This window comes from Bactrocera tryoni, chromosome 4 (assembly GCF_016617805.1).
Source record: "Bactrocera tryoni isolate S06 chromosome 4, CSIRO_BtryS06_freeze2, whole genome shotgun sequence".
Lineage (NCBI taxonomy): Eukaryota > Metazoa > Arthropoda > Insecta > Diptera > Tephritidae > Bactrocera > Bactrocera tryoni.
The window spans coordinates 39,383,409-39,447,051 of record NC_052502.1 but is presented as its reverse complement, the minus strand read 5'-3'; the positions used below and the strand labels follow the sequence as shown (position 1 = coordinate 39,447,051).

At 34.9% G+C, this 63,643-nt stretch overlaps 2 protein-coding genes across 8 annotated transcripts; one reads left to right on the top strand and one right to left on the bottom strand.

The window, feature by feature from the left end:
* Positions 1–10,082: 10,082 nt before the first annotated feature.
* LOC120775334 (NADH dehydrogenase [ubiquinone] flavoprotein 1, mitochondrial-like) lies at positions 10,083–16,170 on the bottom strand. The gene is made up of 3 exons (XM_040105475.1): positions 16,089–16,170; positions 11,668–11,706; positions 10,083–11,599 (listed from the first exon to the last, which is right to left on the bottom strand). Coding segments are annotated over exons 2-3 (1,509 nt in total). The 5' UTR covers positions 11,670–11,706; positions 16,089–16,170; the 3' UTR covers positions 10,083–10,092.
* Positions 16,171–16,429: 259 nt separating this feature from the next.
* Positions 16,430–42,535, top strand: LOC120775349. Of its 7 annotated transcripts, none has more exons than XM_040105505.1 (8): positions 16,430–16,602; positions 18,432–18,756; positions 26,308–26,664; positions 27,452–27,684; positions 36,039–36,252; positions 38,432–38,783; positions 39,465–39,589; positions 41,681–42,535. In XM_040105505.1, exons 2-8 carry the CDS (start codon positions 18,669–18,671, stop codon positions 41,827–41,829), a joined length of 1,518 nt encoding a protein of 505 aa, XP_039961439.1. In that variant the 5' UTR covers positions 16,430–16,602; positions 18,432–18,668; the 3' UTR covers positions 41,830–42,535. The 7 variants fall into 7 exon arrangements, with proteins under 7 accessions (XP_039961439.1, XP_039961438.1, XP_039961437.1 ...); XM_040105504.1 differs by having other exon boundaries at positions 16,430–16,689; XM_040105503.1 differs by having other exon boundaries at positions 16,430–16,697.
* Positions 42,536–63,643: the final 21,108 nt, after the last annotated feature.

The following is a 63,643-nucleotide window of genomic DNA, read 5'->3' as shown; positions in this document are numbered from 1 at the left end:
GAACTAGTCTCTCAGTTTTAAAGATATCGTTTTGAAATTTTGCAAACGTCATTTTCTCTTCAAGAAGCTGCTCATTTGTCGGAACGGCCGATATCGGACCACTATAATATATAGCTGCCATACAAACTGAACGATCGGAATCAAATGCTTGTATGGAAAACTTTCACATTTGACAAGATATATTCACGAAATTTAATATATGTTATTTTCAAAGGCAACAATGTAATCTCCGAAGAAATTGTTCAGATCAGTTAACTATAGCATATATATTCCATAGAAACTGAACACATAGTTACTAACAGAAATGCACCTGTGAAGGGTATTTAGCTTCGGTGCCACCGAAGTTAACGTTTTTTCTTGTTTCTTTTATAGATTTACCAATATTGTGAGATATAAACGAATATAATTAAAATCGTATTCTCCGCCATTAGATTCGGTGACAACTTTTGAAAAGCTCACATCGACGTGACAGCCAAAGTTTAAAAAAATGTAGTTTTCTATTGCAGTTGCTTTTCGGAGGCGTTTTGAAAACTAGTATCTGAAATTTTTTTACTACAAAAATTGTATTATAAGTATTAATTTTTTCATTGCCTAAAAGTCACATGTTTTGCATTATTTGATATTATTTCTTTTGGTGCGCGGTTATGTATACATACATCTATAGAAAGTATACATACTTTCTTTAAGGATATATGTATGTACATATCGTCACCTGAAATGCAAAATAACGTAACAACATTTTCAAAATTTTATAGTGGCATGAATGAAACATGTAATAAAATGGAACATGAGTGAAACAAAGTTTTAATATTGGTTAAAACTGGTTTATATCTGGCGGCAGAACCCGAAAATGTTGAACATATGTAATATTATGTATGTAATTTGAAGTAATGAAGCGTAATCAATAAGACACTCAATTTCGAATTTTTTGATGATACGTTATTTTGCATTTCAGGTGACGATATATTTCAGTATATACATATGCTATTCAAATGTCACCAAAAATAGTTTTATACAGATGTTGCATACTTTGAAGCGCATCTTTTGGTGAGCTGCTTAAACTTACTATCGCTTTCCTACAGTGTCGCTCAAATATTCTAGGTTTCAGTACCACTTAAAAAGTTACAAACAAACATATGTACATACATACAAGTGAAGCTAATAAAAGCGTATTAAAAATGGGTCCATTGTCCAGCTATTAAATTAAATTTACTGTTTCTGGCTTTTTTCATTAGAGAATTATCGATAATTTATTTATTGTTATTATTCCATTTCGCCTATTTACACATTGCATATTGAAATTGTTTTTCCTAAATCTTGTAGTTGTAAGTTAGGTGTTCAGTATACATATACATACTATGTATATTAAACCTTTTAGTATGAAAATATCAAAAAATCCTATGATATAAGTACATACACTCTTGTATTTAACCAGCTCATAACTTGTTCTATTATACGTATTATTTAGGTATACTCTGCATTGGGATTTCCTTACATTTCGCCAACTTATTCCTACGTTATTTTCTTTATATGATATTTTAAGTCCAAATAGCAATAAAACATATCCGAAACTTAATTTCATTATCATCTGTGTTTTTCAAATAAACCTCCTTCAATTATGACGATAATCATATAAAATATTTTGTATTTAATAAAATTAGCTGCTTTCTTTACAAAATATAAAGAGCTAGATCTGGTTAACCCTCATTAAAACTTTAATTTATCCTGGTAAGTGCCTTTGTAAAATAAATTAACTGAAGTTACTGCACTGTCAAGCTATTTATTTACAACTTTTTAATTTGCATAGAAACTCAAAAACTTTTCATCATCCAAAAATTACTTCAGACACTTTAATGGGCGGCTGTAATGGCAGAACGCAGTAAACATAACTTCACGTCAAATTCTCATTTAACGCTGTGTGAACAAAATACTTTCAAATGATCTATGTATGTATGTACATATTTAGCAAAATGAGAAGACTATTGATTTTTGTGATGTTTTTCCATGAATTGGATTATTTCAGAATTTATCAAAATATTGATGTGAAATTTGGCTTGTATAATCATTTTATTTTTTGCAATATTTAAGAAAACATCACATTTAGTTGAGATTGTGCATTTGACATTTATTTCAAATTGTAAATTTGTATATGTGACCTGGTCTACGAAAAGAGAGCTTACGTGCGAAAACTAGTTTTCTGGGAAAAGCTGTTAAAAATAATCGTCAGTTTCTCGTTATCTCATTAATTGTTCTCCTTTTTTTGACACCTAAGCCCCTCTTCCGTAGATTCCAGGTCACATATGTGATTTATCCAGATGAAATTCTTTGATGATACTTCAGCAATTATTTACCATAAATTTATTAATAACAAAAGTTGCAGTTTTAATATCTCAAAATATAATTATTTTCCACAAACGTGATATCTTACAAGTTTGCTCGGTTACCGAAGTTCTATGAAAGTGGAATTTCGAAGCAGTGAGAAATACAAATTTTTACTTAAAATGATGAAATAATTGCTAAATGTCGTTTCGGCATTTTTCAAATGCCATGATCTGTAGTTTTTTTCAATTTCAACATGGAAAGATATACGCAAGAACAACGTTTATGAATTATTCAATTTTATTATCAAAATAATCGTTTCTAATTGCAACTTTTCGGCATTTTATGGTCAAAATAATCCACCTGTGCTCGCTATTCGTCGAATTGTTGAAAATTTCGAATAATGAAAATAGTGCTACCTTTTAGAAAGATGTCGCTGAAGACCGCACTGTCGATTTCAAGACGTTCTCAAGCTACAATGATGGATTTTCAAAAAGGATTTGGAGTTGCACCCGTATCAAATTGTTCGCACTCAAGAACTGTAGCTATTGGATAACGTTGTGAATTTAATGATTTTGCCACATTCAACAACCAAATTATTTCGAGAAATTTTTGGAGATTTGATTTTTTCAAAAAATTGTGACATTGAATTACCTCTAAGAAGTTGTGATTTAACACCATTAGACTACTTATTGTGATGTTATTTGAAGACATTGGTCTTAAGCAATAAACTAGACTTTCTTCAAGCTTTAGAAGTCAGTATTGAACATGCTATTCATGGCATACAACTTGATTTAGTGGAAAAAGTACTCAAAAATCAAAGTTTCAAGCAATACTTTCAAGAATTGCAAAACTTCACATTAAATACGCTTCCGATTGAATTCAACATGCATTATTCGAAGAAAACGAATGGATTACAATAAAATTTGCTAACCTATTAACTTATGTACATAAATTTACTTAGTTTCATGACTACATTTTGCTTGGGGTCCGAAATATTCATATTGAGATCAATCTAATTAAATCAATCAAATGAGACATACGTGATATAAACTAATACAAAACAGATAAACTTACTATATTAGGTATACGAGAAAAAAACCAATAATCAGATATTAATATATTAGAGGCATGGGTTTAAACCAATTTCATACATACATATTCTGCGCTGAACCAAGTTATCGTTAAAGTAACCACTATATTTCAATAAAATATGACATTGATCAACATAAACGTTTTAAGGGGGTATTTCGGTTTAGAAGCCCGAATTATAGGTATTTTTTTTGACGCGATAAAAAAAAATCAAAAATTATTTTGACTATCCATTTTTTTACATGCTTTTTATTGATATTCTGTGGCTACAAAACATAAATAATATAAGAAAAACATTTAATTTAAAAAAACTGCAGGTCGGCGAAGTAGAACTGATGAAACAATGGCTTGTCCTGGTGTGCAGGATATAAATCCTTTCCCTGACCTAAAACGAAAATTTATGCGAAATCCGCGAAGAGTAAAAGTGTAATTATCGCACGACGAAATGCTTTTGAAAAAAAAAAAATTGTTTACAAAATGGTGGAGGTTTGAAAAAAAGTTTCGTATTTTCCGTTTTTTTGTGGTTCGGAATTTTTTAAAAATAAAAAAAAATTCTTTCGAAAGCTCTTCGTAGTGCGATACTATAATGTATAAAAAAGCTCTGTGTAAAATTGCATGTGTTTCAGTCGAGTAGAACTTGAGATATCATGCACACCGTTTCTAGAAAAGCAGTTATGAGAAAAACGAGTTTAAAGTTTGAGAACTTGTCGCGCGCAGTCGGAGTCGGAGTCCAAAATGAGCTGTAACTCGGAAAATAATTCGAATTTCGAAAAATCCTCTTAGGGATATTTTCTTGAAGGGTTATACTATAAAAATCTGCTAAAAAAAGCGATTTTTTCGAATTTCTAAACCTGGCCTGGCCTGATTGCATTGACGTTTGGTATTACTGAAATATTTGGTATAGAGTCTTCTAGACTCCAACAACGCATTTTATGCAGTAAACGGAACTGGAATTATTCGGAGGATGATTTGGTATGATTCCGCCATTAAACTAAAGTATGTTCAACATTGTACGTTCCCTTAATTTTGCTAATTTGTCTTAGATATTGACCGATGTACCATATGCGGTAAAAAGCCAACCGCAAGTTTGAAATTCCTAATATAAGGTTTTCTTCAGTTTTGATATTATAACATATCATTACAAAAATAGATTCTCCCTAAGCTTCGAGCATAAGATAACTCAAAAATTAATAAATATATATAGGAGGTATTGCTTGGATTTTATACATTTTATTCACATTAATACGCTGTTATTAGAATTTTCTGCGAATTCTCGTACTTTAATAGTTTTGAACTTACTCTTTGAATGAAAAGTGCGCATGATAATTAGCCGATTTTACCTATTTTCCCGACTATAAAAAAATAATAGATATCACTATTCCTGTTAAATTTTATTATTAAACTTTTCAGATGGTGGGACAAGCTCACTTAACCAGTATTATAAAAAAAGGTTCGCTCCCATCTGTGATCACTTGTAGCATGTTTTATAACATAGATATCACTATTTCTGCTAAATTTTATTATTAAACTTTTCAGACGATGGGACAAGCTCACTTATCCAACATTATAAAAAAAGTTTCGCTCCCATCTGTGATCACTTGTAGCATGTTTTATAGCACTTTTCAACTTTTCATTTAAAACAATTTATGAAATGGCGATAGTTCATATCGTTCATCTACAAAACCATACTCCTCAAATGTAACAAGTAATTCGTGTACCAAGGTTCATCAAGATACCTTGATCTTACTCAAGGCATGACTTACACGGTCAAACGGAACTATTAATAATAAATGGACTATTAGTAATAAATGTTAAAACCATTAAACTATTCTATGTACATGTTGCGGAAGTATAAGGATTATTTGAGATTCAGAGTACGAATTGGTATATTAGGTTGTCAAAAAAGTCTTGCGGTATTTTGGTAGTTGGCGCTGAAAGCGCGTAGCTCTAGTTTTATTCGTCGCATCGGGTCATGCTATAACTTTTTGGAAAGCTCATTTCTCCCGCTAACACGTGTTTGATTGATTGTCGTTTGTTTTAAGTCCTTCGTGAGTTATAGCGTCGCAAACATGGAGCAAAATAAAGAGAAAATACGGCATATTTTACAGTACTACTACGATAAAGGCAAAAATGCATCTCAAGCCGCCACTAAAATTTGTGCAGTTTATGGACCCGATACAGTTTCCATTTCCACCGCACAACGATGGTTTCAACGTTCGTTCTGGTGTAGAGGTGGTCGAAGATGCGCCACGCTCCGGAAGGCCTGTCGTCGAAAATTGCGATAAAATCGCTGGTCGAAAGAGACCGGCATAGTAGCAGCCGTAGCATCGGTCAAGAGCTGGGCATGAGTCATCAAAAATTCATTTCAATTTCAAAAAAAAAAAAAATATCAATAAAAATATCGCAAGACTTTTTTGACAACCCATTATGTTAAATTCATGCTAAAGAAATATGAGCAATTTTAAGAAATCATAACCATATTATTTAATATACATACGAGTACTCGGCATACGAGTACGACCCTAGTTATCTATTTCTCTCTAGAAATCACAGTAGTTAATAGAAGTCTGCAATTGGGTTCAATTCATTAAAATCGCCTTGGCAGGACCCCCTAAGTATAAACATACTCTACTCTGGAGTCTACACTGCCATACATAAAATTTAAGCGTCTGCTGTAGCAACACAATTGACTTGAAGGTCTCTTTCGCGGCAGCTGCTTTTCAACTACGTTTGAATTACTCATTGTTTTTTATTTCGCTGCAACGGTTTCGGTGCGTAAGATTGTGTACACTGCGCCTGCAAATGGAAATACAGCTACAATATCCCTGTTGTTTGCAGCAGAATAATATTTATGCAAATCTCCCAGCAGCAGAATTACCGAATAAACTAACTTTAGTTTGAAAAATTTGCAACAATTTAAGTTTGCCTTAACTTTGACAATTGGTTATTCGAAGCGCATTATTCATCGCCGAAGGATTAGACACAATTGTTAAAGGATCATAATTAATTTGAAAACTATTAAAGGAAATATAAGCATATATTATATCTAAGCGCTGTAGTACGACCATATAACGGGTTTTTCAATAAGAGCGATACAAACGTTTTTTTTTAAATAAAACAAAAACGGTTTGGATTATCAATGAAATTCTTTATTCCTGTAAAAGTAAACTCGATGACATTACGAATGGAACTCGATTTCTTTTGCATGGCCAGCACAGGCACCCTTCTAGAAGTCCAGACGCTGAACTCAATTTTCGACGGACTTGAAGTAATCCCACAGAAAATAGTCTAACGTAGTCAAATTTGCACGACCGAGGCGACCAATTGACCGAGCCACTTCGTGAGATAACACCCTCACCAAGCGTGCTTTTCAATAAATCGATTGTGATATTCGCTGTGTGGCCTGTGGCGCCGGCCTTTTGGAACCACATATTGTCCAAGTCCGTTTCATCGAATTCGGGCCAAAAATATTCGGTTATAATTGAGCGGTAGCAATTCCAATTCACAGTAACGTGCCGGTCTTGATCATCCCGGAAGAAGTGCGGCCCATAAACCGCACCAAACAGTAAATTTTTCGGGATGCAATGGTGATATGGAGTATTTACGAATGTATTTTCACAGGAATAAAGAATTTCATTGATATACCAAACCATTTTTATTTTATTTAAAAAAAAATTTTGTAGCGCTCTTATTGGAAAACCCGCCCTTAATGCGCTTGTAATCGCGGTACTATCGGTAGTAAATTTCAATAATTTCGACTCATTGTTGGATCGTATATCTTTCCATCATGAAATGGGAAACCTTACTGAAGAGAAAGGTACCGGTACTATCGGTAGTAAATTTCAATAATTTCGACTTATTGCTCGATCGTATATCTTTCCATCATAAAATGGCAAACCTTACTGAAGAGAAATGTCAAAAGAACGGGTTAAATTTTTGCGTCCTTTGCTGTCCCATCACTTTTATTTTGTAGCAGCTGTGTTAAAAAACTCGATACATATGTACATACATGTATGTACTTTTCAAAGTTCCAAATAGTTTATGATATGTTCATATGTAAATTGTAGTTTCATTACATAAAACACCATATCAACCAAAAAATACAGCTAAGTTGGAAGAATCCGATTCATTCCTTGTCATTCTCATTTTCGCTGGCGCATACATTTATCTTGGTGGTTAAATAAGTTACACATGCTTATGGAAGTACGAGTATATGGTATGTCGACTGGGTTTGCATTGTCCTTTGCAATGTGAGCCAGTAGCGCCTTTGAATTCACACATTGAGCTAAATAGTTGTGCACCACAGCTTTATGGCTTTGTTCGCGGTTTGAGCTGCTCTAATTGTTTGCGGCATTTCCCCATCCGCTTACTATTTTGAGATTATGAAGTAGAAGTGTAATGTTGAATCGCTTTGAATGGAATTGTTGGCTGCATAATTGCCCGTTAATTATAAAATTGTACAAAGTGTTAAACGTTTGTACTTTAACTAAAGGCATTGTGTTAGTTATATTATGCGTTTATAAAATTGCACTTTTTATTCGTATACATGTGTCAATTTACTGCATGTGCACTCCCAGTAGACACCAAACTATTGATATACAATTCCTACAAAACTACATGTACTCTTAAAAAAATACCGATTATATATTGTAGGTACAAAGTTTACGGTTTCCAAAATTTATGTGCAATAGCAAATTTCTAGTTTGTCCTATGCTCATAAATATCTATATTGAGACCCTTTTTTTATTTACAATCAAAAATTATTTGGGTATCTTGGGTAATCGTGAGAGTTTATGCCTCATTCAACCAAAAAAATTAATTCTGGCAAGTTGAAAAAAGTTACAGCTGTTCAAAAATGAGTGAAAATAATGAAGAAATTCGCTATATTTTGAAATTTTTGTATAAAAAGGGTAAGAATGCCACGCAAGCCACCAATGATATATGCGTAGTTTACGGAGACGTTGCTGTAACAGTTCGTGTAGCACAACAATGTTTCGCTCGCTTCCGTTCTGGAAATTTCGAAAAAATGACAAAAAGTGGTCGATAAAAATGGTACATACAAGGTCTGTCGCAAAAGAAACAGGACTGTTAAAAGAAAAAAAACAAAAAATTTATATTTTTCAAAAGTTATATTTTTTATTCAAAGTAGTTTCCTTGTGCTTCGATACAGCATTTAGCCCGGTCAATTAGCATTTCAAATGAGCGTTTAAGGTCATTTTTCGGAATGCTTTTGAGAATATCGGTCGTCGCCTTTTGGATAGCCGAAATGTCCTGAAACCAGTGCTCTTTCATAGGCAAATGAAGTTTTCCAAATAGGTAAAAATCACAGGGTGCCAGATCAGGTGAGTAGGGTGAGTGATTAATGCTTAATATGGAGTTTTTTGTCAAAAAATCAGTGACAAGCGTCGACCGATGACACGGCGCTTTATCGTGCAACAGGCGCCAGGACCCTGCCTCACAGTATTGTGGTCGAGCACGATGAATTCGTGGCAAAAGACTCTACATAACACCAAGGTAAAGCACACCATTGGCCAGGTAGGACGAACTCTCGTTGTAAAATACTCTCGGAATCGTAAAAACAAATCAGCATTGTCTTTATTTTTGACTTCTGAAGACGACCGACTTCTGATCGTCACAGAGGTCCTCACGGCCTTCTTGGAATCGCTAAACCACTCATGCACATTACTACGGGATAGGCACTGATCACCATAAACTTTTTTCATCATTTGAAATGTTTCAGTGAACGTTTTCCCAAGTTTAAAACAAAATTTAATATTTGCTCTTTGTTCAAAATGCATTTTACGACCGATGACCAAAAGCTGCTGTCACTTTTTGATCGATAACATCGATTGTGGTTATCCAATTGTCTAAAAAAATTTTTACGAAATGTCAACAAGAGATCAAACTTTTTATTTCATATACCCACCAATAGGTGGCGCCACCAGAAACAGTTATATTTAAAAAGTTCTGTTTCTTTTGCGACAGACCTTGTATTTGTTTAGTTATTTATTGGTATATAAAGAAATAAGTTGAAGTTTGATTAGAAATACGAAAAGACTTTTTCGACTACCCAATATATTAGTTAAAGTTGAAATTGATTGAAGGTTTCGAAATAGTTACTAAATATTAGACAGAGTCGTAATAAAAATGCATAAAATGGAGCAGCAGTTAAATATATAACAATGCTTGCTGCATACATTTACATATGTAGGAAAGGGTATGCATATTAGCATATATGTATGTATAATCTAAATTGTATCTGTTGACATTAAGATTACTACAAGTATTACTGATAAGTTTTCCTCTTTAACTCTATACAAATTTGGTACTAATGCTTGCAAATACAAGATAACTTCAAAACATATATTTTACTCAGCGGTTTTTCCATGTTGTGCCAAGGCATATTTACATAAAACTTCAAAATTTTACATGGACTGATTGCATTAACTGTTGTCATTACTCAAGTCTACTCAGAGACATGTTTCCAGGCAATTTTTTGAACTTAACTCAAGCATTGCATCAAACTACATGCTTAATATGATGCGTTCATTAATTCTGCTAAAATATCTTACATAGGAGTTCACCGATATAATATACTATACGAATTAAATTCAACTGGAAGTTTGAAATATACAATCGTTTGCAATGAATGTAAGCTGTAAAATATATTTCAAAAAATCATCATAGAGTACATCTTTCAGAGAAATGCTTCTTTTTTGTTATCTGTTCAAACTGTTTTATTCGAGCTTCAACATCTGACCTAAAATGACGCATTAGACCCTGTACAGGCCAAACGGCTCCATCGGCTAAAGCGCATATGGTGTGTCCTTCAATTTGCTTGGTTACCTCCAATATCATATTAATTTCCTCCATTTTAGCTTTGCCCATAACAAAGCGTTGCATGATTTTGTTTATCCAAGCCAAACCTTCCCGGCAAGGAGTGCACTGTCCGCAGCTCTCATGCTTGTAAAATGCAGAGAGTCGAGCAATTGCTTTTACGACATCAGTCGATTTATCCATTACAATAATAGCCGCTGTCCCTAAAGATGTTTGCGCAGCTAAAAGACCATCAAAATCCATTATAACGGTTTCTACTACTTTCTTTGGTATAATTGGGGTAGAAGAACCTCCCGGAATAATAGCTAACAAATTATCCCATCCGCCGCGCACACCACCAGCATGACGATCAATGATCTCCATAAGTGGCATTGATAACTCTTCTTCGATACTACAAGGCTTATTAACATGGCCAGAAATAGTAAAAAGTTTCGTACCAGAGTTGCGAGTTCGACCAAAGCTAGCAAACCAATTGGCACCTCTTCGTAAAATGGTAGGCGTAACGGATATAGTTTCTACGTTATTAACAGTTGTAGGACAGCCAAATACACCCACATCGGCAGGGAATGGAGGCTTTAAGCGTGGTTTACCGGCTTTCCCTTCCAAAGACTCAATCAAGGCTGTTTCCTCACCACATACATATGCACCGGCTCCGCGATGCATATAAACGTCAAAGTCGAATCCGGCTCCACAGACGTTTTTACCCAAAAAACCGGCATTATAAGCCTCAGCAATGGCTGTTTGCGTATTACATGATTCATTATAGAATTCGCCGCGTATATAAATGAAAGCTGCTCGGGCACCAATTGCCCGCCCTGCCAAAAGACAGCCCTCCACGAGTTTGTGAGGACTATGGCGTAGAATCTCACGATCTTTACAAGTGCCTGGCTCGCCCTCGTCTGCGTTAACTACAAGAAACTTTGGCCGACCATCAGGTGGTTTATTCATGAAAGACCATTTCAGACCAGTGGCAAAGCCTGCGCCACCCCGACCTCTCAAACCAGATGCTTTTATTTCATTTATTATCCATTCTGATCCCTTCAATAATATGTCATGAGTCTTATACCAATCTCCTTGTCTCAGTGCACTTTTCAATCGCCAATCATGTCGACCATAAAGATTTGTAAAAATTCTATCTTGATCTGAGAGAGGACCAAAAGTCTTTTTAGTTTGAGGCGGTGGCATACCAGGAGGAACTGGAGGCGTTGATTTAGTTCCCTGAGGTGGTCCGGACCCTTTCGATGCTAAAGAATCTCCTCCTTTGAAGCGGAAATGTGAAATGATTACTGTCGAACTTTTCGTCAATTTTGCCGTTGTATTTCGTAAACATAATATGCTCCTCATATCATACCTAAAAGTAAAATATAAGGTTATTTGAAATCTGGATGCACAAACTGATAATTATAGTCGATTTATTACATTTGTAAGTTTAATCCACCTCGGATTCAGTTGGGACTCCTGTTGTATATACTCGAAAATAAAAAATGACTTTTTAATATTTTATTTCATTTTGCTTGTATGTATATATGTCAATATTTTCAAATTATATTTGAAGTTAATTGTCAAAAAGAGGAATTTTTGTACCCTCGCAACATGTACATGTAGTGAAATAGTTTTGTACACCAACGGTGCTACAGAACGAGTATGTAAGAAATTTTATAACATTAGTCATAGTTTAGTTAAATGCTAAAAATGTGTGAAGTCCTTTACGAATTACCGTATACTACATAAGACCGAGTTTACCTTTTGGGGATAATATGATTTCCTTGTTTCGTTTCGGCAATTTTTAATGTGCATTTATTCAGTAAGCAGTCAGCAGGAACAACGTTTACAAATTATTCAATTTTATTAACACAATAATCGTTCTCCAATAGCAACTTTTTGTGCAATTTGGCTATTTTATGGTCGTGGCAACTCGCTTTTGCTCGCTATTCGTCGAATTTCGAGTGTACATTTTCTTTAGATAATGCTCAAGTGTCAATAAGACAAAGCACCGCTCGAAATAATGAAAATATTGCAGTAGTCGGTTCCAAGCCACTGTCAAGAATTGGGACCATCGCAAACCACACAGGCGGATTTTGAAAAAGGATTTGATAAAAAAATTTAAAATTGTTCTCACTCAAGAACTTTACTGATTTTGTCTTGAAACAACTTCAAAATCTTCTCTGATGAGGCTCACTTTCATCTGAGTGGTCGCCAATTTAAAAAAAGTGTCGATTCTGCTGCAAAGAAAATCCACAAATTATTCATGAACAACCATTACATTCACCTAAATTGACAATTAGGTGTAGTTTCTGGTTTGATTGAACCATCGTTCGTAGTTTTTTCAAAACATTACTGTCAATGGTGATCGATGATAACCAACTTTTTATGGCTGAAATTGGAAGAAGTTGATATTGACAATACGAGTATATGGTTCTAAAAACCATTTGAAGAACTTAATTGTATCAATTGTTCTCCACATTAAAAAAAAAATTTCAATTTCCTGGTGACATTTGGTGTGATGTTTGTTGAAAAGAAATCATATCACTGTTATTGGAAAACCCGATATGTGACCTGGTCTACGAAAAGGGGGCTTAGGTGTCAAAAAAAGGAGAACAATTAATGAGATAACGGGAAACTGACGATTATTTTTAACAGCTTTTCCCAGAAAACTAGTTTTCGCACGTTAACCCCCTTTTCGTAGACCAGGTCACATATATATATTACAGGGGGGAACCAGACTAGAATTTTTGGAGGGGAACTACATATATAATTTTTGCTTGTGATATTTTAAAGAAATTAAGGGTTAGTTTTCTGAAAAATTATGTAGTTTAACGCAGAATTTTAATGAAATTGGTCTAGACCACATTTCCCTAATATATGTACATATTTCCGATACTCTGGTTAATATTTTCTGCATATATGTAAATCTATAAAATAAATTGAAGTTAACAGAATAAAAATTTACACAATGCCGCGCCCAAAAAGCCCCCAGATACCGAATATGTGGAACTCGATGCCTTTGGCAGTAATATAAGTAATGTCGAATATATATCGAACTTGAAATACATATATGGTATGTATTATAGTTTAATGATGAAAATGTGCGAAAATTAAATGAAAATTTGGAAATTTCTGGTCAATATAACGCCAAGCTCCCATATACCATATACTATATAATGATTTTCGTGATTCTAGCAAAATTTATGCCGAATATGTTGGTCAGTGTGTGAGTTATATTTATAAAATAACGTGGAATCATGTTCTCGAGGAAACTTGAAAAATATCAGAAGACACTGCAATTAGCCCAAACCTTCCCCTAACCCCAATTTACACTATGTAGTGATCTCCGAATTTTCACCTTAAACACTTTATTTTGGCTATAATGTGTGATATTTTACTTAATGAAGAAGCTATGTTTTCTAAAAAAAATTTTGATTTTGCGCTAAACATGAATGAAACTGGTCTAGACATTTAGTCTTAACCCTATATACATAATATGGGTTAATGACTTACAATGCTCTAGTTGACCTTTTGCTAAAACACAAAATATCTTAAGGGGGTATTCTCATGTAATCACTTCGAAAAATATTTTTTTTTTATATTTTGACAGTAAAACCTATTGCAAACATGCTGTTAAAAATGCAGACCGAAACTCATAGTATTTGATAAGTTACAGCTCATAGTCGCCGATGTGTCGCAAGCGACTGTCTACCAGGCGCCCTGACAAGTCTGCAGTTGCTACGTTTCTAAACGCATTTTTCTCGAATCATCATTTTCTGAAACTGTCATGGTCCTAAAAAAAAGTATTCAACCGATTGCTTTAAAATTTACATATGTTCTTCTACTCATTTATAGTTATCGTCCCTACCAGCATTGTTTATTTTCGAAAATATTTTCATATTTTTTGAAACGATTTTTAACGAAAAAAAACAAGATTTTCGTGACTTTGTTTGAAGTTCGACATTTTTTTTTTAATGAAATTGATTATATTTGGTAGGGACGTTAGCCGCAGAACTACTGAATAATAATCCATTCGATTTTTTTATTTCAGACAACATGAACAGCCGCTATCACCATGACCAGTGAACTACTTTTTTTTGTTGGGGACTACTTTGATTTAAGGGGTCCCGATGGTCTAGAATTTTCAAAAAAAATTTGTTGATAGTTCGAAAGTATAGTCCTTTAAGAATATACTGTAAAATTTTTGGAAGGATATTCAAATTATTTTAGCTTCTACAGCCGTTTTAGCAGGTAGCGCGCGGTCGAGGGGCTCGATGAATGGATGCTTTGTACGTCATTTAAGTATCTCAAAAGTACTTTTTTCGGCGTGCCGTTGATGAAAAAAAAACTATCCATCCGAATCACTTGAAATTTTAATATGGTGTTTATAAGATCAATATCTATCGCTCGCTGGGACTACGATCAAATTTTTATTTTAAGAACTTCGATTTTTTTCGATCTAAAACTGCTCCAAAAATAGTTGTTTTCAGAATGTGAACTACAAAAGCGCGAAATTTTTTTAATTTTCAATTTTTTTAGCTACACTCCTATTGATTAATAATTTATTTGGTTTTTATGTTTCAGATGTTCAAAAGAATCAAAATCAACAACGGCACCGAAAGTCATCTTTTAAGATAGCTTTTTTTGGACGCCATTTTTAACATTGTTAAAAATTTTTTTTATTTAACTAAAAAATATTTTTGTACTTTTCATAAGTGTGTAAATAAACTGTAAAAATTTTAAATTGATTGCTCTTTTTTAAACCTTAAAAAAAAATCCAGAAAACACCCTTAATTTGAGGGTTCTAGACCACCGGTACACCTTAAAAAAATATATATTAAAAATGTAAAAAACGAAAAAAAAATTTTTTGTACTTTTCAAAATACAAATAAGAATATATTAAAAAATTAAAATGATTGAATTTCGTTGTCGCATTAAAAAAAATTTTCTAAAAAGTGGTAAAATGTATGCGTTCACATGAGAGAACCCCCTTAAGCTTACATTTCTGGTTAAGATAATAAGATACCAAATATGATTATAATACATTCACGGTTTCGTTGAATAATGAATGTTGAATTGTTAGGCAACATTTTTGTACTCTTACAACATGTTGCTACAGATCGCGATTTCAACCAATTTTGGTAAATAAGATTCTGTTGAAATTAACAATTTACATTATAAAAATCAATTTAAATTCCATCTGATATTCTCATATTCCAGTATATAATTTCACATTCCAGTATATAATTAAAGCACCAAGCAATGTTGCGGTATAAAGCACTTCGCGAATAGCGCCCTAAAACTGTTCAAACACCCCTAGGTAAACTGTTCAAATTAGTCAAAATGGAATATTTTAATGAAACTAAATTGGGAAGATTTCTTAAAAACTATGTCGTTTGGCGCTGAATTAGAGTGGAAAGGGTCTATGCCAATGGTCTAAGCCTCATATCCCTAATATAAAGAATTTCGATCCTATTAGAGTAATTTTAGTAGACGCGAACTAAAACATAGCAATAAAACTAATTTTAATTCTTTCGCAACATACTTTAATACACATTTTTGCGACCACCTGAAGGAATTTCTCGGGCATTGATTCTTGCGAGTTGTAAGAGATTAAAGCGAACTTAGCTCTTCCATACTTGTTTAATAAAAAGTTCTGTCAGACCTGAAAGTATTTTCTCATCTGGTTGAACCGTACAATTAGCAAATTATGAAAAGGTCGGGTACTCTGAACCGTTCCGTTGCTAACTTGTTTTTAAATACTTTAATGTAATTAATGCTATTATATGTGTTCTGAACAATTATCTAACTTAAGCTGCTATATAAAGGTAAATCAGCAAAACATCGACACGTACTCTTAGGCTATGCAACGCTCATATCCATTAATCAGATTCACGCATTTTGGTAGAAAACACTTATTCATATTCCATAGATCTCTGCAGCTCCCGCTACAACACCTTTTTTATAGCATTTGTTCATTCACACTGTTGTAAACTTGTGATATTCATCTTTTCTCCCACAATCTGGTAAATAAAGCACTCAAGCCTTTTGTATGCTCACTCAAGGAAGACGGAAAACGAGTGGCAAAAACATGTTGAATTTGCCTTCTCCACCACAAAGACAACACTGTGGTAAGTTTGGCTTGGCTTAACTAGAATAGTGGATGCTGCATACAGATGTGGTATTGTGCCAACAGTTTGTTCCTGTTTCTGAAGATGTCCGTGCGAGTGAATGCGGATAATGCCTTAGTGGACCCAAAAAAAGAGCTACCCAGTGCATATACAAATGGCAGTGAAATGTGTGAAAAGTCAATGTTGCGCATAAAAAGTTAATTGTCAGAAAGCGGAAGCCACTCAAACCTTAAATGTTGTATGTTAAATATCAAAAACACCCCAACACTCAGATGGATAACCAAAGCTATTACGTCGCCTTTATGCCGGATATACCAGCTAGAAAGTGATTATGTGTGTCAGTTTGAGAAAAAATATTTATTTGCCCTGAAATGTAAAGGTGTAAAACGCTAGTTTGGAGAATAAAGAGAAAACGTCGACCCAAAACGTAAAATGCATATGCTTTCGAAAATCCGCAGTTTTTGAATTCATATACTTATATGAATACTTACACGCTTTTATACATACGTAAATTATATTTATATTTATGTTTATGTATACATATTATCATTATATACTATATGAATCAGTTTAAATCGTAATGGAACCGAGTGATGCGGAAATTATCGTCTAATACTTAGTTGAAGATGTCAGTTCAAAGTTTTGACAAGTACATAAGGTGTTAACTAAGTGGGCAATTTCAAGAAATATTATAAATGTTAAAGAAAATTTATATTATCGTGCTTTTAATACAATCGGTATAACTTCAATAATACTTCATAGTCCACACAGCCCGAGCAATTTCTGTGCGGTTCACTTCGTAAAGCGACACAAACAAAGATGTACGAAAATCGACAAGGATAGTGCTGCTATGCCTGGGAAATAAAGCATAACGTGTTCAAACCATATTTTTGTAATCGCAAAAAAATATTCGATTTAAAAACATGTGTCCTGTAATCATATAAAAAATGAAATAGAAAACAATTTTTAAATAAATAAACATCTAACATTTTTCATATAAATATATATTTTATAGTATATTTACATATGTATGTGTAATCTCAAAATATTTATAATAATAAAAAATTTACTTACGATCAATAAACAAATATCATTTGTGAATCGCACTTTAAAAATACATTCACACCGATTTTTTCACAAAAAAAAAGAATTTATCGGATTCCAGTAACTATTTTTGTTAAAAGATACTCCCAAATCAAACGCCATTAAAGCGATTTTTATGAAAAACGCTACAAATCCCCACCGACGCTTTGTACGTTTTGTGAAACATGCTGTTATCTTTCGTATCAAAATATATACTCAAATAATTTGATCGATCTTCAAGTTTTTAATTACCAATTAAAGAGAAAGTTAAATTGTTTGTCTCTTTAAGTGCACGGCATTACCTTAGTTTAACGCATATTTAGATATGTTTTTATATAAGTAACACATACCACTTTTTAAAACAACAGATCATTATTATTATTATTACAACTTATTGATGGACCCCCAAAAGCATGCTTTTCGAAGCCAAACTAATAATCACTTAGTGACGACTAAAAGGTTCAAAGTCTTAAAACATAAATTATATTAATACAGATATGATTTTATGAAAGCATTCTGAGGCATATATTTTATTATATTTTTATTTTTTATATTGCCTTAAGGACAACAAATTCTTCGGCGCATAAAAGCTATCCATTTTACTCAACATCGATCATAAGTGAAAAGTTAAGAGTTTTTCACATATACAATAACTACATTCTAATCATATTGGAACGCATTTTAACATCGGATACCACAAGCTGCTCCAATACTTGAAGTTAAACTTTCTCTCTGCCGCGCCAATTTTATCTGATAAGTTCTTTGCCTCCCTCTGGCATCAAGAGTTATATGTACGAAACAATTCACCTATCCTCTACATAACGCATGTGTATTCTTTGAAAATAAATTTGAAGTGGATAGTTATTTAAGGATGTTAATTGTGATGTGAATTAGTGATCCCAAAATATAATATATAATGACATCAATTTTTAATAATTTTTTAAATCAATAAATTAGTTAATAAAATATTTTTATCATCCGAAGAAATAAAGACGACAGTTAGTAATAAGCAACTAAATAACATTTGGATACAGTGACCAAAACTAAATATACAATAAGTGATGCTAATTGAATAATAATGGAATTACGGTGGAGTTCAGGGAATAAAATATTATTTAACACAGTACAAGAGATACCTTTCGCAGGAGCAAGGACGTAAAATGAAAAGACAGTCTACAACGGTATTGTTTCCGTACATAATCAAGAAAGGAAGAGAGAAGAATGAGGCATTTATTGAATTTCTACGATTTGCGACTTATGTCTTTAATAACATTTTTGACGATCATTGCTGCGCAAAATCAAATATTACGTAAGTACCTAATAGCGTATAATGAAATTTAAAAAAATTTATAAAATATCAAGTAATAAATTTGTACACTTGTATTATCACGCATATATTTATATTGTGAAATTGAAACTAAACAATTAAAAAGGAAGATCTAATTTCGACTTGAAACTACCTCTGCATACAATAATAAATCTTTGCGTTAGAAGACAACGGAAGACGTATTTATTATATGGTTTTAGTTGCTGTAGGAATATTAAATTACACCGAAAAATGTGATATAGTTGAGGGGTTTGGTTTCAGATTAAGCCAAGGTTGTTGTACATATTATGTTCATAATGAATTAGTTCAATAAAAATTTTATTGCAACACTCTTTTCACAGAAATACGTTGAGTGTTTAATCAACGAACTTAAGTACTTGAAAAAAACATTTCACTATTTTAATTCAGTTAAATCCCAGAATTTCCCTTAAGGTCATGTGAGAAGTAGTTTCGCTGCTGATGCTTAATTGCTCCAACAACCACATGAGAACTTCAAGCTTCAGGCATTTGCTTTGCGGCAATCAATTTTCAATAGCTCTGTATTCCTTTACATATATGGTACATAAACACGTATATATATATGTATATATAGTTATAAATAAACGCATGCTTCAAATGTGTGCAGTGTACACGAACGAATCGTATCTATAAACTTACTGCAGTGAAGATTTCTGCTGTTCAGCACGTTCGTTCGCATTTCAGTAACCACTTAGCCGCAATGTCAGTGTAGTTGAATGGAATTGCAATTTGACAAGGACAGCAGAGTAAATAGACGCAAGTGAAGCGTCAAAAAGCACGGTGATGGTCACGAGAAAAAGGATCTCATTATATGCAATGCAAGAAGGTGCATGCCTGTGTTGCTTATACAATTTCCAAAACTGCACATCATGTCCGAAGCCATTTAGACGAACGCAGTAAGAGTGAAAGTCCTCATTACATAAATCCTATGTTATCATCAATGGCATTGATATTCTGAAAAGTTCGTAATAAAGAGATATCTCTTTGGCCTTCATTATTTTGCTTGATTTCAATTTGGCACACGCATTACGAAGCCAAACGCATAGCAAAAATAGTACATACAGTACGTATGATGCACCAGGACATTTTTCTGTGTGTATGTATCATTTCGAGCTTTTTTTACTGTGACAAACCATTTCCATTTCACTGTGGTAAAGTGAAAGAGCATTTTGCTGGACACACGATTTATGTGGCCCATAATGCCAAATTCAGCTTTGACTCACATATCGTCCATGTGCCAACATTGTGGTTTACGCTGTAACACATTCACCGCTTTAACGAATAACATGTCATGTTCAAGCTGCTGACCGCCCTAAAGCTGTATGCGTATGCAGAATAGATTCCAATGCACACCAATGCAAGCATTACATTGCTACTTGGGGGAGGCACTATGAGCAGGCAAGCAAGTTTTGAACGTCAAATGGGCACACGTCACTTTTATAAGGCTTTTCAGAATAACTGATTGGGCTTTATGACAAAGGTTTTTTATCTCAGAAAAACTCTGGTAGGTTTGCCAGCAGTTTCACATTTGCTATGATTTTCAAATCTTATTAACGTGTTCATTCTTAATTCCATTGATTTTATAGCGAATATTTGACCACCAATTCTTTCGCATATTTGTTAAATATTCTGGCATTTGAAATGTCAACAATAATATTAAAAATATGTTTTACGTAAAATTTTCCTTTCTCTAATAGTACCGTGCAGATTGGCATTGACGGGGCGATCACCGGAATACAAAATTTTTTTCTTATAATCCATCCAAAAGTTCGATTCGTAACAAATATAAAACAGTTTCCGTTTTTCGCTATTTAAGAATTCACTCATAAAGAATACATGGACTATTTTTTATTATCCATTAACTGAATAAATGGACTAAAATTTGAGAAATCTGTATGATGATATTACTGTTATATCGCAATCAAGTATGTTAATTTGCTTTTAGTTTTTTTCACCTAAAACTAATCGAGATAAATAGATATAACTTTATAAATATTTAGATACATTGATGAATCTTGACACACGTAATCCTCGGCACTCAAGGGAAGTTGGCGTTGCATATGGGCGGAATTGTACCATTTCCACACCCACAAAACGCTTCTAAAATAAAGCGTAATAACTAAGCAGTACATAAAAGTACCTCCCAAACCACTTATGCTAAATCAATTTATCTTTCTCAGGACAAATCTTTTCAGCACCCTCTTCGAAAATGTAAAAATAGGTTAAATGGGATTATAACTGTTTCGTTGAAAGCTACAAATAATTCAATAACTCAATAAATGAAAGTTTTAGAGACACTAAAACTTAAAGCAGAGGTGATACAAAAAAGCTTTATGGAAGGCGGTGTCAAAATTAGACAATGACGGTAGCACTGGCCATATTTAGGTGAAAACTAATACCTCGTGACCTGCTTCGCCAGTTTCAACTAAACAATTTTACCATTATAAGTGAAATCTCACTACAACCAAACCTATTTTTCATATAACATAATTTACATTTTGTCTGATTTTTTCATTTTCCTGTATACAATTTAGGAGTTTGAATGCACGTCTCGTATAAGGATATAACTTCCAACGAATAATTCTTTTAAGGTGTGCCACCTTACGACCAAAAATCTTATGTCAGAAATGGGTTGAATCAATACTCGTACCTATGTAATACAGGGACTTTCGAACTATCAGCTGACTTTATACCGCATATATCGGCCAATATGTGAGCTATCTCAATGAAATTGGGAGAACGTTTTTTTCCAATAATAATGTACCGTTGGATGAAATCGGATGAAAACGTTCTAGCGCCCATATAACTAATTTCAGGAATTTTAAACATTTGGTTTAGTTTACTCCTTCTATGGTATATTGGTAACGCATATGCGGTATCTTAATGACATCCAGAGACCATATTTTTCTTTAAATAATATGTGGTAATGCCAAAAAGGGGTAAAGTATGGTCAATATTATCTCTATCTTTCATATAGATATCGGTAAATATGTATAGTACCTTCAAAATTAGCTGAACGTATAATATTGGATACACTATAGTTGAATGACGGAAATATATATGTTAAATTGACCTACGAATTACCCAACTTATTATAATGATACTTAGTAGGTTCCCGAATTGAAACCAAATTTTGTCCGCAGTGGCGTAGCTAGGGGGGGCGTAGGGGGCCGTCGCCCCGGGCGCAACGTCTTGGGGGCGGCAAAACGATCTTCGCTGTTTTTTAAAACTCCAATTCGGTCAAAAATTCCAGAAAATTGTGTCAAAAGTGTACAAGGCGAAAATGGGTTTTTTTATGGCTTTTAATAAGATGTCTTGTAAATTTACTATCAATTTCCTCAAAAACCGTATTGTGAGAATTTTGGAACTTCAGAATTTGCGTGGCCTTCCTAAATTTTATATACTTAATATCGCAGATATTTAGGTAGGTAGATAAAGGGGGGCGGCAGAACATCCTTGGCCCCGGGCGCCCGAAGTTGTAGCTACGCCACTGTTTGTCCGCAATATTGCGTACTCTTCTAGATAATAGTGGGAAAGGGGCAGGGACGCAGAGATTAGCATCTATACGGATGGGTCCAAACTAGATAATTGAGAGGGAGAGTGGGAGGTCGTACCTTTTCAACAAAATTAGATACTAAAACCGTCTTCCGTTTTCCAGACCACTGGAGTGACTTCCAAGCGGTGATAGCGAAAAAATGCCTTGATTTCTTCGTGGATCTAATGTTATATTTCACGATAAATCTGCAATAGTTTCCAAGGCATAATTATATACTTGGTACCTGTGAAGCAGATGAACTTGCCAGAACAGGCACCACCACGCAATTAGACTCGGAAAAAGAGAGAATTTACATTTGCGCCGCCACTTGATATTTGATCGTGAATATGTAATTAATTAGCGGTGGAGTCAATCCCTAACTTACACAGCAAGCAGCAAACGATGAATAAATGGAAAGGGGGTCGCACATGCCGACTGTTAATAACTCTAGTATGGGTGCTAACAGGTCACTGTATAATTGGAAGACATGCCAGCAGACTATGTGCGCCATGCAATAAGTAGTGTAGAAGCTGTTAGAACGTAGAAGAAGAGACAGTAAAACAGCTTCTATGCAAGAGTTTTTTTTTATTTTTTATTTTTTTTTTTTAAAGTAGGGGAAGCATCAAAAGCCGTGGTGCGAAACTTTAATCCGGAACCACCTGCTTAAGTATTACTTCGTGGGAGTGATAAGACATTTAATTCTATCCTAAGGCACGCACTGACGGACGCCTACTCTGCTCTATATGTCTCAGTTTTGTCATGATTGAGGCTGCCGCTTCGCTGACAGTTCTCAGTAGACGCATGACACATGAAAATTTTCCACCGTAAAACTACAACGGAGTATAGTTTTAAGTTTTTCCCTTGCACTTATAAAGCGCGGGCAATAAAAGAAAATATGCTCAGAGTCTTCACAGCACTCTGAACACGACGGACAATTCGGACTAATGTCGTGCTGGAATCTGTACAGATAGCTTCTAAAGCATCTATGTCCACTTAGTATTTGGGTTAGGTGGAAATCCATACTATGCAAGAGTCGCAGCTCCCATAAACTGCATGTAACAATTTTCGTTATTGTAATAAACCATATGCCAAGCATGTCTGTCAAAATACTTGAAGGTATACAATATTCATAAAAATTCTCGAAAATATGTTATGGAATGTATGTACCTGAGCAATTATTGCAATCTTCGCAGACCTTTCTTCACCCTATAAGATCTGGCATTCCTCAAGTTTACTCAACAACTTGTTCCTACACAATTTTATGAATATGACATTTACCGACATATTCCGTATAAAGTCTGACAGACTATCGCGAACGTTAAATGTAATGCATAGGAGCTAGTTAAATCATCAATACTAAACGTGAGATAACCTACCTCAAAGCCACTATTTGTGTCGATAATGATAACGTGGGTAAAAATTGGGACATTGGGACATGTGTTTTTTGAAACCCCAAGGAGGTTATTTATTTACTAGTATTTTTACGGTCTAGGCCTAGGTTACAATTCACAATTTAAGTAATTTATAAAAGATGTGTTTTGCTTATATCTAAGGTTTGGAAAAATGCACAGTTTCTGACGTACAAGATCTGTCGCAAAAGAAACAGGACTGTTAAAAAAAATAACAAAAAATTAATATTTTTCAAAAGTTATATTTTTCTATTCAAAGTAGTTTCCTTGTGCTTCGATACAGCATTTAGCCCAGTCAATTAGCATTTCAAATGAGTGTTTAGGGTCATTTTTCGGAATGCTCTTGAGAATATCGGTCGTCGCCTTTTGGATAGCTGAAATGTCCTGAAACCAGTGGCCTTTCATGGGCAAATGTAGTTTTCTAAATAGGTAAAAATCACAGGGTGCCAGATCAAATGAGGAGGGTGTGTGATTAATGGTTAATATGGAGTTTTTTGTCAAAAAATCAGTGACAAGCGTCGACCGATGACACGGCGCATTAACGTGCAACAGGCGCCAGGACCCTGCCTCTCGGTATTGTGGTCGAGCACGACGATTGCGTGACAAAATATGCTTCATAACACCAAGGCAAAACACAACATTAATCGTTTGGCCAGGTGGGACGAACTCTCGGTGTACAATACTCTCGGAATCGTAAAAACAAATCAGCATTGTCTTTATTTTTGACTTCTGAAGACGACCGACTTCTGATCGTCACAGAGGTCCTCACGACCTTCTTGGAATCGCTTAAACCACTCATGCACATTACTACGGGATAGGTACTGATCACCATAAACTTTTTTCATCATTTGAAACGTTTCAGTGAACGTTTTCCCAAGTTTAAAACAAAATTTAATATTTGCTCTTTGTTCAAAATGCATTTTACGACCGATGACCAAAAGCTGCTGTCACTTTTTGATCGATAACATCGATTGTAGATATTTAATTGTCTTAAAATGTTTACGAAATGTCAACAAGAAATCAAGCTTTTTATTTCATATACCCACCAATAGGTGGCGCCACCAGAAACAGTTATATTTAAAAAGTTCTGTTTCTTTTGCGACAGACCTTGTATATCTATTTTTGTGTGTGGTACCGTGAACAAAATACTTAGAAGTTCTTTTCATTCTTTTTATTTTGAAGACGTCAAATATGTCAATTTGGGATGAACCCGTGTAACTTTTTATGCTCTTGCAACCTTTTGCTACCGAGTATAATAGTTTTGTTCACCTAACGGTTGTATGTATCACCTAAAACTAAATGAGATAGATAGTGGGTTATATATTTATATAAATGATCAGGATGACGAGAAATGTTGAAATCCGGTTGACTGTCTGTCTGTCCGTCCGTCCGTGCAAGCTGTAGCTTGAGTAAAAATTGCGATATCTTGATGAAACTTAGTATGCGGGTTTTTTAGTACAAAGCAAATTACAAGTTCGTAGATGGTCCATTAATGGGACACAAATTAACCGAAAACCGATAAAGTGCTATAAGCACTAAATAAATCTATCAGAAATATTAAATTTCACAACTTATATATATATGTACTACTGTGATCAAATTGAGTTTTTAATTTATTCTTTGCGTGGTTTTAAAATAGATAAATTTTTTTTATAAGGTAAGGTTGGTAGTACTGTAAGTGATATCTATTCATTAGTATTTAAGATATGTACGTGTCGTCTTGTGAGGCTCTAAAAGTGAATTCTTCGATTTTTACTATGCCTGAATTTATTGAACAAAAAAGTGCGATAATGCAACCTTTCCCCCTAGCCTCTAGTATTATACTAAACTCGTACTATTATTTAAATCAGAAAATGCGCAAAATTGGTCAACGAATTACTTCATTTACCATATAGTATACAACATAAAATGATTTTCGTTGTTTTAGCATACTTCATTCTGTTTATGTCGCTCAGTCATAACTCGAGTAATGCCACAAGTTAACGAAATTAGTGCGGACCTATTCCTAGCACAAAAACAACCGAGTGATTTCCTTGAAACTTTAATCTGTTGATTTGTTCCTCATATAGTATATCTCATTGAAGTTAGATATGTTGATTTTAATACCAATATTTCGGATGTTTAGCAAAATATAGTAACGGGATTGAGTCTATGACCTATTATATTCGTAAATAAAATACGCTTTCGAAGAATAATGAGTGTTGAACCACTTCACATGAGTTTTAAACTTTTGCTATAGAGTATATTAATTTTATGCACCTAACTGTTGTAGTATGTATCAACTAAAACTAATCGTGATGGATATAGGTTTTTTGTTTAAACATCTATATAAATGATCAGGATAATGATACGAGTTTGAAATCTGTGTCATAGCAAAGGTCAACATTACAATAAGGCTGTTATTTGGTACAATGAATTGAATTAAGTAGAGTCTAGACCTTGGTATAAATCTCATATCCCTAATAGAATGAAATCCCATCTTGTTTAATATACATTCCGCTCTTAGCCCTTCCAGATGTGTTTTGTGAAATTCGTGGTCTAATGCTCTTGTTTTTCCTTTTATTTGTATAGCAACTTTGGCTTGGCCATTGATAAATACTAGAGTTAACATCGATTTCAACTCCACAGCTATGGAAAAAATCGGCTCAAAATTATCTTTATCATCAGCGTCTATAGGAGTAGTTACTACTGCAACAACGCCAACAACATTCACCGCATCATCGCTTTACAGCATTTCACAGAAGATACCCATTACTAGGAGTGTAATATCAAACGGCGTGATAGATGAAGGCAAAGCTAGCACAAGTGCGATGGGCAGTACGAACTCTAATTTCTCGATTTCGTCGTCAACAACAAAATTGAATTCATTTACAAGCACCAGCAAACTACCGTTCGATTATACACTGAACAAGAAATGGACCAGCTCGGGTAAGTTCGTGAAGGCGAAACGATTTTATTTCAAAATTATAGATATACTTAAAGTTTTCCAAATATAGCTACATATGTTTCTACTAACAGTAATCGAATTGTTGGTTTTGTGCTTATGAAAGCAGAAAATTATAAACATTTATTCAAATTAATATCCTTGAGAAAATATTTTAAGGTCAAATAATCTTAACGCGGAAACTATATTCATTAAATAGTATTGTCTACTACAAAGGCAGTACAGATTTAAAAAAATCGGTGGGCATATATTTCATTATAATTCCATCGGAAGACTAACATATCAATTCAATACCAAGTTTACGTTTCTGTCGTCGTTGTTATCTTCAACTGAATAATCAAATTCTTCACAAACTATTTTGAAACTATACGCTTAAGGAAATTATTAAACTACTAGATTGTTGCTAAATATATAGGGAACAATGCATAAACTTATAAGTTAATCTGTCCAACAGTCATACATTATGAAACACAATGTCATCGCTAAAAGCGCGTAGTAAATTAATCAGAAAACAATATCATTTTGCTCCCCTTTTCTTGTGGTTCTCGATTGTTTACGGACTCAACGTCAGATGTCGCTATTGGCAACAACATTTGCTCTTGTGAGAAAACAATAGTGAAAACTTCAAAGTTTTTTAAACTTTTTTACATATTTTCCAGTGCAAACTTTTTCAATGAAAATTTAAGAATTTAAACGGTTAATATAGTATTCCCTTTTTCTACAATTGTATGATGAATGTAATTAATAATTTCAATTATTTTTCCCCAACAGACGCTGTTAGCTTTCGCGCTTCATCTCCGATGGTGCCAGAAACGTCGATGGCGGCTACACCGCCGGATAGATCGCGAACCTTTCGCAACAAACATCATCACGAACATCATTGGGGTCCATTTTTTGAAGAACCCCTCAACTCAACAGCGTCAGGAGAAAATGTCGTCTCTACTGCGCATTTATATACGGAAGCTGTACTTAATTGCAGAGTGGGGATGCTAAAAGATAAAACAGTAAGTATCAATACAGCTGGATATTTAATTGCTTATTAATTCTAAATATAGCTGAGCATCAGATGTACATATGTATCTATTTAAGATGTTCCATGGGTTTCCTCTTGCAACATGTTGCTACAGAATATAATAGTTTTGTTCACCTAACGGTTGTTTATATGACCCATAAATAATCAAGTTATAATATATATTAGGTTGTCAAAAAAGTCTTGCGGTATTTTCGCCAGTTGGCGCTAAAAGTGCGTAGTTCTAGTTTTTTCGTCGCATCGGGTCATGCTATACCTTTTTGGAAAGCTCATTTCACGCGCTAACACGTGTTTGATTGATTGTCGTTTCTTTTAAGTCGTTCGTGAGTTATAGCGTCGCAAACATGGAGCAAAATAAAGAGAAAATACGGCATATTTTACAGTACTACTACGATAAAGGCAAAAATACATCTCAAGCCGAGAATAAAATTTGTGCAGTTTATGGACCCGACACAGTTTCCATTTCCACCGCACAACGATGGTTTGGTGTAGAGGTGGTCGAAGATGCGCCACGCTCCGGAAGGCCTGTCGTCGAAAATTGCGATAAAATCGCTGAATTGGTCGAAAGAGACCGGCATAGTAGCAGCCGTAGCATCGGTGAAGAGCTGGGCCTGAGTCATCAAAAATTCATTTCAATTTCAATAAAAAAATTCAATAAAAATACCGCAAGACTTTTTTGACAACCCATTATATGTATGTGATGAGTAGAGTTGAAATCCGATTGACTGTCTCTCTGTCAGCCCGTCCGTTCGTGCAAGCGATAACTGTTGTGCCGATACACTTTTTTTCTTACACGCTTTGCGGTAAGCATGATAAGTAGGTTATGACGCATCTGCAATCAAATAAAAGAACAGTTTTCTATAGTTCATATCATCACTTGAACGAAGGATTTAGCGAAATAAACTTTTTTACGCAAGTGGTAATGATTTTACTGAAAATACCGATTTTTGTGGGTCTAAAAATTCAGTGTTTCCATTCCCCCAAAAAAACTGTTATTTCTAATAAAAAATCCTTCGTTCATTTATGAGATATTGTGGTTTTCAAGACGCCAGTAAAAAATTAGAACGATAGGCCTTGCCCACCGTAGCGGTACTTTTTAGAAAACATCATTTTGAGATAATCGCGAACGAGTGATCGGCACGTACTCGGAGGCATATGGGAGAAGCACGCAGTTGACAGCTGTAATTTTGGTTTTAGTGCTCAGATCTCTATGAAATTTGGAAAAAATAATCTTAAAAGGATATACTTTAAGCAAATGCAATAGAAATACCGATTTTTTCAACACACAAAAGTGTTTATAACCTCTTAATATGCTACTTACACTATTAAAAGTACAGAATTAGCTAGGTCGTTTCCAAACAAAACCAATAAAAGTCGCACTATCATTTACTGTGATATGTTAAACGAATACACTTACATACATATGCACAATCACCTAAGCAGGGAAACATATCTTTACACATGCTAGGCATGTTCTTGATATATTTGTTTTTACACTCTGTACAATATATTGAGAAAGGATACACCCTTTAATTCCATCCTCCTGTCCAAAAATGTTAGATTCGTTCGTATACCATACAAGTTTTTGCCCAAGTAAGTATGTGTATGGTATACAAATGCATTTGTACATACCTATGCATACATGCGTTTTTGCATTCAAAAAGTCTGCATAAGAAACTATTTAATTTAGCTGAAAGCATGAGCATCGCTCACTTGAAACACTTCAAAAAGCTGGGTAACTTTAATTGGAAGCAACAGAGTTGGCAGTAGTTTCAGCACTGAGATGCGCACACACTCCGTAAAAGGATGCGCCTGACCCAAATCAGGTGCTCGCAATACAACTCTGGCCACTAACATAGACTTCAACGGGGAGCTCAGGCGGCCGGTCTAAGTACTTGCCTTTGTTTAATTATTTCTCATACGCACCAGTTTTACTCCAAAGTACTAACGCCAAAATTTTACAACATTTCCAACAAACCATTTGGTAATATGGCCTTTGAGAAGATAGAAAGCACTTGTTTACAGAACTTGTGAAACTTTGCCTATCTTCCGAGAGCGCTCGCAGTGACACAGATAAATTCATAAATACATTTGCATCTTCTCGGGAAAAACTGCATACTATATTAGTATAAATATACCTTTATGTCCAATACTTTTCCAGTCATATATAGGTGAGTTCTGGAATTAAATGTATTTAAATTTCTATTAATAGCTTTCAATTGAATGTTTTCACTTACTATAACTACTAAACTATCTCAATGTGCATGTTATGTTTAGCGCTGAACATGAATGAAGTTGGCGTAGACTTTGGTCTTAATCTCATATTCCTAATATCTTTAATTCTGATTTTCTGGTTAACATTTAGCACTTCAAATCAATATACATATTAAATTAAGCCTCTTCTTGCAACATGTTGCTGCAGAATATAATAGTTTTGTTCACCTAACTGTTGTATGTATCACCTAAAATTGATTGTCTGTCTGTCCGTCCGTCCGTGCAAGATATAACTTGAGTAAAAATTAAAAAATATTGATGAAAAAAAGTTCGAGTACGTAGATGGGCATAATCGGACTACTGTCGCGCCCACAAAACACCATTAACCGAAAACTTCATAAATTAATATATATGTAGAACTGTAAATATAGGTAAATGTGCGACAATAGTATGTCCGTATGTCAAAAATGGGTTGAATTCCAATACTTCCCTTAGCCCCCATATACCTAATATGATTATTTATACATCCATATATGTATATACATACATTGTGCCGCATATATCACCAAATATGTGAGTTATCTCAATGAAAATGAGTGTGCAATATTTATCTAAACATAGCAATATTCACTGCAACAACATTTTAGACTTAATTGCAACAATGGAGCAATATTCATTCAAATTAAAGTTCTGACTGTTGAATATCCGCTCAACTCTGCCGCCAATAATTCTAACGCCGCTGCCGTTGACCTACAGGTAGTTTAGGGTAATTTTAAGAAACTGTTATTCAGTTACAATTTGGCATTCAATAATAGAAAACATAATTTCTTTAAAATTAACTAGTATGCTAAAAAGTCAACCACAGGAAACAATATTTTGTGAATATTCGCTTAGGAGAAAGAACAGATCGATATAGTGTTTTGTCTGCTTTCATGGCTCAATCATTCGGTTTTTGTATTTGTTTCATTGTAAAAGTTTCGCCAGATGCTGAAACTTGGTTATTATGAGAAGAAGTGTTTACGTGCAAATTTTAACATATTTACTGAAGAAAGGACCCCCAAGTCTTACTCCAAAAAAAAGTTTCCATTACAAAACAGTAGATGTAAACAAGAATTCTGCAGAAAAATTAAATAATAACTAATCCTTCAAACTGAAAATATCCAAGATCCATAGGGTAGTGGTAAAAAGCCTTTTCGCATTTCTAATCATACTTCAACTTATTTTCTTATGTTTATAATGAACTTTGATGAACCAAATATGTACAATTTTGGTCGACCACTTTTTGCCATTTTTCCGCTAGAGACATTTTTCCATCAGTGTAAAACTTTTCTGGTTTCTCGGCGCAAAACTGCGATAAGTTATTTTCACAGGCTTCTCTTAAAGCCAACTTTACTCCATAAAGCGAGTACTGCATTGACCAAGTCAAGAATATTTGGTGGATGCATCAAAACATCCGCCCATTTTTGCCGAGTCATCAAAGATGCGTGTTGTCTAGCGTTGTCCTGATGGCAGACGAAGCCCTTTCTGTTGACTAGTTTTGGTCAAATTCCATTCCAGTATAATCAATCGTTCAACCAGGCTGAAGCAGCTAATAGTGGATGATTCCTATCCAATCCCACCAAACACTCAGCATAACCTTTCGAGGCGTCAATCCTGGCTTTGCTATCATTTCTTGAGCTTCACCACGCTTGGACCATAATATTTTTGGCACATTATTGTCGTATTTGATCCACTTTTCGTCTCCTGTTGCCATTCGCTTCAGAAATGGTTCGATTTCATTTCGTTTCAGCAAAGAATCGCAGATGTTAATTCGTTAAATTTTTCATAGACAAACATCGAGCTTCTTTTTGTAGCCACTCTTTTTTAAAAACCGTTTAATGATGAATGTTAAATTCCTTAGCGATGTCATGGCTGCTCATGTGACGGTCCTGGTCAATCTTTTCCATAATTTCATCGACTTTATCAACGATAGGTCGACCAGAGCGAGATGCATCTTTGACATCGAAATTTCCAGAACGGAAGCGAGCGAACCGTTGTTGTGCTACACGAACTGATATAGCATCGTCTCCGTAAACTTCGTACCTTGAAATTTTTGGGAAAAATATCCCTTATTTGAAAATTTTAACTAATCGTAAATGAATTTTTTTCACGCGAATCCATGAAATTTGTTCACAAAATTGTTAGCTGAGAACAACTTTCAATAAAATCTTAGCATACGTTATTAACTATTTATTTGATTTTAAATTTTTTTTATGTGAACTTAGGTTTATTAAAAAAAATTAATGTGTTTGGTTCACAGTGAGCCCGAACATCCTAATTAAGGAAAGAGTTTTAAAAAAGAAAACAACGAGAAAGTGTTTGTATTTTGAATTAAGTTACTTGATTCCTCCAATAGCAAGGGGTCAACAACGAAATCGATTTCGGAATGAAAAAAGATAACCATCGATTTTCCAGTTGCTACCCAACATGAGTTCATTTAGGTTTTTTAATCCATTATTCCTTAAAATACAGCAATACAATACCAAAATTGTTATCTGCAAATTTATGCAGCTAATACCGACTCAATCAAGAAAACAAAACAAAAACACTAAAAAATCGCATAATTGGCTTTATAAGTTTTTCAAAGCCACTTAACCAAAATAAAACCATTGTGACAGCTAGCCGAAATTCACAATAGTAGATATAATCGAAATTGGAACATTTCACACGAATTTCGCGAAACGAATTTTTCGTTCGTATGAAAATAAAAATATATGGGAATGATTTATTCACACGAAGTTTTTTAATATTTATATTTTTTAGTCCGGTATGGTTTTGTTTTTAATAATCAGATATAATTTTTAGTTTCGTGCTGCTAAAAAAAGCGCAGAGGCACCAATAAGATTCGAGCAAACTGCGCATATTATTAATAAGGAATGCGCGCGTTACAGCAGCATAGATACGAACTTGTTGCAACAAAAAGCCCCAAAACAAAATATAAAATTTAGGCAGGGAATAGAAAAAGACCTCAAACATTTGAAGAAAAATTCAAAATAATTACCGACGTTCATGAAAACTGTCGACAGAGTTATCAACGATTATGAAGCGCAAGAAAATCTTGTATACTATATATAAAAAATTGTTTAAAACTATCCCGAAAGCTGGGAAGCATGTAAAGTTAAATTAAAACAGCATTTTCGTTCAAAAAACAGGACCAAATGAAATTTCCACTATTAGAGTAGGATGTATTAATTAATTGCATGCGAGATCATTAAGAAATAACAGATAAAATAATACTGCAATTGCAAAGAGAGAAATGCTATCGGGAATGGCGAGTTCAATACATATCTTCATTAAATTGGATCAAGGAAATCTTAACGCAATGTTTAAAAAAATATATAGTTTTAATCCAAGGCACATATAATGACGAAATAATTATAGTGAAAGAAAATAATAATGCTGTCAAAATAGAGCAGGAAGAAATAATCAAAATAGGCATAATACTGAATAAATAATACTACATGAATAATTGTGATCCGCCCAATTCAAAAAAGACCACACAATCTGCGCCAACTACCGTGGGATAAGCCTCTCAGCATCGCGTGTAAAGTTCTATCTAGCGTATTGTGTGGAAGATTAAAGCCCACAGTCAACAAACTGATTGGACCTTATGAGTGTGGCTTTAGATCTGGCAAATCAACAACCGACCAGATATTCACCATGCGCCAAATCTTGGAAAAGACCCGTGAAAGGAGAATCGACACACACCATCTCTTCGTCGATTTCAAGCTGCTTTCGACAGCACGAAAAGGAGCTGCCTTTATGCCGCAATGTCTGACAAGGCATCTTCCATTCGTGTGATTTCTTGAACCTTCTTCTGGAACAGAGAATGTACCATCTTCTATAAGAGTGTACAGATGCTGGCGTATGCTGATGTTATTGATAGCATTGACCTTAACAAACGCGCCGTTAGTTCTGCTTTCTCCAGAATGTATAAGGCAACGAAGCAAATGGGTTTTGTAGCGAACGAAGACAAGACGAAATATTTGCTGTCATCAAACAAACAGTCGTCGCACTCGCGACTAGGTACCCACATCACTGTTGACAGTCATAACTTCGAAGATGTAGATAAGTTCGTCTATCTTGGAATCAGCATCAACACCAACAACAACGTCAGCCGCGAAATCCAATGCAGAATATCTCTTGCCTACAGGTGCTACTTCGGACTAAGTTGGTAATTGAGAAGTAAAGTCCTCTCTCGAGGAACAACAACACAAGTCTATGAGTCACTCATTATTCCCCGCCTGCTTTATGGTGCACAGGCATGGATGATGACAACATTTGAGGGGTCGACGTTACGAGTTTTCGAGTGAAGGATTCTGCGAAAGATTTATGGTCCTTTGCGCATTGGATGGATGGAGTTGATATAGTTCTTAAATAAAGGAGTACAGTTACATTTAACAAAACCAAACTCCAAAAGAAGTAAAAGAGGATTGATGAATTAGTAGGAAAATCTTACAACTGGTCGTCTGAGTAAATGGATTGTCGTGATTAAATTTTGAGCTATTTAGAAATTTAACAAAAGAATGATCATAATGTTATACACAATGTAAACAAACAAATTGAAATCAATAAGCAATTCAATAATAATACATATAAACTTACTTCAAAATACAATAGGAGAAGCTAGAGGAATTAAAAAAAGTAATGAACTGGCAATGTCTCTAGTTCAATATACAAGCTATGATAGCTTATAACAAGCCAACATAATTATGTTGGTTAAGTTTTCCACGCTAAGTGTTCCCTGGATTTCATTAACCCTCTCATGCCCGAATTAAAATGGGCGGAGCTAAAACATTTTTTAGGACAGATATATCTGTCCTAGTCTAGTCCTGTTAGTCTTAACTCAAGTATGAAGTGATACAAATTTCAAAGTCCTTAGTGTCCTGGTTCGTTAGTTACTGAATGAACCCTTGAATAGCTTACAATAGAACAATTCACTGTAAGCTTACACAATACACCAGGCTACATATTGCACGTCAAAAAAATTTAAATAACGGGATTTAGAAGCATATATGTACAATGTTACCTATAGGCAACATCGGGCATGAAAGGGTTAAGGTACCTTACATGCAATCTCAAAGCATGTGGCGTAAAGTCAGTCGGACGTTCAGGATATTCGAACATACTGTAAGTTAGGGGGGATAGGTCAAATAATCGCCCAATTGTATCTATATTAAGCACAAAGCACACTGTTTTGAGTAAAAAATTTTCTATAATTTTCATAGAGATAACTCAAATATAGGGGAATATATTTATACGCTATATAAAGTCATCCAGAAGTTGCAAAATCTTTATATTACGTATATGGGAGCTCAGGGAAGTATTGACCCGATTTCACCCATTTTTGATACACAGAGTTACTATTATCAGAAAAGTATTCTCTCTGAATTTCAATTGTATATCCCATACATTGACCGATATTTTCGATCAATAGTCAACTACAGGTACTGGGGATTTGGACAATTTTTGATTATTTTTTACTAAGTTTAGTTGAAATCGATCGGTCGGGTCCAGAGATATACATACATACGATTTTACCAAAAAGTGGGCGGAATCACGTCCATCATCCAATTTTCTCCACCGGTCAAGTAAAGTCCGCTCATACTACCTCGAGGATAAGACTTATTGCTTTTAGTAGTTTTTAGAAATATCGATCGATTCCGTAAGTTGGAAGCGATGTTTATTCTAACAAATTTCATTTGGTTGCTGAACTTTAATAATGTTGCAATTAATTCTGATACATTGTTGCTATGTTAAGATAAACATATTTTGTGATAACTGATATACCAGTTAGGAATTTCTATAAAATAATAAGCTGAAAATTGCAAAATTATAAATGACTAAAATGGAATCACACATTTCCTTACTCATATGGTATACAGTACGTAATTATGTTTTAAAGTCACTGGTTATTATCAAATAACAAAATGGTGATTGACATCTATTTTCAAAATCTTTTGTGTAAATTGAAATTAACGAAGACCAATACCGAATACACCTAGTCTTTATTATGTAAGCACTTACTGGTTGCTAATATATACATATGCACGTTCATTCATCTCCTCTTTTCAGGTAATGTGGGTCAGACGAACAACAGAAAAGGTCTCCTTACTAACTGTTGGCAATATAACATATAGCGGAGATCCAAGAATTCGCGTCAAGTTTCAGTATCCAAACAATTGGCGGCTGCTCATTAATCCTACACAAAGAGAGGATGCCGGCGTTTATATGTGTCAAGTGTCCACGCATCCACCGCGAGTCTTCACAACAAATCTAACCATATTAGGTAAGTACACCCACCCACACTTACAACCCCACTTACGCGAAAACAGCTGTAACCAAACATTTTTTGGAAATGCTAGCTATGCCAAACCAATTGCACTGTACTACAAAAGTCAAAGTTATGGTTGTGTATTGTTTGCGTGTTTACTTATACTTACATACAAGTGAAAGCTTAATCCACACCTTTGTATCCACTATATGCCCGTTTGCTTTACATACATACAGTTTTTTGTTTGGTTACCCGTCGTTTTTATACACTTGCAACATCTTTCTACAGTTATAATAGTTTAGTGCAGATGACACCGGGCAGTATGAAAATAGAGTCAGCTCCTTTGGAAAAAGTTTTTTCACGTATGAATCTGTGGCTTATACATCTTGTGGCAAAATATCATTATTTTCTCAAGGGGTTTGTATCCCCTATTTCTTGCAAGAATGGCATTAAGCTTTTTAAAATTAGCTTTATTTTCTTAAGTAGATATCGAGGTTCGTTCTTCTTCGACAAGGCAAGTAGATTCTTTAATTTCTACACCTCGGGTTTCGAACCGTAGAATCAAATTTGTAAGGCTAGAAAAGTTCGGCTTTATATAAGCTAAAAATTCTAAAATATGTCATCTTCAACATTTCATCAACGCATTACCTTTAAAAATACGGTTTTCATATCTGAAATGAAACTGTTAACAGTAGAAAATTGTGTTCTGCTAGGCTACGTTAGCCATGCGAAAGACAAGTGAAATGCATCCTTCATGCTTGTTCCGCAGCAATAAGTACATAGGACTTTGTTATACTGCATTAAAATTGGTCGAAATGATAGTAAAAAAAGTATGTGTCAACTGAAGTAAAGAATTGTTTGTGTAAACAAAATAAGGATTTTTTCTTTTTATTTATGTGCTCAAGGGATTTAATCCCGAAAATTGTCGAAATAGGAATACTTGTACAACTTTTGCCAGCACCTAAATGTATTTCCCTGGCTTTTTGGGTTACTCACAAACTTAGCCGTTCCTTACATGTTTTTTTGTTTGTATGTTAATTGAGAAATGCATACATAAATGTACATACTTGGATATATGCGTGAGATATACACATGTTATACTATACTATGTGTTTACAATAACTCCATTAACTGTGCATTAGCAGCACAAAACCTCAGCGGGATAATTATTTCATTAGTCATCTCTATATTGTAAAGCTATAAAGTTTCATACTGATAATCACATACTATTATTATTATCTTATAGTAGGTGCGCAACTAAGTTCTCGCTGCTTTTTTCAAGATATTTCAATTTTATTGTAAGGAAAAGGTTACAAATGAATTATTGGAAGTATTGTCCATCGCTTGTCACAACTTTTTTCCATCTTTCTGGAAAAGCTCGAATACCATTACGGTAAAGCTGAAGAATTAAATAATTTTTCGATGCCATCTTTCGTGTGGAACTGTTTCTGAGCCAGACCAGTGAACGGAACAAACAATAATCGGACGGTGCAATATCTGAGGAATATAGAGGGTGGTGTAGGACTTGCCATATAAGTGTTTCCAAGTAGGTTTTAACGGGTTTTGTAAAGTAAAGCCAAGCGATGTCATGCAGCAGAATCACTTTTTCGCACTTCTGAATCATTCCCAACACATGTTGTCGCTTTGAAATGGCTTGTGACTCCCAATGTTGACGCAAGCTCTTATTGCGTTTGCCACGGATCCTCATCGGACAACATCTCCAATTAATCGTCTTCGAAGGTTATTTGCCTTTGAAGCAACGAAACCAAAAACGACACGTTGTCCACTTGGGGCAGCACCTCCGCAAACTTCTTGGTGTTCCCGATGTGCTTCCGCCTTCGATTTCTTTGACTGCAGGAAGAAAAGCAAACACCTACCGCAAATTTTGGCAAAAAGTCTCAAATATCCGCACAACCAAACGTTTATGACACATAAACCATATCACTAATGTGGAAACGCAGTTTCTTTTTCATATGTCCAAGTTAAGATTATCACGTTTTGGTTATATCAAAATCAATCACCACTAACTTCTGGAGCCAAACAGCGGGAACTTGGTTGCGCATCAATATGTTACGACCGTAACCAACATATAGTATATTTATTTTAGTCTTTATTTGACATGATGACTATTTAACATGTATTTACTTACTTCTTCTGTTTTAAAAGCCATGCTAACTTTAATATAATCTTTCAGAACCTCCATTACGTTTAATAGATGAACAGGAACGAGAAGTAAGTGACCGGTATTACAAAGCCGGGAGCACCATCGACCTTTACTGCCAAGTATCGCGAAGTTTTCTAATCAAGGAGAATATAAAAATTGCAAAATCTTTACAACCATTCGAGCAAAATCAAACAAAAGGAACCCCCAATAAAAGTCAAATAGGAGCCAATCGCTTGGGTTCCGGATACAATGAGTTAGTATCGACGAGCAATCACAGTAATGCCAAGATTTCCGGCCTCGCTTTGGAAAAACAGTTTAGCAACATGATTTTTTGGACAAAAGATGATGAAATATTACCATTTACCGCCATCAAACGATCAAGGTAAAATTAAAATTTAATTGGCCAAAGAATCTAGTAAATAAGGCACTTTACTTTAAAATAAGCAAAGATTTCAATATTTAATAGAAAGTATAGAGCAATTCTTTATTATGTAGTCAACTTGTTGTTAAGGGAACATACTCAATTCACTTATTGACAGCATTTTATATATGGTCATATTGCGAATAGTATTCAATTATTATTAGCTATGTTGGAACTAGGGGAAGATTTGACTATTTTCCCCCATTTTCCGGAAGATGCTACTCAAGTGAAAATGAAAGATTTTTGAAAAATTTAAAAACAACTTTCCCATGGGTCAGCTTTGGCACTAATATCATTACACCAAAGAAAGTTAGCTCGTACATATATTTTATTGAGACTATGGAGAAGTATCTTTTGCGGTTTTTGTACAAAATGACGATAAGCAGATACTATATAGTATATATTAAACGACTGATCATAACTTTTTCTGAGTAAAAAATCTATGGATTTGTTAGCTTTATCCTTACTTGATTTTAAAACGCCGTTGATTTCTTTTGCCTATTCCAAAACACGGTAAAGTGTAATGAATCAAATTGGTACTATAAGTATTTGCGAGATAATCATAACTCGTGGTAAAGTATATTGAATATTAAGAGAACGTATATAAAATATTGTTTTGCTATAATAATCTCTTAATTTCAGCACCTCGGAAAAATGGCTTATTAGTCGAGTTTCCATACCAGATGCCAAGCTTATTGATAGTGGAAACTATTCATGTTCTATTGGTAAGGTCTTCACTGCAATAGTTCAGGTTCAAGTGCTGACAGGTAATGGAATTTTCTGTAAAACTCTATGATTTATGTATCTTTTAACCATTAGTAGGAATGGCAATTTAGTTTCCGTACTGTTTAGTTTGGATTTTTTTTAATTTTCGTGTTTTATATATTTTTTTAATTTGATATACCAATTAGTCTCCTTTCAAAATTCTTCAGCGAAATATTAATTATTTTTTACAGAATTTAGTAGAACTGTCTTCTGTTCAATATTTAAAGTTGCAAAATTATGCAAAACTATATGAGCAAATTATAAAGCTTATTTTATCAATAAAATTTTACACAATTATGTAGGTTGGGATATTGATAAAGTCAAGAATTATACCACTTGAACAGCTACAAACGTCGGTTCGTTGTGTTCAAAAGACTGTCACTCGTCAACAAAGCGCCTTGAGGTTGAATAAATTAGTTGAAACGGCTAATATCAACTCCAGACGATTTGCCTGGTTCGTAGAAGGTATGACAACCGAGTTGCTTCTAAAAAAATGGACAGTCGGAAATATACCACTTGAGACCTAATACAGTGAGAACCTCCCACCAATAAACCTCTTACGTTACACTTTGTACCAGAAAACTATCACTGCTCACAGGTGTTGGTTGTTAATAAGAGCTTGCTGAGTTCACTTAATCGCCTCAGAGCCAACACAAAGCCCTCTGAGCCAGTAAAAAAATTCATATTGCCAGCAAAGCACCGACCCAGTCTAATTAGACTATGGTAAAAATGCCCTTTGTTGCGAGCTCAATAGTTTTGCAGTTTCCAGCGATTCCGCTATGACCAAGCACCCAAACCAGTCTGATACTGAAATAATTTGATGCTATCAATCAGTGCAGTGTGATCAGATACTTCTTAACTATATAACATTGAGCGCTGTCAGCGCGGTCGGTTTTTTTAGAAAAATTCTACAGTGTTCTGGTATTCTAAATCTAAAGTTAATGGAGAGTTTCTGACAGAAAACTCGTCTTCCAAACCTTCCTCCGCCAATATATCCCTTGCTGGCATGTCTCACGTTATAAGTTTTTTTCTATTTTAAATAAGATTTAAACATGGGAATTCGGTTTTCAGAACAAATCCTTTACGAAATCCCATCAAAAAATTATTTGTGGAACACAAATTCGATTTTCATACCGAATCACTTCGTTATGAGTATTTTTACTTATGTCTTTGTCTTATGAACTCTGAAATGTTTTCCTTACAACTCGAGTTTTCAAGGTCCGTGTCAATCGTAACTTCATAACTACTACTCCAACCATTTTCAAATTTTGTATAATTTACATAATACGTGGTAACTCAGGAGACACAGCAGTACAGTAATCAAACCTATACTTTCAAAAGGACAAATTAAACAAGTAGGAAAGGGCTAAGTTCGGGTGCAACCGAACATTTTATACTCTAACAACTTGCAAGAATCAAAGCCAGGGAAATAAAGGACAACGTAAAATTTTAACCAGAGAATCGGAATCTAAGCAGTTAACGAAAATCATTATACATAGTATATGGGAATTGGGATAGTATTAACCCAATTCTATCTATTAACAAACTAATTGGTTCTCTTATAAATAGATTTAGTATTGCAGTGAAAAAACCATTGACAAACAAAAAAAAGGAAAATTGGAAAATCGTTCCAAATCTGGTAAACTAAATCCACCAAATGATTTTGAAACAAGGTCAGTTTCGCGAGGTCTAAGAAAATCATTCCGAAAGTGGTATAAAATTGCCAGAACATATTTCGAAAATGTCAGGTGAGGCAGTAAATGCTATCACAATTCGTCGGGCACTACATTCGAACGGTCTTTTCAGTTTCCTGTTCATAACTCTTTTCATTGTAAGAATTTTGGTTTTGTTTTTCCATAAACTTGAAGAGTAAATACTATTTTAAAGGACTATAAATTCATACACATATCACTTACAGCCACTTAAATAAAACAATTTATTATTTATTTTTAACTCTATTAGTTATTTATAATTCATATTTTGGGCACTCAAAACATTTAGTATAATTTATATGTGTTTATTGAAAATTTATTAAGAACTGAAGTCTTGATCAACACTTCAATATTTAACTATTTGAATTTTTATATTTTTAGGGGAATTGCCAGCTGCCGTACAGCATAACGCCGCTCCGAAATTACTGCGCTCAGTGACCGCCCTTTCAAATTGGCTATGCTGTATATTATTATTGTTGCCTTCAATGTTACTTCGCGAAACATATCGCCTTCCTCTTGAAATGGCTTAAAAAGCACATATTAACTTGCACTCACGTATACACATACATATGTACATATGTAGATATGCAGATATATAGGTTAAATTGTTTCAGGATGCGTTAAAATTTATTATAATACAACTTAGATACGATTTTTAATATCTTTCGACTTGCGATAACTTTATACATACATATTTGTTGTTAAGTAAATACAATTTGTTAATGTGTACATGGATATGATTAAACGATTAAATATAATTCTTAACTGAATCAAAATGATGGAAATGTAAATGGCTGTAAGCTCCTTTTGAATGCAACCAATCTAAGGCCAAAATAAATATAATAAGCCTTCGTCTGCACATACTCACGGTAATTGTACATATATATTTGTTCATATGAAAGGGCATTTACGCAGAGTAATTTAGTAATATTTTGAAATTTATTTAGTAATCTAAGCTACATACATGCATATATGAATTGTACGCATACAAATGTATCTATTTACATATAAGAAGTAATCTTTATGGTAAGAGATTGTACAATATTATAATAAAACCGTCGCACAGTAATTCGCATCCATAAATTATACTTTGAAGTCAAAAAGGTTTAACCACTTTGAAGTGCAATATATTGATGAAATATGCTTCAATTTATTGCATTTCTCTCGGTTTTTTGTGGGACGAATTACTCTTCGTCGAAAAAATGGCAAATGAATAAAAACTAACTATAACAATGATTTTTCTTATGAGATTTACATGCTTAACTAGATACAAACATGGCAGGCTTGCTTTTCCAATAAGGTAATCATGGGTAAAAATGGACCTATTAACGGAAAAAATAATAACCCTAATTTAAATTTTAAAAAATGTCGGTGAACAGTTAAATAAGAACATAAGAACCGAATAGAGAGCAATATCATTTGGTCTAATATTAATTTATGTATATTATATACATAAGTAGTTCGTAGGCTCACTTCGTTTCATTATAAGAATTTGTTTCGTGTTTGAAATATTTATATTAGAATCAACCTAATTAACTGAAATGAGATATATGTATGTATGTATGTGACATAATCTCAACCAAAGGTACAAATTTAACATATTCGGCATATGGTATATACAGGGGCGAATTTGCAGTCCTCGCCGCTCTAGGCTCCAGGCCATGTGCCGCCCCTTTCTCAGCACCCATCATTATAGACTATTATGTCTTATTCATGAATTTACTTTATTCCCACTTTAGTTCCCACATGTTAGACCACATCATGGTTAAGAAGTTCACTTTATTGTATTAAAACAACACACATATTGACCGATGTAAAATATTTAAACTCAGATGGATAATCAGTGAGAGAACAAAGTTAATGGCAACACCTAAGGAAGTACTGCACCCATTAATTACAATCACAGGCAAGAAGATACACTATTATTAGAAAGAGATTCTTTTTTAACTTCATTTAAATTTCTTACATTACTGATAGAAACCAACCGAAAATATTGAAACGAAGTATTCGTAATGATGGTTAAGAGACCCGGTTGACCCGATTTTACCCATTTTTGGCACAATGGCATGCTGTCATCACAAATATATGCCACCAAATTTCAATACTAGAACTCATAAATTGACTATACGGGGAGCGTTCCAAAGTAAACAGGAATCTAGCGCCCCCTGGTGGCGTCATCTATATGTCGACTAGTGTGTTAGAATCTGCTATCTTAATCGATTGTCCAGTGAGAATTTCATGACATTTCATTTATTGGAAGTGAAGTTATTGCGTTTTAAGCGTCAGTATGTTTGTGTTATCGGTGCGAAAATGAGCTTCGAACAAAGAGCCAAAATTAAATTTTGTTTTAAAATTGGTAAATCTTTTACCGAAACGTTTCAATTGATGAAACAAGTTTATGGCGATGATTACCGATCCCTTAGCAGAGTGCACGAGTGGTTTCAACGTTTCCAAAGTGGTCGAGAGGACATACATGACGATCAACATGTCAGCCAATCAAAATCACTGATCACCGGAAATTCCATCGAAACTGTGCGTGTATTCATCAAAAATCAGCCGAAAGTATCATTGAAATTTATGGAAAGGGAGTTGAACATCTCCAAAATATCGATTTATCGCATTTTGACCGAACATTTGGGCTTACGAAAGGTGTGTGCACAGTTTGTTCCGCACAAATTGACTGACGAACAAAAATTGCTCAGAATGCAACATTCGAAGGACGATTATTTGACCAAAAATCACATTTTAACCATTAGCCACTCCCCGTATTCATCTGATATGACACCGTGCGACCTCTTCCTTTACGGAAAAATACATTTTCCCTTGAAAGAAAAGCGTTATGCAGACATAGAGGCCATTCAAAGGCTTGTACCGGCATACTGGCGGCCATACCGGCCAACGAGCTAAAACACTCGTTCGACATGCTTTTGGACCGTGCGAAAAGCTGTACTGAAGCAAAAGGAGACTATTTTGAATAAAATAAATTGATTTTGCAGAAAAAACCATTTGTGCTGTTTTTTTAAGTCCTGTTTACTTTGGAGCACACCTTGTCTGTTCGGTAAAAAATCAGGCGAATGCACTGAGGTCTAGATATTTGATGGGTGGATTTCGACAATTTGCCAAGTTGACAAGTAAGCCATTTTACAAAGTGTACATCAAAATGGTTGGGTTACCTCACATTACCAAATTTAATCGAGTATTTCTTGAAATATAGGATTTCACCTAAAGGTATGAGGTACCACGCCCATTGTCCAATTTTTACCGTTGCTCGTAGAACATTTTGCCTTCTTCTTCTTATCAAGTTTTGTTGAGTTAGCTTCAACGGTTTGGAAGGTATGTAATTCACACGTTTGGGTCAGTGAAAAATATTGCTAATTTTCATGAAATATCAGTACCCAAACATCGATCTGATTAACGAACCGTTTTAAATAATCACGATAGACGAACTATCAACCGTCTGGTGATCTTGGGAGCAGTAAAATCAGGTCCTGAGATTCAAAAGGAACTGAAAAGTACTTACCGAAAACAAGTTTCTTGCATGACTGTACAACACAAGTAGAAAAAACGAAGGCTTAAAGCCAGGCGCTAAATTAAAAAAGGTGTGCTTACATAACGTCTTCAAGAACTACGTCTAAAATTTCCTAACGCGCACCAAAATTGAACACCAAAACAGTGGGCGCATGTATTTTGGACAGACGAAAACAAGATTAACCTTCACGGTCAGACGGAATACATTACGATTGGAAGAAGTCATTAAAGACTAATACCTGCCGCGTTGTCATCCCAACACTCAAATTTTTGGGCTGAAAAGTCCTTTTTTGGGGTGACTTTTGCAAAAGTGGTTTTGGGGATCTAGTTTTAATCGAGGAATATGAGCGCGAATATGTATATAGACATATCAAGGCAAAGGAATTTTTCTTCGTTGGAGAAATTGGGTCTGGACAGTAGCAAAAACGTTCTGATGCAAGACAACGACCCCAAGTACAAAGCTGAGAAGGCATAGAGTATCTTAGAAGTCAACGAATTGAAACTTTGGACTAGCCCCCGATATGAATCCTATCGAGAACCTGTGGTTTGTTTAAAAAACAAAAGGAAGGGTACACAATTATACCAGTCTATCGGAAACAAAGGAAATTATTTACTAGATGTGTAAAATTATGGAACTCCATCACAAAAAAAGAATGTAAAGATTTAGTCAATAGCGTTCCCAAGTGAACTGAAGCGGTAATTGCGGCTAAAGGAGGCTAGTTGGTTTGGTGCAGCTCTGTGCGCCTCAGTAGTTGGTATAGTAGGTAGGATGAACCACATTCTCGCTACTAGATGTCAGCTGACAGCTCTAGTTTACCTACAATTCTCATTTTAATTTCCACGTATACTACTTATGTATGCAAGCACTTGCCAGCCACCGCATCACGCATCACTCATACGCCCTGGCATCCACTAAGTAATGTAAGCTTGTATGGTACTGTCCTGCATGAGGTCAGCCGTTTCAAATATTGTCTTCTGGAAGTTTATGTGAATAAACCAATTACACTGGCCTACAAAAAATTTTTTTTTGGTTTGGTGCAGCTCTGTGCGCATCAGTAGCCGGTATAGTAGGTAGGATGAACCACATTCCCGCTACTAGATGTTTTTTCTTCTTTCTTATGAACAAGAGCTGATATGGAAAATGTGACTTGTTTTCTCGTATCAACTCACAAAATAAATCCAAAATCAGGTATAAAATCTTAGGCACCAAAATGAATGTAGGCCAGTGTTATAAGTGATAATATTGTGCAGCAAGCACTTGTTACATGAAATTTGACTCAAATTTCAATACTCGGAACACCCCGTATTTATTGTTCTCACAATGTCCAGTGGCTGCTCAATTGTTATTTCCGTTTACTCTTTACCTACATACTGTGTAGTTTTCACAGGGTCCCACCAGAGAATGTTAATAAATTTTTTTATTGTTTAGTGGCATTCTTTGTGCATATAGTACATTTCGTCACCTAAAATGCAAAATAACGTGACATAATTTTTCATAAGTTTTCAGGAAAAGAAAGAGACGGTTAAAACAGAAAACCGACTTATTGAAAAAAAAAATTTAATTTGGTTGCAACTTGTTGATATGATATGTATATGATGGCAGAAACTGAAAATTTTGTAGATATATACATATATGTACATATATTAAAAGTGTAGTGCATCATAATTAATAATAAACTCAATTTTAATTTTTTTAGATACTTTGTTTTGCATTTAAGGTAACGATACGTAGGTTGCCATATATATTTCTGGCCTAATAATGTAATTACGTTTTGTTTTATTTATTTTTTTTTTATTTATTTTTTTTTGTCGATTGCTGTTTTGTTTCGGGCTCATACGCATAGATCCAGGGTTCGTCACCTGTGACGATCTTATAAACGTCTTTTGAAGCACCGCAATCGTATTTTTTCAGCATTTCTTTGCACCAAAAGTGACCACGACTAGATACTTTTGTGTAGTTTGCACAGGGTCCCATTCCAGAGAAAGTTAATACATTTTTTATTGCCAGGTTTAGTGGCAATATCTTTATGCAACATATTATAGTGCATTTTATCACCTAAATGTAATTTGTAACGTGACAGACGGTTTTGCGTTATCAGTTCAGGAGAAGAAAGAGACGGTTAAAACATGAAAACTACTTTTGGACGAAAAAAAATTCGTAATTTGAGTGAGCGTCGGCCATGATTGAGTTCGTTGTACCAGTTTTTCACAGTGCTATAGGATGGTGTTGCATAGCCATACAAAGATTTTAGTTCATCGATGCAATCTTGTCGTGATAATAACGTAAATATTGAAAAATTTAGTGAAGCAATGAAAATGTTCACATAAATTCCATTTTTTTAATATTTTACATTTTACTATATATAAAAGAAATTAGAAGTAATTGGTAGTCGGGTTTTTTTGTGATGTAAGGGCCGAAAATCAAATTATTTTCTGACGATATCGCATTCTCTTGAGCAATTTGAACAACGACATAAAAATATCAGCAGCCCTCGTATATAGTATCTGGATATCTAAAGTGCGTTTTATTTATAGAAAGAAAATCTCAGTGTCTACAGTGGAAGCAAAATTTATTAAATTATGATAGCAATATTTCCACTCAGCATTATAAAAGGCAGTCTTTACAAAGTGGGAATGTAATGGAAAAATATACTCGCTATTTTAAGGTCTACATGTTGAAAAAACGGAAATATTTAAAAAGCTGAACCGTACTTGATTGGTATTGTTCTTTATCATTATTATTAAGAGTGCCTTTTATTTACTAATTTTGCAATTAATAACATCTAACTAAGGACAAAGTTTGAGTGTAAATTTTAAACTCTCACAATTAGTGAAACCTAAAGGTGCTGTAATATTTTCAGATGGAACCAAAGTTGTATATTAAATCATCAGGGTCGGGCTAATTTCGGGTAGAATCGATGAATTTATAATTTCCCAATTTGCGGGACAATATGTTCAGGTGTTGCCACAACTTCATATTAACAAAAAAGCAAGGCATAAGAAGGTGTAATCGAACATTTTATAATCTCGTAAGGATAGCGAGATCACAAAAGCACTCTTTATTATAACCGTTATATGGGGAGTGGGCGTAGTTTTTTTTAATTCAATTTCACCCATTTTCACACTGTCATAGGTCATACCGAAAATGTTCATTCTAAGCGAAGCTGGTCTAGCTATACCAACCTCGATATATATGTATATTAGTCTATTTAGAGCCCACACCCACTGTTTCAAAGCCTCAGAGTTTTACCTAATGCGATTCGCAATACCACTTAACGGTTTTATGTCATATTGTTTAACTTAGGTTAGGGGTTTCACATAGTCTCATAAAGTTAAAAGTTATAACGATCCGAAAACATAGCGTTCAGAGTTGTATTTGCGTAAACTTATTTAATATGCAATCCAACAACAAATTTTATAAAGCCACACTCGCTTAAACGAGCGTCTTTCATTATCATCAGCGATGCACTACGTCAAGGATGACTCTTAAGCACCCATTGTCATAGATGGCAAATGCATAGCTGCGTAGGTTGCTATCAGACTTCGGGAAGCCGGACCCATTGAGCGTGCAGCGTGGCAAATTCCAAAACACTCTCTCACTTCGATTGCATCCTTCGACAGATATGGTGATGGGGAAGAGTCGCTGAAGAAGAAGAGCAGTGAGCTTCTTCACAGATGGATCGAAAATCAAGGGGCAAGTTGGAAGTGGAGTAATCTGTAGGGAGTTCTCAATAAACTCTTGTTTCAAAGTGCTAGACCGCTGTAGTGTCTTCAAATCAGAAGTGGCAGCTATCAACGAAGTGCGGTTTCTTTTAGGGAAGTATACGTTCATCTCGATATCAGAGCAGCTATTCCAACCTCGAGCTCGCTAACATTGAGCTCAAGGCGTCAGAGTGTTTATGACCTCGTTATCTACGGCATGAAGCTACTTCCATATAAAAACGTTGGAAGCCAAATCTGTAACTGCCGCAAAGGCAGAAAATAAGTTCCGCATTTTTTCTACATAAATACATACCGGGTGTATTTGTGCAATGAATGCAAAGTAAATTTTATGTTTCTCCATTTGCAGTCTTTACATTTTTAAATCCCGCAGCACTCCCCAAATCTTTAAATTTTTCTATATGTTATGCGCATTAAATTTCACGCTACAAAAACAGATTTGAATAACCATACGCAAGAGTAAACATCGCATATTCTCAAATTACGTCTTTTCTAAAGCGCTTCGATAGCTTCGCAATAGAGTATATGGTAGGCATGCATAGACACCTATACATACACAAATGTAGTAGCTCACCGACGCACATTGATACAGAGCAAATTTAACGGTATTGCAAGGATTTTAATAGTACTCATCGACCGACTGGTACATTTAAATGTCAATGAAATTGTGAGACAAAGGCTCAGGATTAATTTCGATGAAATTGCCAAAATATTTATTGCATTAAAAGAAAATAATTGTGAGTAATTTAAAATTACTGCGTTCGAAATTTATGAAGTTGAAAATTTGTATGCGAATCGACATGAAGATTGGGCAAAGGTGAGAGACCAATTAAAATGTCAGAGAAATGTAAACGCTTGAAAACGGAAAACAAATTATTTGCAGGTATAATCTGTTTCGTAGGACAAAGCACACGTCTTAAATTAATGAAAAGTAGTTAAGATTGTCACAAAAGTTTAGAGAAATTACATGCGGACTGTGCTATGTAATATTTATTGTTCCAAAACACATGGCAACATATGTAAATATACATACATGTGTACATACTATTTAAAAGAAATTTGTTTTCCACATAGGAAGACTCAGATTTATTGAGATAACTCAATTATTGTGTAAGATTATTTAATTATATTTTATCGCTGAAAAAAGACAGTGTTCGACAGAGGGCGAACCGTGGGAATAATTGAAGGACATAGAACAGAAGCTGAACATCAAGAACGCAGACGACAAATCGACTACGTCTAAAGCAGCGGCGGTGCGCTTATAGCCCGCTGGGACTAATGTTACAGGAGCGGTGGAAAATATTGGAGATGAAGCTTTAGACGCCCTCTTTCTGTTTTGTTTGGGTGAGTTATGTTCATTTTTGTTTTGTGTGAAAAATCGGTTGTCTAGTCGAAGGTGAGCATCTCCAGCTTCAAATAGTATGTCCATTGCTCCTTCTAAAGTGGTTGGATTCCTACATGCTAGAATAGTTCATAAAGGTTCGGGGATTTAAGATTTAAAAATATTTAGAGCTGTGTGAGAATTGTTTTGAGCTACAGCAGCTCCAGCTGCTACGTCTTGTCCGAGGACGAGGATGAGGCCTCTAAGTTTTCCTTTTATCGCGTCAAACAAATCGAGATTCGTGGTTTTAAATGTAACTGCTCTTAGTGAATCGAAAAGTTCATCGCAACTTAGTCCATCATCAACATTTTTTTGGAGTACTTCCTTGATTTCGTTCCAAGAAATGGCTTGGCAAATCTATATATTTATATCAATGATCTCCCTTGGTTTCCTTTTAACTTACTTTTAATTAATTAAATTTTGTGAAAGTTCATCCGGCATGTGCCGGAAATGCAGGTTCAGTGCAATTTAAGAAGTGCTAATTATGAATTTATATTATTTTTATATTATATTAAAGAGTTTTGCTATGACAACTAACCTAACCTTATTTTAATTATTAATCTACATACATGGACAACGTCTGATTGTGTTTAACAATTGTTCGTGAGCTCAAACACCTTAATGTGAATAAAGTTTTTGTTTATCGCACCATCACTCGTTACAATGATACTGGTAGCATCGCAAAACGCCATGGAGTTGGTCATCAAAAGACTGCAACGTCACGTGAGATGGTTCGGAAAGTGAAGAAGCGACTTGAGCGAAATCCACGACGAAGTGGCAATCAAATGGCTGAAGAAGTAAAATATAGCTCAAGGTCAAGCCTTACAAGTTCCAAAAGGCCCATGATCTCACATCGAAGCAGCAACAAGTAAGACTTGAGAGAGCGAAGCAGTTGCTTCGCTTGGCCGAAAGCGGTCACATACCGAATATTGTGTTTTCTGACGAAAAAATTTTTCCAATTGAGCAATTCGTAAACTCTCAAAACGATAGGGTTTACTTGACCGACCGTTCATACGAGAATCTAAGTCGTCGGTTGGCCACCAGGAGGCATCACCCGCCACAAATAATGGTTTGGGCCGCTGTCACCGCAGATGGGCGCTCTCCAATTGTTTTCATCGTTGGACGTTTCAACAAGACTCAGCACCGCGCGAGAGAACCAAGAATGGCTGAAAAACAACGTTCCGAACTTCATTACGACCACACAATGGCTCTCGAATTCACTCGATCATCGTAACCAACGAGATTTAGAGCCAGAAAATGTAAGGATTTTTCACGACTTAAACTTTTTATCAAATACGAGAGTATCATCGCTCAACCATCGTATTTGCCTAATTTTACTCCCTGTGAATTTTTAACGCTTTCGAAACTGAGAACTCTGCGTTGAGGAACTCGGCATAGGTAGGTAGGTAGGTAGGAGTGCAGCCCTATCGGGCTCATTTAGCACTTGATGTGCCATTTTGATACACTATTCGTAGAACCTCCTGTATCTGCTATTACGTTTCACCTTCTCTCTCAAACCATTTTGAGGTTTCGATGAAACTACTTATGTCCGATATGCTTTTGGTGGAAATCCATTCAAGGTTTGGTGCTTGGTGGATTCCGAGTGTTTTGTGTCCGGATCTGTGCTAGAGCTGGGCATTCGCAGAGAAAGTGGAAGATTGTTTCCTTGTTCCCTGCTACTCCGCAGCCACGGCAGATGTCGTTGTAGGCAATCCCATTTTGGACGCATGTTCCCCAAATGGCCAGTGCCCTGTTGTGGTAGCTGTTATTCTGTAAATACTTTTTCTTGACCTATTTAATAAGTCATTGGTTCTTTTCCTGTCACATGTCGGCCATAATTGTTTAGTTATGACGCATTTGGAACTCGGCATAAGTTCATTAAAAATAATTCGCTAAAAACACTAAAGAAACTAGCCTAGTACAAAAATTTTTGTGCAGATTATTAAAGATGAATATTTTCCGCATTGGGTCACATACATTACGATTAATTTTAGCGTGAAGAACACTTTAAAAGTTTGAATTGTTTAACAAAGAATTATGTAAAATATTATCATTTAAACAAATGGATCGTGAAAAAATATCTATACATAATGTAGCACGATCATTTTTCTTATTAAATTGGGTTGAAGGAGTTCTTTTAATATAGTTAGTAAATTTGATAAAATATCATATTAAATTAAGTGTTGAATTTTTTCAAAGTTTGTTGTTCAGGCAAAGTGAATTTGTTTTAATAAAACAAGATTTACTGCTTAAATTGGTTCAGGGGTTTCGCAGTTTCTGATATTAGGCTTACTTTGTTGCTAAGGAACAGATCAGTCTACGTCCATAGGTTCGGTCTTATTAGATTTCATATTGGGATTCCTATTGAAACCACGATTTGTGTTGGGGTTTAGTGCCCCATTTGAGGGGATCGAACATTATTTTGGGGATTGCTGTGATTGAATCATAAATTATTTTGATGGCTTATATTTCTTATATTATTTTCTTTTTGATTCCTATTGAATTGTAGACCGAAATTAGCTTAAGGTTGTTAAACTAAATTTCTTGAGCCTTTTCTAATGCATTTGGCAAATCTGGTGGAGCCAGTCAAAAGAGAATAATAGACAAAGGTGCATTGAGACCAGTATAAATACTCTTAACCTATTTTGTCCATTTTTTTTTTCAGTTCCGTTGTCATCGAGGTTTGGAGCGATAAGTCATGATGATTTCAACTATTAGTAACGTAATTTTAGTGTGGTTTATTATACATAGAATCAATTCAAGTCATTGAGTCCTGTTAAAACCCACTAAGCTCTTTCTCAATTATGTGAACTGGTCGCTTATCGGCATAAGAGAAGTCTAATCGTGAAAGTATTGCTTCAAAATTTAACACCGTCACATGGTTAAAGAGTACGCCATTTGCGTCAGCACAGCAAATATCAGCGGCTATCTCGTATATGTAGACTCATTGTGTTGTTTACGCTTCTCGCCGAATAACATATTTATTAGGATTCCCTGAGAATTCTGGAAGGAATTTTATTATTTCTAAAAACTTGTCCCTTTTTTGAAGAAAAACAAAGCAGAAAGAGAGCTTGGCGAATGGGTATGTCATAGTTTTCCCGAGCAGATTTCTCTCCTTGAAATCTTGAAGCAGTATCAGATTGGGATTATGAAATATTTCACCGTTATATACCATAAGACTTCAAATAACATACGCAAAACTCCATTGAACGTTGAACACAAAGTTAGGTAGGCAGATTATTGAATTCTAATAAGATAACCCTATTTTACTTAGTAGGGATGCCTTAATTCGACCATATTTTAAGAGTTCATACATTCTCCATAACCACTGCTTGCAGTCGTTTTTAGTTTATTCTCCCTCCCATGAATAACACTTCTTGGTTTGCTCGCAATACATGTTATGAAATACGGTGGTTCCCTTCTTCAGGAACCTTCCATTAATTATTGGATCTGTATGTTCCATGGTGAACAGAACAATTCATAACAAGCCACGTACTCCATTACAGACGCCCATTCGGATCAGTTTCCGCGTCTCACATGATTGTTACTCGCATCTTTTAGAGTCGTGATTGGGTATAGCCTTCTAGCTGTAACTACGGTAAAATATATACTACATATATAATACTTATTATGTTCATATGTAAAGTTGAAATGAAATGTAAGATAACATATACATTGTAAAACATTATCGTCTAAAAATAGTTTTACGGATTCATAATTTTGTCCCAAACAGTAAGTAGTAGAAGAGAGTCTTCTCTCATTGTTCATCATGTGCGGATTTTTCTCTGAGCTCTCTTTAGTTTCGCGCATGTCATCGAGTTCTTCAAGAGCGCTCATATTCCTGCTTACAATTAGTATATACATAGGTACAAGTATGTTTGCACACAAAACCATACTCTCTAATCATATTTTAAATTCGTTTTTCCGCAGAAATTCCACTGCATTCAACGTCGAGCTGCTGGCTTACTTAGTACCATCAAATGTGCTTAAAAGTTATTGATTTCAAACAGAAACTCCTGCACAGACATTTGTATTTCCTCGATTCCCGTTAGCGGAATAAAAGTAATACGTATACGTATAATATGAATCTAAACCATTTAGTTCATATATTTTACACTTGTGTGCGTTATTATCTGTCAGTGAAACTAAATCCGCCTAAACAATTTTAATTAATTCTATAATATTAATAATTGTCTCTAATTTTGGATTTCTGTTACGCTATGCCAATCTTTATCACACTTGGAATCTAAGACCTTCTCCATTCCAACTCTCCAAAGCAATTCCCTCAACTGAATTGGTCTACATGAATATGTTCCTATTACCATACTAGTACAGTGGATGAAATTATAGAATCGTTTTGAAGTATTATTGCGCATCAAAACCTAACCTACCGCACGGAATATACTTATAGTTGGATAATTTTATGCTAACCATGTATAAGTAGGTAAGAGCAATTGTCTGTGAGCAAAGTGGCAATAAAGCACACATCATAAAATACTTGACACTTTAATCCAAAACATCCCTCAGCAAGACAACAAAGTCTGAGCTGCCTCAGCTTTCAATGATTTCTTAACCACGAGCGGTTCACAACTCGCACTAAATTTAAAGGATCCGGTGAATGTACATATGTACATATGGTATGTCAGTCTGATTAAGGTTTGCTGGTTGTAAGAGAAATACCGCCACAGGAAATTGAGGTTGTAAAATATGTCTTTTGGAATATAATGTTATCCTTTGTAAATGTTTATTTATCTAAAACTCAGTAAAACCCAAACATTTCCGAAAGTACTCAAAAAAGGTAAATAATACTCAAATTGTAGAATGCATATCGACATATGTAAATTAGGTATTCTCTATGAGAATATTTAAATGAATACTGTGTATATATAGTATATCCAATTTGTACTAAGTTAAAAAATGGGCAACAGTTTATACTCCCACAATTTGGAAAGATCAAACATTGGTAAATACAAGGTCTGTCTCAAAAGAAAAAGGACTGTTAAAGAAAAACAACAAAAAATTAATATTTTTCAAAAGTTATATTTTTTTATTCAAAGTAGTTTCCTTGTGCTTCGATACAGCGTTTAGCCCAGTCAATTAGCATTTCAAATGAGTGTTTAAGGTCATTTTCGGAATGCTCTTGAGAACATCGGCCGTCGCCTTTTGGATAGCTGAAATATCCTGAAACCAGTGTGCTTTCATGGGCAAATGAAGTTTTCCAAATAGTAAAAATCACAGGGTGCCAGATCAGGTGAGTAGGGTGAGTGATTAATGGTTAATATGGAGTTTTTTGTCAAAAAATCAGTGACAAGCGTCGACCGATGAAACCCTGCCTCACGGTATTGTGGTCGAGCACGACGAATGCGTGACAAAAGACGCTTCATAACACCAAGGTAAAACACACCATTAATCGTTTGGGACGAACTCTCGGTGTAGAACACCCTCGGAATCGTAAAAACAAATCAGCATTGTCTTTATTTTTGATTTCTGAAGACGACCGACTTCTGATCACAGGGGTCCTCACGGCCTTCTTGGAATCGCTTAAACCACTCATGCACATTACTACGGGATAGACACTGATCACCATAAACTTTGTTCATCATTTGAAATGTTTCAGTAAACGTTTTCCCAAGCTTAAAACAAAATTTAATATTTGCTCTTTCCATTTTACGACCGATGACCAAAAGCTGCTGTCACTTTTTGATCGATAACAGCGATTGTAGTTATCCAATTGTCTTAAAATGTTTACGAAATGTCAACAAGAGATCAAACTTTTTATTTCATATACCCATCAATAGGTGGCGAAACCAGAAACATTTATATTTAAAAAGTTTTGTTTTTTTGGCGACAGACCTTGTACATACATATAAGACACTTACATATGTATATTCGAACCTTGAGTAAATTTTCTTAAGGTTAACTTCTTTATTGCTCTTTTGTGCGTCACACTTAACACAGTCGTATACAGAAGTACATTCCGTCGCTGTTGTCTATAAGTTGTAAATATACATATATAAAGGATGATCCATTTCGAGGTTCCCTACTTTTTGAAAGAAAAATCACAAAAAAACTTAAAATTTAATGGTAAAAGTTTACACGTATTATCATGCGAAAGAACATTCTTTGGCATTTATTTTTTGAAGTTTATCTCTTGCATGTTGATCGCGGCTACGTTTCAGATGGTCCAACCGTTGAGTACAATTTTCGATGACATGTTCGAGCATTTCGACCGGTAACTGGCGAATGACAAGCGTGATGTTTTGCTCCAACCCCTGAATCGAAGCAGAATTGCCTGGAGAGACTTTAGACTTTATATAGCACCGCAGAAAAAAGTCTAACGGTGTGTTATCATATGATCTTGGAGGGCAATCGATCGTACCAAAACGTGAAGTTATCTGCTTACCGAAGTATTCTCTCAATAAATCCATTGATTGATACGTTGTGGGGGAAGTGGCGTCGTCTTGCAGAAACCACATGTCGCCGAGATCACGAAATACAATTTCAGGTATCAAACAGTCGGTTGTCATGGTGCGATAACGGTCGCCATTGACAATTGCGTTCTCAGTGGCATCATTTTTGAAGAAATATGGACCGATTATTCTTGCGGCCCACAAACTATACCAATCTTGCTTGTTTACATACCCATTGAGCCAGAAATGGGCCTCATCGCTGAACAAGATTTGGCTCGAAAACGTAGGATTTTTTTGGAACTTTTCAAGAGCACATAGGGCGTGTTCTTAAACAAGCTATATTTTATACGCTTTTAATTTAAAATCTCTACGTAAAATTCACCAAGTCGTTCCATACGTCAAACCGAATTGCTGCGAAGGGCGTCGAATCGACTCTTCACGGTCTTTATGTACACTCTCACTCTCCGCACTGCCTGCCGGACGTGGTCTATTCTGTCGAATATTATCCTAAAAAAGTGCTGGGTCTCAAAATGAGTGATGATGTTGCAAATAGTACTCTCAGAAGACCGATTATGTTGACCATAAGTTAAGCGAAGCGCGTGAAACACATTCTTGACAGAACGCGAATTTTCGTAAAAGAATTGAAGATTTGTAAACGTTGTTCCATGACGAAATGCCAAACAATACTGGACAAAAATAACATGACAGCTTAACACGGCCCAGGCGTGATCTGTCAAAAAAAGCTCTTGAAAAATGTATAATAAATAATAATTTTTATGCATTTAAATTAATTGGAGCCTGCTTTAGAGGCTTCAAAAACTCGATTTTTTGAGATTTTTTTTGGGAGCGAAAGAAATAATTGATTAAGGCGAAATTTCTAGGGTTTATAGTTATATATTTAAGCAACATCCGCAATTTTTTTGAAAACGAAATTTTTAATACTCTGCCTTTGGGAAGCAATTGCCCGATCGCATGTGCATTTGCCGGTCGGCGGGCAGCATGCAGGTCGCAATTATTAACTGAAACAAAGAATTCAAAGAGATTCATATTTTTTAACAACTAATCTTCTAGTTAGACTAAGAAAATTCCAAAAATAGTGTTCTACAATTTTTTAAAAATTGAAAGACGTGGTTTTTGACCAAAAAATTTTACTTTATGTTATTTAAAAATATATTCAAACTTAACTTTTATGAGTTTTTTTTAGTTTAAATAGAAGATAATTTAAAGCGAAAGATAATTTGCCTTAATTCCATACGACGTTTAATTTTTTTTCTATTCTGCTCGTCAATTAAGAAAAATCGTAGAAATGAAAAACCGAGAGATCGCGCGGCAAAGTCTGATATTAATCAATCAAAGTGAGATATTAAAGTCTGCCCAAGCGCTCATATACCTGTTAGACGCTCGGCCACTATTTTCCCTCTAGCTTCGACAATATTTCAAATTCCCATCTATAACTTTCTTCGATAATTTTAAAGAGATTTAAGCAAAAAAATGAATTTTTGAAACTTCTAAAGCAGGCTCCCCCCTTAAAACACTCAAAATTTATTACGATTAAATATTAATACGTATTGGACTTTTAATATATGGACAAACTATTAAAACCTTTTCTTTTGACTTTATAGTATATTAAAAAAGTTTCATGGAGAATTACAGAATTTTTTCACAAAAGTTTGAGCCCCTGGTCTTATACGGGGATATATCCTTCGCCAAGCTAAGTATGCCGTTTCTAGCACTATTACTATTAAAAGTTTACCAAACTTTTTAAAGTTTTTGAAGTTACATATGATTGAAAATCGTCGTGATGGCATTAGAGAGATAGTGAATGATCTCAATATATCTCATGGATCAACTTTATTTACACATATTTGTTAAAGTTTTGAAGCGTGTCAGTATTTGAAAAAACCTCGTCAAGTAGATTCCATAATAAAGCTGAGGTACTACATTCTTCATACATACGTATAATTTCTAGTGACGGGAAATGGGTTTATAAATGAGACCGCAAAACTGTCAAACAAACTAGCAAATGCGCACCAAAAATGCATCGATAACACCAAACCATTAAAAAATAAATAACTTAATTTTTAGAGCAATATTTATCTCGTGGTTACCGTAAAATTATATGATAGATCTATTTGCAATCACTCAAAGATTTTTGAGCAGTTGCCAACACATGCAACAAGCTATGAAGGTGTGGCTGCACTTATCCTCCAGCAACACAAAGAAGCCGCACGAGTTTTTTCACTCATAAATCTTCACTGCCAACCTTTCATTTTCTATTACATACACACATATGTATACACATGTACTAGGGACCCTACCTATTAAATAGCAATTTGTTTGGGTAATCCGGTTAGGTATGGAAATAATAAAAGGACCAACAAAAAAAGGAATTATCCACTGATGGTTAAGCTGTATTAAGTTTCTACTTAATTTTATGAAAGGCGTATCGTAATAATTTTTCTTAGTTAAAGCATTACATTTATTATTATTTTTGTGTATTCTAATTTTTGTTGGAGCTCCACAATAACCGAATTGCTGGAACCAAACGCTATTGAAAGGGATACGCCTTCGGCGCAGTTCTGGCTAAAAAAACACTTTCATCATCTGTAAATAACGGTACCCATTGGTAGTTACTGTTAGACCGTTTTATTCAAAGCAGTATAGCCTGAAAATACATCTTGATGAAATTGCGTGCCACACAACGATTCGTTCTCGGTAAAGTTCCGTCTTGTGGATTATTTCCAGATTGACCGTCTGCTAACTCCGTTGCGAGTCGAAACTCTTGGATTTGCTTGAATTGACGATGCAACAGCCGCGATTTTTTCTTGAGCACGAAAATACGTCTCTCGATTTTAGGACCTTCTTGCAATACTTCCAGATTCGGCAACATATTTACCAACCTCATAATGATCCGTCTACTCGGGGAAGTGCCGCCCTCTGAATTCCGCTTTGGACGGAAATGACGGACCGCAAAGCATGCCTCTGCACTACCGAAACCCTCTTTACGGTATCCCAAGTAAAAAAATTGAATAATAACTTTACTCAGCGGCGCTGTAGAAAAAAAATCAGTACGGCTGTCGATTACTCTATGCACTGGGAAGATTTTTCTTTATGAGATAAAGTAGAAAGAACTACTGCCATGAACACATACATACATATATGTATACATAAACGATTTCTTAACAAAAATGTTTGCTCGTGTACTCGTAAAACATAATACAAAAAAAAACAGACATGAAGACAGGTATAGTTTGATTGTGGTTGCTGCCAATTCGCAATAATTTACTATACAGCACAATTACTCCCAATACTTTGTAGCCAACTTTCAAATTTAACACCCTTAACAAATAATTTTTTCCTCCTGCTGTCGAGATAACATCGGAAGTTGGCAGTGTTGAAAATTATTTGCAACGAAGATTACATTGACCAATTTATTACATTGACCCTTACTTTTTATTATAGCGTTTTCTTTTCCCACAAAAATGTTGCATTTATTCTGCCCTATGCCCGGGCTGTCAAAGTTGGCTTTCCTTCCGCAAAAAAATTTGTATATATGTACATATGTACTTGTATATGGGATTTGCTCAACTCATGTTTACTGTTTTTATAATTATTTCTTTAAATAAAATTTTTCTACTAATTTTGACGACAATTTTGCTAAGGTCAATAAGGGATATTGCGAATGAGTTGGTAGACATTTTTTGTTCTCTTGTCATGTAAAAAATTGAACATTTATACAATAACTAGAATACATGTGGAGCAATTTTTGACAAGCAAATGATTACTGAAAGTAAACAATTAAAAGATACGTTAAAATTAAATAAAATTTTTGATCATGTGAGTAATGATTTTTATACTTTTTGTTCGATTTACCAACAATTTCGAAGATCGTACTTAAGCCTTAAGCCTAAATCCATGAGCAGATTATTAAGGAGAGATGGGGAGTAAAATTTTGGGTCGATATCTCAAAAGCAGATGGACTGTTTCACGTATATTCAGATGGACAAACCAGCGATATGATTAATCGTCTCAGCTCATCACGCTGATCTTTTTCCGATGTTTCCTTCTGAGTATTACAAACTTCGTGGCAAACTTAACATAACCTGTTCTGGGTAGAATGACACCAATGTACATATATGGGTTTAGGTTAAACTGGCTTGCTTTCACGCTATATTGCGACCTACAGGTCCTTTGTAACGCCAGATAGAGATTTGTTAACAATAAGAGCGGAAGTTTACATCATGCATGACGTCAACGCTTTTTGCGAAGTTTACAAACGACTTGATATCTAATTCTGGTATTTCCTCCAGTCCCTTGAACTGTGAAACTCCTAGATATCTAACCCACACAGACTATATAAATGCATACATATATGGGGTATTGTTTTAGTGTTACCTATATATGTCTTATATAATGGGTCGTAGAATTAAACCAATCAACGTTATTGCCACAGGCAAATGATTCGCCACTATAACTAGCTATTCCCTTATTCTATTGGAACTAATTTTTACTGACCATCTCATATATCAATGGTTTTTACAGCATAATTGCAGCGTCAGTTAACTATATAAATGGGTACCACCACGTAGAAACTGTTTCCAATGAAAAAAAAACAACAACTTCGGATGAAGGGCCCAACTTTTGATGAGGACTACAGCAAAGATAATAAGGACTGCGATATAAGGGCATGCTCCTGGAATATCCGGTAACTAAATTTGAAAGGCGCTGATGCCCAGCTAATTGATGCCCTCGTAAAAGTAAAGGCTGACGGACGGCTGATGTCTGAAATGCGATGGACGGGTCAAGAACGGAGACAAGAAGGTTATTGTGACATTTACTACGGCTTTATAAATGAGCTTAAATTCGGTGTGGGATTAGTGGTGGGAGAAAGACTGAGTCGTTGAGTCCTGGCTTTCAATCTGATGGGTGAGCCACAATTCGCATTACAGCTAAATTTTTCTGCATAGCACTGGTTTGTAACTACCCCTCGAAGGAAGAGGAGGACGATATGACCAAAGCTACTTTTTATGAGCATCTGGAGCGCGCTTATGTCGGCTGCCCCGCCACGATGTAAAAACTGTGCTTAGTAATTTTAACGTCAGGGTGGGCAAAGAATCTTTGATACAACAGTTCGAAAGTTCAGTCTCCAAAGCAAAACCTCCTGAAAGGGTTGAGACTGATCGACTTCGCAGAGGCCCGAGATAGGATTGTTTGTAGTACTGCATTCTAGAACAAGAAAAATCATCAACCTACTTGTCTATCTCCAGTTCGAAAAGTTCGATCATGCTCCCATGCTCCAAGAATCTAACATCGGCTCGAACCATCATCGTCAACAAACTGATTGAACTTTATAAGTGTGACTTCAAGCTTGGAAAATCAACAACCAAATATTTACCATGCTCCAAATTTTGGAAAAGACCCATGAAAAGAGCATCGACACACACAACATTTTCGTCAATTTTAAAGCCGACTTCAACAGCACGAAAAGAAACTGCCTCTTTGCCGCTATATCTGAACTATGTATCTCTGCAAAGCTAATACGGCTCAATTGCTGGAGAAAATAATAACGAGCTGCTGAGCTAAATAGAAAAGGTAAAATCGCCGATGATATTAATATATAATAATAATCTAGGTCAAGTTGTCTGGATAGAGGAGAACGTTCCCCCTTTGAAGGTTTTCGATTGAGTACCCGCCGGTGAAAGCAGAAGGAGAGAAAGACCTGCACTGCGTTGGAGAGATCTGTGAGCAAATAGCGAAAAGAAGAAACGACTGGTGCCCTGTTGTTAACTCGGATGTAATCGCGTAAGCGGTGTCTACGCCAGTGAAGAAGAAACAGAATCAAACTCTTTTCTACATATTCCATTAACAACCAAACACAAACACTCAGCCAGATTCCAAATAGACATATGCGAATTCATATCGACTTGCTGACCAAGTTTTCTTTGTTCAAACTTAACACGCTGTGCGTAAACCCACACACCGGAGTCAATTCACAATAAGTAGCGACAACTTTTAATTACCAATGAGAAACTCAGCAATGCCGTTTCGCAGCGTACCACCGAGCATTTACCATGTATTTTATCCGGAATTTTTCAGACCTAACCTTTTTTTCTTTTGTTTACAAAAATGACCGACGACAAAGGCCTATTGAGTTGCCAATGAGTCGTAAGTGACAAATAACGCACAGCGAGGCACTGTGGTACGTCCCAGCTTTTCTTAAATTATTAATTCTTGTAAAGACATAAGGATGTATATGGATGCATATATACATATATTATATACTTATCTATACATATATTATGACAAAATAATTGCATAGTCAGATAAGAAGCGTATATTTTCGTTTATATACTCGTACATATGTTGTATTTAAGACAAATGAGTCATCGCTTTCAAAAAAGGGATTGAATTTTTTCGAAAATAATACAAACACTCGACATAAAAAGTCTGCCTACATGCTTATGTATATCTTATTTTCTTGTGGTAAAAATTAATTTTTTATGGCGAAAAACGTTCACGGCAATCGATAACGATGTCTTGGAGAAAAACAATGATGAAGCAATGATATGAACACTTAAAAGTACATACATTTGAAGCAAAAATCGAAAGGTTTCATCTTCGAAGTGACTCCAATTTTCTATGGGATAACGACCCGAAGCATACAGCAGATATAGTTAAACTTTAGTTACTCTACAACGTTTCCAAGCAGCTTCAAAAATCACCATACTCTCCATATTTGAATCTTAAATAACACCTAGGACTTTCACTGGAACGTAAAATCTGGCAACGCACAATTATCGCAAGGGATATACTAAAGGATGTGCAGCACAAGGAATGGGCGCACCTCCCTACGACAGAAACCTCTAATTATTTCAAGCCCAAAACCTTTAGCGGAAGTATTATGTAAAACGTTGTATCCAAATTTCCAATTAATTTTAAGAAAAAATTGGAGATATAATAATATTATTTGTCTTTTTTACTTTTAAAGCGAATTTTTTCTTATGTATTTTCTATTTGTCCACAAGTCTTGTTTTGTTTATATGTTTTGTCAGCAATTTAAACACGTTTATTTTCATAAAACTAAGTATTTAAAATCCTTTAATGAATATCAAATAAATTTGTTTTTTTTTTAAGTATATAATTATTTTTTCCTACAAGTTATTGTAGTTGGTACCTTGCACGCAGATTTCTTCTGCCTAGTATACTTGTACATAGTATATCGAAACATGGTGTACAGGAGTATTATAGTTTCGTAATCCTAATGTTGCCTTACAACTCCAGAAACTACCCGGGAAAAATATACAA

What these genes read in the sequence shown, in the direction of transcription:
- LOC120775349 (XM_040105505.1), top strand. Translation starts at nt 18,669, where the DNA reads ATGAGGCATTTATTGAATTTCTACGATTTGCGACTTATGTCTTTAATA. An exon ending in CAAGAAATGGACCAGCTCGG is followed by an intron (nt 26,665 to 27,451) that starts GTAAGTTCGTGA and finishes TTTCCCCAACAG; the next exon opens with ACGCTGTTAGCTTTCGCGCT. An exon ending in GGATGCTAAAAGATAAAACA is followed by an intron (nt 27,685 to 36,038) that starts GTAAGTATCAAT and finishes TCCTCTTTTCAG; the next exon opens with GTAATGTGGGTCAGACGAAC.